Source organism: Tasmannia lanceolata, unplaced genomic scaffold (assembly GCF_043159265.1).
Source record: "Tasmannia lanceolata isolate RefF3 unplaced genomic scaffold, GAP_Taslan_0.1 ptg000005l, whole genome shotgun sequence".
Lineage (NCBI taxonomy): Eukaryota > Viridiplantae > Streptophyta > Magnoliopsida > Canellales > Winteraceae > Tasmannia > Tasmannia lanceolata.
In genome coordinates, this window is record NW_027518682.1 from 10,951,442 (window position 1) to 11,022,731 (window position 71,290).

At 42.7% G+C, this 71,290-nt stretch overlaps 4 protein-coding genes and 1 long non-coding RNA gene across 6 annotated transcripts in view; 4 read left to right on the plus strand and 1 right to left on the minus strand.

The window, feature by feature from the left end:
* The first annotated feature begins 3,689 nt into the window (after positions 1-3,689).
* Positions 3,690-6,052, plus strand: LOC143876619 (uncharacterized). The gene is made up of 4 exons (XM_077378312.1): positions 3,690-4,088; positions 4,203-4,376; positions 4,485-4,662; positions 5,714-6,052. The coding sequence occupies exons 1-4, from the start codon at positions 3,885-3,887 to the stop codon at positions 5,824-5,826; spliced, it is 669 nt and encodes a 222-aa protein (XP_077234427.1). The 5' UTR covers positions 3,690-3,884; the 3' UTR covers positions 5,827-6,052.
* Positions 6,053-9,586: 3,534 nt separating this feature from the next.
* Positions 9,587-16,257, plus strand: LOC143876868 (uncharacterized). Its single transcript, XR_013250489.1, has 3 exons — positions 9,587-9,665; positions 15,743-15,971; positions 16,126-16,257. It is a non-coding gene; the product is annotated as an uncharacterized LOC143876868 (long non-coding RNA).
* Positions 16,258-50,626: 34,369 nt separating this feature from the next.
* Positions 50,627-52,260, plus strand: LOC143877470 (uncharacterized). Its single transcript, XM_077379516.1, has one exon. The coding sequence runs from the start codon at positions 51,339-51,341 to the stop codon at positions 51,966-51,968; it is 630 nt and encodes a 209-aa protein (XP_077235631.1). The 5' UTR covers positions 50,627-51,338; the 3' UTR covers positions 51,969-52,260.
* Positions 52,261-60,900: 8,640 nt separating this feature from the next.
* Positions 60,901-71,290, plus strand: part of LOC143877471 (uncharacterized) — a 19,228-nt gene continuing 8,838 nt past the window's right edge. For both annotated transcript variants that reach the window (XM_077379518.1, XM_077379519.1), the window contains exon 1: positions 60,901-62,938. In XM_077379518.1, the coding sequence (XP_077235633.1) occupies positions 62,169-62,798 (630 nt within the window). In that variant the 5' untranslated portion in view covers positions 60,901-62,168 and the 3' untranslated portion in view covers positions 62,799-62,938. The remainder of the gene's footprint in view (positions 62,939-71,290) is intronic.
* LOC143876351 (uncharacterized) lies at positions 69,207-71,097 on the minus strand. The gene is made up of 3 exons (XM_077378067.1): positions 70,915-71,097; positions 69,688-69,915; positions 69,207-69,608 (listed from the first exon to the last, which is right to left on the minus strand). Exons 1-3 carry the CDS (start codon positions 71,095-71,097, stop codon positions 69,207-69,209), a joined length of 813 nt encoding a protein of 270 aa, XP_077234182.1.

Consider the following 71,290-nt stretch of genomic DNA (forward strand, 5'->3'; position numbering starts at 1 on the left):
ATTGATTGATGTGAACCAAAACGTACAATTAATTTTAGGAAAAATCCATAAATGAATTTCTCATAAAAGTCAATACAGTATGAGTTGGGCATGTTTGGGTTCGCAGAAAGTTTTCGGTGCTCATTCTTTTTTTCTTTTTTTTATGACATAGGATGTCCCCACCCCCTTCGGGAGTAGGACTAGTCCCTACGGATACACGCAACGACACACACACCACGTGTATCAGGTAAGTCAGAGGCGGGATTCGAACACTCGTCAATAGGGAGCATACCCGTGACTTTATGCCGAAGAGCCGACTGCCTCGGTGTGTTGTCGGTGCTCATTCTCTTATCTTTTCTCATGTCTGCAAAACTAGTGAAAAGGTAATTTGGCTACAGCGAAGCCCTATCCTACCCATAATTAAAACTTCCTACCCATAGTTAAAACTTTTACAACGAATAAAACTCTGTTTTTCTAAGGCAAACGTTTTAAACACGTTTTTTAGCCAACTTTCCAATTTTACCCTACGATATTTTGTAAATGATAAAATTCTAAACTCATTTTCTTGTGTTTCTATTTTTTTTACTACAATTTTTTGAACCAATACCGTATTAAAGTCGAGTTTTGCTGTCCCCTTTTTTTGCCGAATCACATTTTGCTAACTTATGATCATACCTGGTCCATTGGCTAGACTCATTGCCAAAGATAAGAGGGAATTAACATTATAGATTATGTTCGGTGGTCATGAAGTATTTTTCCATGGAATATTAATTTATGAAGTGGTGGGAAAGGGGCAAGGATGGTGGGAGACGGGCAAGGAAGGTGGGAGGGAGTGAATTGATAGGGCAAGAGATGAGAGGGTAAGAAGTGGCCGAGAATAAGGAAAACAAAAACTCTATTTTGAGTAGAGTTTTTCTTTTTCCCTGTTTTTAAGCCACTTCGCCATCTCCTCACTCATGACCTCTCAATTCTCTCCTCCCCCTCTCCCTACTCCTCTCTCAACACTTGGTACACTAATATTCCACGAACAAGATTTGCTGGGTTGTCAAACATGGACTAGTGACACCTAGATAAAAAATACACTTTGAAAGGAAATATCTTGGAAGAAGAGGATTGTTTGTGCCATTGTCCCAGGTATAGTGATCAGGCCTGTTGATATTGTAGGCCATAACAAATCCAACCTATTGCCATTGGTACCACTCTCATCGGATGAATCCAGATCCCGATCAAGTAAGTCGTAAACAGATATCTTTCAAATTAATAAAGGAAAATGATAAATGCACCCCTTTTCATTACCTGGGACACCCAGCTAGTCTATATCTATGACTGCAAAGGGGCTGATGTACTTCACATTTGAAGGAATGAAGTGATATGATTGCTAAGTACAATGCAGCTGGGTGTCCTGAGTGATGAAAAGGGATGCATTTATCATTTCCCATTAATAAATTGTTGATTTTTGTATGTCCTTAATCTTGGTAAAGAGACCTATGTTCAACATCAAACTTGAATAGATGACCTGATGCCCTATCAGATCAAGGAGCCCTGCCCTATCTTCAAGAATGTATTCCATGCCCTGGATAGACTTGGTCCTATCTCGAATTAAGGTGATAACAACAACATTTGATTGAAATTCCAAGGGAAACATTTTCTTAAGAAAATATATTTATGGAAACGATATGATTATGGTTAATTTAAGGAAATTGAAAGTCCATCTACATAAAAATCGAATAAGCTTTGGTTCAAGTTATCTTTTAAGTAGATATTTTAACAAAAGAAATTCCTTTCCAAACTTTTCAATATATTTCTGGAATCTAAACAGTGAGAAGTGATATGTTGACCACTTTTTCGCTTGTAGTAGCCATCTCTAGTCTATTTGTGACTACCCTTTTACAGTACAAGAGGCTGGTCTAAGGAAGAAAAATGGGCGAATAGTTCATTTCCCAAACTTTCCTCTTCTTACAAGGTAGTTTCTCTTCCTTGTCTTATGTACACACTTACGATAGTGGACTCTGTCTTCTTTCACAGACCGGATTTAAGTTGTGCTTAGAAGCATTCTTTCAAATATTTTGGTTCTATCTTATGATTCTACCTGGCAAAAATGATTCTAACTTAAGAAGATTACTAGGAAAAGGTTAAACGTCAACATCGGGATTTTTGGGGGAACACTAATCGAGAGAGTTTCCTTTAATTTACCCAAGAAAAAACTAAATTAAGTTGAATAAAAGTTATTTGCTAGCATCCATCACTGTTCTGTTTTATTGCTTGTAGATGGCTGGAAGAACAGGAGAAAAATAAGTGAAAGAGAATTAGACAAGAATGGAAGATGATGAGAATAGTAGGAGGGAGATTTGCGAGTAGTGTTTGGTTGCGCGAGGAAATTAGCGGAAGATGTAAGGTGTCATTATCAAAATATAGGTAGAAGAGAGAGAAAAGTAAGAGAGAGAGAAAGAATAAGACAAGAATTTCTTCTAATTCCCCCAACAAATTTCTCCATTTTAGTGAAAAAAGAGGAGAAGATTATGGAGGGGGGAACATCTCCGCCACGTAGTCGCCACCTAGGATAAAACCTAATAATGATGTCTAGAAGTTGTCTAGTGGTCAAAGGTGTAAATGACAACTAAACATGTTTTAGCTCCGTTTGGATGCCAGAATTATTTTGGTTCTTGGGACTTTTGTGGAACAAAAAACTTCCTGGGAGATTGGTGGGAAAAAAAACTCTCTGGAAGTATCCCGGTAAAATAAAAATCCCATGTTTGGTTGACCAGACTATGGTGGGAAAAAAAAATCCCGGTAAAATAAAAATCCCATGCTTTGTTTGGTTGCTTGAACTGTTGGGAAGAAAAAAGTTCTTCTTTTGGTTATTTTGGTTCCTTCGATTTCATGCGGGATTATTTTGGTTCCTGGGATTTTTTTTTCCATCTTTGGGTTTCGTGCTGGGTTATTTTGGTTTGTGGGATTCTTTTGTGCCCACTATATAACTAGCAACAAAACGTGAGTTTCCTATGGAAATTCAACAAAAGTCCCAAGAACCAAAAAAATTCCGGCATCACCATGCATTTGAAACTCCTACAATCCCCTAAAAACAAGCAACCAAACAGAGCTAGGAATTTCCCAGAGTGTATGTTGCACGAGAGAGCAGCCACATAGGCTCAGATTTTGTCATATTCATTATTCATCAGAGGTGTCTGATCTCTAGTGCAACAGACGCTCCGCGAAATGCCTTTTGCAATGGACGCTAGCAAATCGCAATGGAAAAATATATACGCCAAACCCCCCAAAAATATAATCGCAATTTAAAGAGGTTGCAGAGATACCAGAAAAGTAAAAAAGGGCAAGAAAGGGAAATAACGAAAAAGAGAGACCAAACGGCCGAGGGGTGGACTGTGGAGTGGAGCCAGACGAGAGGCGAGATGTACGGTTCGACTGGAATTAACGTGTGGTCACGTGCGTACGGTCTGTTTTTTCAGAAAATAAAATAAAAGAAGACTACTAAAAAATTCGCACCCCCCTGTAGGATGATTCCCACCCCTCTAACTTGAATTGACGTCAAAAAAGTTAAACGTGTGACGCTAAGTCTGAAGCTTTTTTTGCTTTTTGACGTCAATTCATCCTACAGGGGGTGCGAATTTATCATCTCCCTATATACTGAAACGAGTACTCTCTCTCTCTCTCTCTCTCTCTAGACTGAAATTCGTAACGTCGTATTGAAAACCCACCCTCTTTACTCCCTCTCTCTTCCCCTTTTCACATCGGTTACAGAGCTCTCTTTCTCCAAACCCACCCAAAAATATCCCGCTTCCCACGCTTCAAAACCCCCCCCCACCTTCACCACTCCTCCTCTGACCTTCTTTTGGGGTACCCTAAAAAAATCAGAACAACCCCACTTTTTTTAACCCTCCAAAGACATGGCGGAGTTACCTCCAAATTTAGACGACTTGGAGCTCTGGTTACCGTCCGATATCTTCCCTGACGAAATCTACGATCCTCAGACCTCCTCTATACTTACCCCTGAATTCCCTTCCCAACTCACTTACATGGAGAACCTCGCAAAACAACTCCAAGCTTTCTCAATAAAACCTCCCCCAAATTTAATCCCCAACTTCTTAGAGGTCTTCTAACTCTACTATTTTTTTTTTTTACTCTCTCTTTTTTTTTCTCTTTCTTGGTTTGGCTTTTTTAAGAAACGGTTCTGGTATAAAACCCGGTTTTTTTCTTCTTCGCAGATTGGACCGGGTTCTCGTTTTGCTACTGTGTCTCCACCACCGCAAGCTGGATTAGGGTTTAGGGTTTCATATCCTGGTGCTGGTCAAAACCCTACTGGTTTTGTAAACGGTGGTTTTCGGTCCGGTTCGGGACCCGGTAACCAGTATTACCCGGTCAAACCGGTCCAACCCCAGGTAAGTAAAAATGTAAAATAACTTGAAACAGCTTTTTCTTACCTTTTTGGGTATATTTTCTGAAACCGGTTTTTGGTTTTCTTCTCTCTTTTTTTTTTCTTTTTTCAGGTGGAGAGCTTTTTGCAGGAGAGAGCTAGGGTTTTGCAAAGGCAACAAAACCGGGGTCAAAACCGGTTTTTACCGGTTCAGGTAAATGGGTCAAGGAGGACCGGTTTTTTAAGGGAGTCTGGAGGAACGGGCGTTTTTCTACCGCGCGTTTCAAACGTTGATTTTAGGAAGAAATCCGGTAAGAACCCCAATAGACTCTTGTTTTTCTCTTTCTATGGCTTTTATTTTTATTTTATTTTATTTTTTTGGCTTTTATCTTTATTGTTAGAATTTATATGTTCATGAAATACTGCCTAGAAGTCCTAATTTTGTATTCATTTTCTTGGCTTTGTTTTTATTCTGTGGTAGCTATTTGAAGTTCATGAACTGTTTGGTAGTTATGGGGATTTTGGTTTTGTTCTATTTTTATAAGCTTTATCTTGTTTGTATTTTTATCCTTTGCTTACTGAGATGGAAACATTCTGGAAATCAGCTCCAGTTATGTCTAGGGTTTTGGTTGAGCACATCTGGGTTTATTGTATTCTTTCTTCTTTGGCTTTTGTGTTTCTTATTTAATATTTTATGCATTTGGGTCTTTCTGGTTCTCTCTTTCTTGGCTATTCGGTGTTATATTTTTATTCTTCTACAGGTGTTTAGATGCCACTAAACCCTGAATTACAGTTTTGTTATGAAGTTTTTAACTGTTTAATAATTCTAAATTCATATACGTTTCATTTGATTTCTAATCTGTTGATTTTTTTTTTGTATTTCTATATCTGCAAATGTTTGCAAGTATATGAAAAAATGGCTTTTTATACTTTCAGTATTTTTTTTGGGTTTTAATGAGTTTTTCCTTGCCCATACTTTGTATGGTATCATGCCTTATATTATTACTTGTTTTAATGATTTGGGTCTTATCTGAAATTTTCTTCATTGTTGCAGACATCAAAGTTGAACCTTAAAAAATTAATCCCCTCTTGATAATCATTTTGTTCTTTATTTTGTTAAGTGTTAAAAGTTTCTTTTGCTAAGATAATTACACTGTATGTTTCATTATTTTTTCAAACCTGGAAGGAAATGTTAAATACCAAAATGTTCTGAATTTTCTCTTTTCATTTTATAATTCACTTTTAATAATAGTCAACCAGTAAGAGCTGATCAGTTCACCATGACTGTGGATTTAAATATGTAAGGTTGTGTTTTATTGCATTAAAGTTGGTTTTCACTTCATTTCTTTTGGCTTTTCTCAGCCATGAAGAGTGCAGAACAAAAGCAACCCATGAGAAATGTTGCTGGTGGGAGGCAGGGAATGACATTCCAACATCCATCTGAGGTGGGTCTGCCTCATGAATGGACTTACTGAGCTAAACTCTAGCAAAACCTCCTGTTTTTTTGTAGTAAAGTGGCGCTTGTATAAAAGAAATAAAGCCCATGCAAAGAAGAAAAAGAAAATCTGAAATGGAATAATCTTTCAGTGTTTGCTGCTTATATGTAAAAACGTAGAAATGTAGGAAAGAGGAAAAAAGTGTGTTGGTTTTGCAATCTTCTTATATGCATAAATAAAGATTTAGAAGGTTATTTGCTCTGTAGTTCCCTCTATTAGTCCTAATCATTTTGTTGTTTTGTTTGTTTGAGCCGGTGAAATATTTATCGCTCACTTCAGATGTGACAGACTACCTCAAGACATTATTATCCTTCATATTTTTAGGGTGGGTTTCAGTTTTTTGCTGACATGGGGGAAGAGAAGTAGGCAAATATTTAATGCTTACTCCCCTTTTCTTTTGCTTGAAGAAAGCACTGCAAATCTGAAAGCTTTCTTCTTTGTAAATTCACAGCTTTTAGCTCGGTTGGAGTGGGCAGCGACAATAAAGGCCTGCAGTACTGCTTGAAGGGTGGGTTTTCAAGTGTCCTTCACTTTGGCCACGGGTGGGATAATGGGGCTCATGTGATCATGCCCTTGTACTACATTCCATGTGATGGGGCCATGCTTGTGAGAAGGTCATGGGCTCATGGGATGGGACAATGGCTCCTGTGATCATGCCCATGTACTATATACCACGTAATGGGGCCATCCCATGCCCCATTACGTGTATATGCATGGCCATGCTCGCTAGAGTTGCATGGTGTTTGCGTATCCGTAGCTCCATCTGTTGCTCTCAAAATGATGATGCTTTGTCTAAGGATATGGACATTTAAAGTTGAGGGTCTCTATAGTATGTTGGAGCCTTGGAGGCAGTGTAGAATCTGTGGATGTGTGTTCGGCATTTAAAGCTGAAGAATTTTGTTGTCTTTGACCTAGCGTAGAGGTAGATGCGGAGCCCACTTGATATTTTCATGATTTGGCTCATATATTCTAGCCCGTAGATGATGAGGGAGTCAGATCACTCGATTAACTACGCTCTCTGCTATTGCTTCTGGCAGATAGAACTCTTAAGCTGACCTGTTTCCACTAGACCTGACAAAAAATGACTCCGATCCAGGGTCCACCGGTCCTGCCCGGGCCGGGTCACTAAATTAGTCACCCAGCCCGTACGGGTCATGTCAAAACTAGGCCGGGCCGTGCGGATCTGTAAAAGCCCAAATGATCGAGATTTTATATGGTGTAAACCCTTATAAACCCGTACTTTTCAGAAAGTGCTGTACTGACCACATCATAGGATGATCTAAACCGTCCATGTGATGGACCACACCGTAAATGGGTCACCCACCAAAAATCATTTGCATAGGATGATCCTAGCCCTCCCATCTATAGAGGTTTCCATATATAATAATATGAAATTCCTCCATAGATTAGAGGGCTAGGATCGTCCTATGGAAATGATTTTTTGGGCGCAACCTATTTACGTTATGGGCCTATGGCTCCCCATCTCATTGACGGCTTGGATCATCCTATGATACTGTTGGAATAAAACAGCAAAAAACAAAAAAACAGAACAAAACAAAAAACGGGTGACCCTTGGGTGCACCCCAAATTGTGACCTATAAAATTCCAGGTCAAAATGACCCGGCCCGGCTAGGAGTGCAACTCGGGTCGGGTCAGGTTGAGGCCAACCCGAGGAACCCATTTTTCCAACCCAACCTGACCCGATTTGCAACCCGGCTGGGCTCAACCCGACCCAACCCGAATTGCAATTTACTCAACCCGACCCAACCCGATTTCCAATTTGGGTCGGGTTGACCCACCCATCATGCACATGTTTTTTTTTTTGTGCGCCCCACTCTTTTCTTCTTGATCTGTCCATTTCCACCACAGCAGCCCCCATTTTTCTTCTTGACCCACCCGTCATGCACATGCTTACTTGCAACTCTGCAAGGAGGGGAGAGGCGGAGAGCGTCGATGGAGGAGTAACAAGTTAAAAGTGAAGCAGCTTACGTTTCTCTTTTTAGTTCTTAGGGTTGGGTTTTTTTTTAACCTCTTATACACATGTTTACACATGTTTTATTTTTAGGTAATTAGAAAATAGTAAAATGGTGACATACGGGAAAGATTGAAATTAGAAAATAGTTATGGGAAAGATGGAAGAAAATCCGAAAATTTCAAATTGGAATATTCACTCGCTTGCCGTTTTAACTTTTAAAATTTTATACATATGGGAATACTTGTCGGGTTTCGGGTCGGGTCGGGTCGGGTTGCCCGACACCCCAACCCAACCGGACTTTTGAAAAACCTTAACCCGACCCAACCCAAATTCGGGTTTAACCTGTCTGGTTCGGGTTGAACCTGACCCGAGTTGCACCCCTAGGCCCGGCCCACCCGTTTGCCAGGTCTAGTTTCCACTAGGGTGCTTCAATAGGGTACCAGCTCATGATCAATAACATAGTGGGACCTAACTTCGATATATCTACATCGTCCATCTTCATCAATCGTCTCCATTGGCCTAAAAATCACACGAATTGGAATAGTGTCATAGAAGGGGTCCACTCGGATGTATTACTTGCGTACCCCTACAATGGCATTCCTCCATACTTCAATTACATGCTGACCTGTTTGATTTGTATTGATGGGCTTTTGGTATTCTTGAACTTGGTAGAGGGCCTTTGAGCTCTAGATAATATGACATTTAAAAGATACATATTTTTTTAAAGAAATACATCAATTATATGCTAAAATAAAAACATTCTATTACCCATAAATAAAATAAAATTCAATATCTATTCATCTAACTGGTGGACCACTATTTACTTGACATTTATGCCTATGGTAGGAGTTGATCTTAACCGTTAGTGTGCACTTAGCAAGATCAATGGATGAGATCAAAGTGATTAGTATCATTAAAACATTAAAATCATAAAGTTTTAGTTTTAGTTGAACCTGAGCCACGTTTGGCAACCATGACATTTTCATTCTTCTCCTAGCCTCAATTGTTGTTGTTGTGGGTTGTTGATGCTCCAAATTGTCATTACCCTCAACCCACCTCTACCACGTCCTGCGAGAAGTTTGTTTCACTAGCAAGGGATATTGTGAACCTATTTTCATTGCTTTGTATCTGTTTACAGTATCTGTTTACAGTTATGCATCTCCTTAATGAAGTTATAAACTAACCTTGGTTGTAAATTTGATAAAATTCTTTCCTTCACTACTGCACTCATGTTTTAACATTTTGATCCATCCAGAGACAGCCCAAACAGCCACATTGGTTGAACTGACCTTTATCTTACTACGATTTTACGAAAGAATATATCAAGATGTTTTTGGTATAACATGGCTCGACGATAACCAGATAATTTGATACTCACTTTCCCTAGATAACTTGACGCTCTCAACTGCCTCACCCCACAACAGTTATGCATTTCCTTCATGATTTACCCCGGCAAACGCCCAGTAAGGGTCATTATGGCTTGATGGGTTCAAGGTATTGTTAGGAAATAATCCTAACGGTGGATGTGGCTTTTGCAAGATCGATGGTCAAGATCATTTGGTTAGTTAATTGGTTTTGTGAAAAGTCATTAATGAAAAGACTTTATGTGAAAAGGTATGAACGTAAAGAGACGTTTGGGGAGAGGGATGGGAGTGATGAGGAGTCGCATCTCTTCCCACAAACGCTTATAAAAGGGAACTCTTGGGTCCTATTTGCACACAACAAATTCGTTTTGAATCTTTGAGAATCCACGCTTGAAGAGAAAGAAACCAGTCCCCATCACCGACGGTTGTGTAGCGAAGAGAAACTCAGAGAGAAAGAAAAACCCAATTCATGGCTTCCGGTATGATTTTTCTCATATAAATTCAATCCATATTGTTTATGTGATTTTCTCAATGTTTAATCGCCAAGATCTGTTGCCTCTTACATGTGGTATCAGAGCCACGGTTCTAGCGAGAAAACGGCGAGAAAATCTGATTAAAAAAATTTATTTATTTTTGGGAATTTTTGACATCGCCGGAAAACGGCGTGCCACCGGAAAACGGTTGCTCCGACCGGTGATTTTCCGGTATGGATGTGAAGTTCGTCGAGAGACGAGTCCAATGCAACAAACGGTGCCTAAATCCGATGTCAAACGAACCCAAAAATTGAAATTGAAATTTGTTGTTTTTTTGGGATTTTCTGGAATTTGTAACTGCTGTTGGAGAAGATGATGAATAGTGATGGGCCGATGGGCCGCGCAGGCCCGTTAAGGATCCATCAAGGATCCGCGATTTTTGAAAGGCCCAGTTAACAGATAAGGCCCATAAAACCTGTCTGGGCCCAGCAGACCCAACCCAAATCGGCCCAGGGACCTTTTTTGGGCCATTTCTGGCATTTTTTGAGGTTTTGGGTCCGGCTAATATTGGTTCTAGGGGTTTGGAACCCTCCTGAACCCATTTTTGGAGTCAGTTTTTTCATATGAGCACTGTATTATATGGTTACAGTGTAAATTCAACAAAATTTGGTTTTATTTGTTTGATTTTGAGTCAAATTATTTTTGGGTTTTGGGCCGGGTAAATCCAGATTTAGGGGATTTCCACCCCTCTGAACCCAAATTTGATGTCTGTTTTTCATGGAACTTGAAAACGGGTTTTATGTACACATGTTTGTACACTTTGTTCATTATTTTAGTTGTGAATGAACAAAGAATTGTGATTCCGACTGGGAAACGGAATCGCTTAGGATTAGTGGTTTAAATAAAGAACAGTGTCGCATATAGTGACACATTATGAACTACAAAATCACTTTAAATTCCGTCCATTTGTCCAAGAGCAACACTCAGCCCAATGGATGACTGTTGCTTTGCACAAATATGCGGTGTGAGAGGGCTAGGCCTGGATAACTTGGTTTGGGGTTGCGCTTCTGCCCAACGGTGATGTGTACCTTAAGTATAGAGTTATTTGGCCCTAGTTAGTCTCATGGATGAGAGCCAAATGTGTGTCGTGGCACGGCCCAACGGACGACCCATGATGATACGCTGGTGTCTCCCTAGAATCACATTTATGTGTTTCTGTGATTCTAGGCAATCCAACTAACTTCCCTAAAGATAAATTGACTTAAAAATGGAGCCACTTGTGTATCGTGGCATGGCCCAACGGACATCCCACGGTGACACACCGGGTGCTCCATCAAGAACACACTTATGTATTTTGTGTTTCTGTTTACTTTAGTCATTTATTTTAAAGTTGGATTACATTAAATCGTGGATTTTACTGAATAAACTCATTTTGTGGATTTAAATGGTGTCTTAGATAGTGAGCAAAATTGTAACTGTCTGTCTTTTTCGTCTACAGCATTGAACCCTAGTTCTATCTCTAGTTATTTGTCCGGGATCGAGGTTTTAAGTGGGACTAATTTCGGAAAATGGAAGGATCATATTCACATAGTCTTAGGTTGTTTGGACCTAGATTATGCACTTAGGAATGACAAACCTGAAGTGCCTTCTAATGAAAGTACTGCTGCGGATTTGGCTACTTATGAAAAATGGGAACGGTCAAATCGCATGAGCCTTATGATTATGAAAAGCACGATCTCTACCTCTATCCGAGGAGGCATTCCCGACTCAGAGGAAAATGAGGAATTTACTGCTAGCGAGTACCTACAGGCAGTAGAGGATCAGTTTAAGGGATCGTCTAAGGCTCTTGCCAGTACACTGATGATGAAGATGATCACTATGAAGTACAATGGTAGTAGTGGTGTGAGAGAGCACATTATGCGAATGAATGACATGGCCTCCCAGCTAAAGAAAATGAACATGGAGATCTCTGAAGGTTTCCTTGTTCATTTCATGATGACATCTCTTCATGCACAGTTTACTCCATTTAAAATTAATTACAATACGCAGAAAGAGAAGTGGGAAATGAGTGAACTCATAGCCATGTGTGTTCAAGAAGAAGAGAGGTTGAAGACCGAACAACCTGAAAGTGCTCATTACACCACAGAGGGAACATCGAAGGGTCACTTCAAGAAGAAAACCAAAGGAAAGGGCTTTGGGAAAGGCAAGAAGAAGGTAGCAAGTGGTTCGGCTCAGGGCTTGACCGGTGGGATGAAAAGTCGCTTTAGGTGCCATTTCTGTAAGAAACTTGGTCACATAAATAAGAGTGCTCCAAGTATGAAGAGTGGCTGCATAAGAAAGGTAATAATTCAGTTTTTGTTTGTCATGAATCTTTCCTTATAGATGCTCCTAGAAATACCTGGTGGATAGATACAGGTTCCACTATTCACATTTCGAATTCCTTGCAGGGATTTCAAGAGAGACGGAGACTCAAGAAAGGGGAGCGAACCATTAAGATGGGAAATGGAGTAGAAGCAGACGTCAAGGCTATTGGCACTTTTCGTCTTGTATTAGATAGTGGCTTCATTATGTATTTGGAAGACACATTTTATGTACCTGCCATGAGCAGAAACCTTATATCTGTATCCAAACTTGTTTCCTTTGGATTTGAATTTAAGTTTGGGAATAAAGGTTTTACATTACTCCATGATTCCAATGTTGTTGGTTCTGGTCCTCTTGTGGGCAATCTATATATGATTTATTTAGATAGCTCGTTTGCACATTCTCTGTTATCCATGCATGTGAATGAGGAAATCAGTTACCGTGGCAATAAACGGGGTCGAGTTGATGAAAACTCTTCCAGTTTGTGGCATAAGCGTTTAGGCCACATTTCCATTAGTCGTATGGAAAGACTGGTGAAGGATGGAGTTCTTCCTCCTCTTGACTTTTCTGATTTCGGGATTTGTAGGCAGTGTCTTAAGGGTAAACAAACCAAAACTAGTAAGAAGGGTGCCACTAGGAGTACCGGCCTGTTAGAAGTTATTCACACTGATATATGTGGGCCATTTCCTACTCCTGCCCTAAGTGGCGAGAGATATTTCATTACCTTTATCGATGACTTTTCACGTTTTAGCTACGTCTATCTCATCAAAGAAAAGTCGGAAGCACTGGATACTTTTAAGATCTATAAGGCTGAGATTGAGTTACAACTTGACCGGAAGATTAAGGTTGTGAGGTCCGATAGAGGTGGGGAATACTATGGCAGATATTCCGATACGGGCCGCAGTCCAGGTGCGTTCGCACTTTACCTACAGGAGAACGGTATTGTCGCTCAGTACACGATGCCAGGTACACCTGAGCAAAATGGTGTTGCTGAGAGACGAAACCGTACTCTTATGGATATGGTGAGGAGCATGATTTGCAATTCACCATTGCTTGAGTCCTTGTGGGGAGAAGCATTGAAAACAGCCGTTCATATCCTAAACCGTGTACCGAGTAAAGCTGTGGCTAAGACCCCTTATGAGTTATGGGCCGGTAAAAAGCCTAAGCTAGGATATTTGCATGTTTGGGGCTGTATGGCTGAAGCCAAAGTTTATAACCCCCAGTTGAGAAAGTTAGATGCTAGGACCATCTCTTGTTACTTCATAGGTTACCCTGAACGGTCTAAGGGTTATAGGTTCTATAGTTCTACTCATAGCACCCGGATTGTAGAGACAAGATACGCTGTATTCTTAGAGGATGATGATCTCAGTGGGAGTTTTGTGCCTAGGTCACTTACTTTTGAGGAGAACCGGATATTTGTTCCAATACCGGTAATTCAAGAAAGAGTAGTGTCGATTCCTCCACCTGAGGATATTGATGCACCAGATGGCACACTGGAGGTTTCACCCCACATTCCTGATGCTCCAGCAACGATTGTCGCTGAGCAATCTGTGCGTAGGTCACAGAGAGAGAGGAGGTCAGCCATCTCTGATGACTATGTTGTCTATCTAAACGAGTGTGACTACGACGGTGAAATGAATAATGATCCACTTTCATTTGGTCAGGCCATAAATAGCGACCGATCAGCTCAGTGGCTTGAAGCCATGAAGGATGAGTTGCTCTCGATGGAAAAGAACCGTGTCTGGGAACTTACCGAGTTACCTAAAGGGGTCAAGCCTGTAGGCTGTAAATGGGTCTTCAAGACCAAAAGAGACTCTAAGGGCGGTATTGAAAGATATAAGGCCAGACTAGTCGCTAAAGGGTTCACTCAAAAAGAGGGAATAGACTTCAAAGAGACTTTCTCTCCAGTATCAAGGAAAGACTCTTTGAGGATAGTCATGGCTTTGGTGACTCATTATAACTTAGAGTTACACCGGATGGATGTGAAGACTGCTTTTTTAAATGGTGATCTTCATGAAGATGTCTATATGATTCAGCCTGAAGGTTTTAAGGCTGAGAGCGAAGAGCACCTAAGCTGTAGGCTTAAAAAGTCCATTTACGGACTTAAGCAGGCTTCTAGGCAGTGGTATCTGAAATTTCATGAGGTAGTGTCTAGTTTTGGGTTCAAGGAAAATGCTGTAGATCAATGCATATATCTTAAGGTTAGTGGGAGTCGATTCATCATCCTAGTGTTATATGTTGATGATATACTACTTGCCAGTAGTAACCTAGGCATGCTGAAAGAAACAAAACAATTCCTCTCAAGGAATTTTGATATGAAAGATCTTGGTGAAGCTTCCTATGTTATAGGAATAGAGATTCATCGAGATAGGACTCGAGGATTGCTGGGATTGTCTCAGAAGACCTATATAGAAAAAGTCCTTAAGAGATTCAGCATGGAGAGGTGCTCCCCTAGTCTTGCCCCTATAGTTAAGGGTGATGTATTCAGTCAGTTACAATGTCCCAGGAACGCACTGGAACGGGATGAGATGAGACATATTCCTTATGCTTCCGCTGTTGGTAGTCTCATGTATGCTCAGGTTTGTACCCGTCCAGATATTTCATTTGCAGTTGGCATGCTTGGTAGATACCAAAGTGACCCAGGTCTGGATCACTGGAAGGCAGCCAAAAAGGTTATGCGTTACCTGTGAGGGACTTCAGATTACATGCTCACATTTAGGAGATCAGATAGCCTTGAGGTGATTGGCTATTCTGATTCCGACTTCGCTGGTTGTCGGGACACCCATCGGTCCACTTCTGGTTATATTTTTATGCTTTCAGGAGGACCTATTTCTTGGAGAAGCGTCAAGCAGAGAATGACTTCTTCATCCACTATGGAGGCAGAGTTTATTTCATGTTCGGAAGCTTCGGCTCATGCCTTATGGCTGCGAAATTTTCTTTCAGGGCTTAATTTGATTGATTCTATTGAGAGGCCGCTGAAACTTCTCTGTGATAATTCCGCTGCGGTTTTCTTTTCCAAGAACAACAAGTCTGGAGACGGCTCGAAGCATATAGATCTAAAGTATCTTGTTCTGAGGGAAAGAGTTCAGAATCAGCATGTATTTGTGGAATACATAAGCACCGCACTTATGTTGGCGGATCCCTTCACTAAAGGCTTGTCACCAAAGCTCTTCAGAGAGCATGTAGCGCGCATGGGATTGGTTGACACTTTTGATAACCTATGATAGTGGGAGTCTGCATTTGGTATTGAGATACACTGTTGTGATCACATTATATTTTATGATTCTGATATATATTATGATTATTTTCTACCGCTCCATTTCGTGCGCATTTTGTAAATGGATTGTTAATAAGAGGTAGAATGTGTCTGTATGACTGTTTTGGACCATGTTTACATCTTATGCATGTATACTTTTACATTCATGTTAGTAAGAATTACTAATAATATAATCATGGAGTAGGCTATTGGGTAGAGTTGGTGACCCAATGGTTACATGGTTTATTGTTGGTAGTTTTGCTAAACGGAATGTTGGGTTTATTATCTAACTAATTTAAAGTTATGATCCTTATGTTTGGCTCAAAGATCTTGCTAGCCAAGTGGGAGAATGTTAGGAAATAATCCTAACGGTGGATGTGGCTTTTGCAAGATCGATGGTCAAGATCATTTGGTTAGTTAATTGGTTTTATGAAAAGTCATTAATGAAAAAACTTTATGTGAAAAGGTATGAACGTAAAGAGACGTTTGGGGAGAGGGATGGGCGTGATGAGGAGTCGCATCTCTTCCCACAAACGCTTATAAAAGGGAACTCTTGGGTCCTATTTGCACACAACAAATTCATTTTGAATCTTTGAGAATCCACGCTTGAAGAGAAAGAAACCGGTCCCCATCACTGACGGTTGTGTAGCGAAGAGAAACTCAGAGAGAAAGAAAAACCCAATTCATGGCTTCCGGTATGATTTTTCTCATTTAAATTCAATCCATATTGTTTCTGTGATTTTCTCAATGTTTAATCGCCAAGATCTGTTGCCTCTTACAGGTATGACTACTTCTCTTTTTTATTTTTTCTAACTTTTCGTTTCATTTTCATTTTCATTTTATATACAGGTGATGTGGTCAGAGATTACACGAGAATTTCACTTGAGAACTTACCCCCATCATTGAGACCTCCACCAGAGGGGGGATATCCATCTCTCCCCTTTGTGGATTGGGGATAGATCCGGTTATTTGCTTTCCAGGTCCTCTCCTTGTAATAATTTTGTAAGAGCTTTCTCCTTTGTAATTATAATGTAATTACGTCCTATTGAGGGTTTGGCATTTGTACAATTTTTTTAACTATCAGACAATATTGATAAGCCAGGACAGGTCACAATTTATGCTTAGCTGATAAAAGATAGTTTGCATGTTTATTAATTTTATTTGCTGTGATGACAACAATTTTGTATCTTAGCAAGCTAATATTATGCTCTTGTTTTTTGGCTGCTTCTTTAGAGGCCAAATATGTTGCAACTTTCATGTGCCTTGGTATCTGCTGCAATGAATTTCTTGTTCCCCATAACTGGAACACACTGTTCATACATTAAGGGTTTTAAAATTCAAATACATGAAGATATATCAGTCTTGATCTGTGGGCTAACCCTCCTGCACTAGTCTTGATCTGTGAGCCTTATCAAAGTCTATTTAACTATGTGTTATCATTTTTGTTTATGAAGTCTACACAGCTTATAACCTTACTTCTTTTACATGCTTTTGTTGGTGTGATGGTTCTTGTTTCCATGTGTTTATGAGGGGGTCGGTGGTTATGGTTGTCGGTTTAGGGCCTTTAGGCTAGTGCATCTTGTGTAGGGAATAGACTGCCTCACACCACAATGGTGAGCCCAACTGACAGGAAACCATGCGGAATGCCAGCCCTATTAACATATATAAGAGAAGATATCTATTCTGTTGGAGGCTAGTAATTGTTAATTTTAGAATATGCTGATGTGGACAAGGAATATTCGTTAGGGTTTTCCATTGGGAAGGGTGACCAAAATCATGAAGGGGGCTTCTCGCTAATGGACAGCACCATTGAGATTGATGGTGGGCCTCTGTTAGCATAAAATAACCTTGTGGTGCCTTTACCTTGCGGGCATGACCTTAAGAGAGTGAAGGGCCCTACCATAACCTTCAGTCTTGTTGGTGTGGGCCAAAGAGAACTAGAAGCCTTGCCATTTGCTTCCCATTTGGTATGGAACAATGAGATAGAGGGCACTTCTGCTTGCTAGTTATAAATGTTAATATGTTGCAATTGAAGGTACAAGGAAGTTGTTCTTGAGATGGGAAATGTAAGGGATCGAAAACAAAGAAGAATCCATTTTAAGAGAAATGTGAAGTGATGGGAAAAGCAAAAGATACATATAAAGGTACAAGGAAGTGGATCTTGAGATTAAAAATGCAAAGGAAAATAGAAATAAGAGAAATGTGAAGCAATGGGGAAAAGCTTTGTTTCAAAGCATATTCTCACTGTTGCACTATCATCTACCCTGGTACAACCTGATCAATCTTATTCTAGTCTGTGCTAGGAGATGATATTCTATTATCCAGTGCAAGGGTGGAGTGACTTTCATTGCATGGGGAGGGGCTTTTTGCCACTCAGTGCTAGGGGAGTAGGGGAGTAACTTTCTGTTACGCAGTGATGGGGGAATGGCCTTCTACCACTAAGTGCTGGGGGAGTAACTTTATGTTACCCAGTGCAAGGGAATTGACTTTCTTCCACTTAATAACTTTCTGTTACTCAGTGTGAGGGGAGTAGTTTTATGTTTCTCAGTGCAAAGGGAATAACTTTCTATCACTCGGTGTAGGGTGGAATGACATTTTAGGTGAATGAAAATAGCTTCAAAAACCTACCTTACCATTCACTTCATAGTTTACTTGGCAATCTAGATGGCCATCCTAGAAACATAACACCAATCATTGCCATGTATGCTCTGAAAATAGGTTGTGCTTTGAACTGAAAGTCTGAAACCCTGACCCCAATGTTATATATGCTTTGGATGATCCAAATTCGAAACCGTGCATTTGATAGGCCATAATGTAACTAGGTTGTGCCCAAAAAATCATTAGCATATGATGATTCTAACCCTCTGATCTAAAGAGGGACTCACAATATGGAAACTTCTATAGATCGAACTGTTGAGATCATCCTATCGCAATGATTTTTGGGGCACGGTCTATTTACATTGTGGCCCATCAAATGGATGGTTTGGATCATCCTATGGTGTAGGCTGGACCGTCCATTTTGAAAATTAGGGGGGTGAATTTATCGACGGCAAAAAAACACACTGCTTTGGAAAAAATTGATGGTCGACCCGCGCTGGTACGGGTCACCAGTTGCTGACCCGTAGGAATGCAGGTCATTTTGACCCGCAACCCGCAGGTCGACCCTACCAGACCCACCCGTTTGCCAGTTCTACTTTGGAAGAAATAGGAATTGAATCCCGATGCACAGGTAGGTCAATTTATCATTTCTTTCAATGATATAGACCACTTCAACTGCGATGAAAGTCCATGATATCATTTCTTTCATTAATATAGACCAATTCAACTGAAGTGAAAGACCATGACATCCGCCCCTCTATATTGAAGTTTGTCAATGCAATTAATTTTTATATGTGACCGAAGTGTATTAATTAATTGTCAGTTTACCCTAGTTTTGGCTTTTCATTTTTGCCATATTTGGCAACCAAGAAACTTTTTTCCATGGAATGTTAGTTTATCAAGTGGCAAGAGAGAAGGGTAAGGAGGATGAGAGGAGAGACTTGAGAGGGTATGAATGAGCTAAAGTCTATTTCTCTACGACCCTCCCTCACCATTGAGCAAGCTAATATTCCATGGAAAAGAAATTCATGGTTGCTAAAACTGGCCTTACAGTGAACAAAACATTTTGGTGAGTGCAATAACTCGGTTATGCTCCAGAGCTTGCAAGGATTGATCGCACTGTACTGATGCGAGCTCTGAGATAACTGGAAAATTAGGGAAAAGCTACAATTTTCAAAGGCACCTCAGCTGATGATGAAGGTGTGAAATTCTCCGCGTAGTATATTATCCATTGTGCCATCTTTGTTCTTAAGTGGAGACTGCTACTTTTGCTATCCATCAAGTTTTCTCCAGTCAATGTTCAAAAACTTGAATAGTGAATTTGAAATCTGTCTTCGGATTCAAAGCTTGACTCGGCTGAGCCAATGAATTGCTGGGTAGTTTATTATATATAATTGGAATTTTGTCTTTCTTACTTTTTCTCTGGTCTAATCAAGTTGACAGTTGATTTGAGTTCTAATTCGATCACACACGCATTTTGAAGATTGTTTTGGACAAAAGAATAGAACTTGACTGTTGGGTTTTGTGTATGATTTATATAGTTTCAATAAGGAGATAAATTTGCAATTTATTCTGCAAACTCCACACATTTTTTACTTTGTTTCCTGTCCATTTTGACTAGAAAAGGTGGAATACCCCAAGTTATGGATCTTTTTTGAGAGAATAAACAGATCCCTTTTTCTCATACTTTTTGTTTCTTCTATCATTCAACCGTCTCTTCTCAAGCCATTCCCTTTTATCTCTGAACCTTTTCTAAGACTCAAATCTAAATTGAGTCTTAGCAGACTATCACTCGGTAAGATTAAAGCCTATGCTGAATCCTAAACGAGTCCTAATAGGTCAAGGGGTTAGGATGCTCCGCTCACTCCCACCTCTCAAGCTTCTTCATCTCTCTCGATGAACCTTTGGTGGGGCCGGACAAATGAATAGCTTAGGTCCTTGAATAAGGTAGTCCCCATCCATGCTTATTCTCACAACCAGTAAAGTGAACCCGTAGTTGGTCCCAACAATGCATGGTTTAGATGTTTGAAGGTGGACATCATAATTATTTTTAAAAAAAATTACTTGGGCTGACTTTTTCGAAGATCCAAACTGTTTACTTGTTGCAACCCAATGTAAATAGGCCTCGCCCCTAAAATCATATTTTCAAAGAAAAATCATTTGATACATGATTCATTGGAACAAAAGAAGGAAGGGCCTGGCTAGGTACTGTACTGGCCAGGCCGGGGAATAAAAGAACCTTTATGATGCGTACTCTTTCTATTGGCGATAGTAGAAATTTATATATGGTGTCTATTTATTAGATTGGATGCTTATCATCTGATGGAGAAGATCCAAACCATTCAGTTGTGCCCCAATATTACTAGACCGTGCCCCAAAAGTCATCTTCATTGGATGATCACAATGCTCTAATAAGTAGACAAACAACACCATATAGAAATCTCTATAGGTCAAAGAGTTATATATCGAAGAGTTAAGATCATCCAATTGAGATGATTTTTGTAGTACGATGTATTTTTGTTGGGGTCTAGCGATTGAATGATATATACCCCACGCACAGATACCTTATTAACAGTAATTAGAAAATTCATTAGTGCCAGCGTTATTCCAATATCCAAATTGTTAATTTGATGTTACTTTATACTCCCGCCCACAGAATTCTCTCCCTCTCGTTCTTTCTCAGCCTTCATCACACCTTGTGTCCCGAGTATTCCATGGAATAATTTTTCATGCTCAATCACTGCCTTAACAATCCTACTCAAAACACCAAACAATATTTTACTTTCTCACTTTCCGGTACACTATTTACTCATGAGTTGCTCAATGAATCTTTTGATTTGATATCCCCCAATTTTGGGGGGTTGTAGTAGAACAGAACAAACTATGTCGAGCCAAGAGCATCTTCATTGATATAAGTGTTAGTGACGGTGGGAGTTCAAGTATAAGAACTAGCGGTAATGGCAGCGATTGCATAGACACGTAGATCCACATATCCATACATCTCGATCGGAAAAGAATCAATAGAAAAAGAAAGAATTGGAATTGATCGAAGCCATTTTCTATTTAAAATGGAATGTTTGTTATAAATTCGTTTAAATTATAAAATGAAATGTGGGGTGATTCGAAGCCATGAAAGAGGGGTTTGAGCTTCGAACAAGCCACTGGGCTTCTCAAATGAGATGGGACCGTTGGATTATTTCTCCACATAGAGATGAATCGACCGTTATTATGCCTTCAAACTCAAATTGGTAATATTTAATTTATAGGTCCCTCTAAGGCTAAAAAAAATAGAATCATCTCTTTTTATATAGTGGTGTGTGGAAAGTGAATATTTTCCCCTCCAAACAAAACCCGAACCCCATTCAAGTCACTTTTTTTTTTTTTCAAGTGCAGTCAAACAATGGAAAGAAAAAAATTCTGGAAAATTGTTTATTTTCCAAACTTTTCCAAAAAACTCTTGCAATCCAAATCAGGCCTAAATAAAAAGTAAAGTAAGACCTTTTAGAATTATTTTTCCTTTCCACACTTTTTAAGAAATTTTCTGCAATCCAAACAGGGCATAAGGAAATCTATTTCCTATAATAAAAATTCCTGCAATCTAGCATTTCCGCCCAAATTTATACTTTTTGAGACATCTTTATTTGGAAGCATGTACCGCATGGATCCATTGCAAATTGTACGGTGAACGGGTCTATGAATATCGTAGGCCCCTCTGTAGACACCCCATTTTGACAAGGCCCTAAACCCGCATATTCGAATAAAATCCCGAGGTCAGACGGAAAATGAATGAAATTAATCCGAGCAAAAGAGAATGTGGGGCCCGCTTGTGTGGGACCCGTTTGTGTGGGACCCGCCTGTGTGGGACCCGCTTTTGTGGGGCCCGCTTTTGTGGGGCCCGTTTGTGTGGGACCTGCTGATGTGGGGCCCGCTGATGTGGGACCCGCTTGCGTGGGGCCCGCTTGTGTGGGGCCCGCTGTTGTGGGACCCGCTTATGTGGTCAAAGAGAGAATAAGGACGGTCATCATTTTCTTCGTTTTTAAAAATGGGCGTAATGAGTAGTTTTGGTTTTCGTATGGCATCCGATGCCCTTTGAAAATTGTTTTCTATTTTTTTATTTATTTTTTTGCAAAATTTAAGGGAATTAGGGGGGACAAGAGGGGGACAAAAGACTCTCATTTTCTCCCCTCATGATGACTCGTCATCATGGGTCTTCTGATCTCTCTCTCTCGCAGAGAAAGAAAGAAAACAAAAAAAGAAAAAAAAACGGGTGGGAAAACAGCAAGGGAAAAACCAGAGAGAAAAAAAAAAAAAAGGAAAAACCAGAGAAAAAGAAAAGGGGAAAAACCAGAGGGGAGAGGGAGAGAGAGGGAGATCTGCAGAGGGGAGAGAGAGAGAGAGAGAGAGAGGAGAGATCTGTAGAGAGAGAGAGGGAGAGAGAGAGAGAGAGAGAGTCTTCTCCTCCGGCAATCCAGCCGGAATCCGGCGAGGCCAAACCCATCTCCGACCGGCCATCCACCGATCACCACCACCTTCTCCGGCATCCTCCCAACCAACCACTGGAGCTCCACCGGCATCCACATCTCCTCCACCCCACCTCCAGCGGGCCCCACCTCCAGCGAATCCCACATCAGCGGGTCCTACATCAGAGGGTCCCACATCAGCGGGCCCCACACAAGCACGACTCTGTCAACACCTTCCTGGATCTCTTGTGGCGTAAGTTCATTTTTTTTTTAATTATTCATTCTTTGCACTACACGGGTCCCACAGTGGGTCCCACAACGGGTCCTACAGCGGGTCCCACATCAGTAGGTCCCACAGCGGGTCCCAGCGGGTCCCACAACAGTGGGTCCCACAACGGGTCCCACAACAGTGGGTCCCACATCCGTGGGTCCCACAGCGGGTCCCACATCAGCGGGTCCCATATCAGCGGGTCCCACAGCGGGTCCCACAGCGGGTCCCACAACGGGTCCCACAACAGCGGGTCCCACATCCGTGGGTCCCATATCAGCGGGTCCCACAGCGGGTCCCACAGCGGGTCCCACAACGGGTCCCGCAGCGGGTCCCACAACAGCGGGTCCCACAACAGCGGGTCCCACATCAACGAGTCCTACTGTGAATAGTAGTTTTGAATAGTACTTATAAAGAGTAATTATGAATAGTAGTTTTGAATAGTACTTATAAATAGTAATTATGAATAGTAGTTTTGAATAGTACCTATAAATAGTAATTATGAATAGTATTTTTGAATAGTAATCTTGTATAGTAATTATAAATAGTAATTATAACAGTCTTCAGCACAGGAGTCAGTCCTTCAGTCAGTCCAGGAGTTTTTCCTATCATCATAGGGGTTAGGATTCTGTCCATCCTCTCATCAAGTCGTGATCTTTACCCGCTCCTGCAAGGTATAGGATGCTGTCCAACCCTTGCCGAGTTATTTTCCTGTTCGTTCCCCCGCAAAGCATAGGATGCTATCCAACCTTTGCGGGATTCCAGAAGTCTCCCTACCCGTATGATGATAGGATTTTGTCCTCTTGTGTCGAAAAATTCAAAAACATCTGAAAAATCAAAAATCTCAAAAATCTCGAGTCATTAGAGTGTAGTTAGGAAAATCAGTCCGAACTACGGATGGCTTGATCCCTAGCTGAGGGGTACGTAGTGCAGCTTGGGGTCCACATCCCAGGTCCAGCCAAACCTTTGAAAATAAACATTTCAAATATTCCCAAAATACAAAAAACTTCAAAACCTCCAAAAAAATACAAAAAACTTCAAAACCTTTTCAAAAAGATCTTCCCCTAGAGTTAGGAGTCTGTCCTAGATATTTAGGGTGTTTTAGAGTTAGGAGTCGGTCTTGATTTGTATTGATGTGGTGTGTCCTGTCGTGTGAGTGTCCCTAGAGTTAGGAGGCCTCAAGTCGATCGGTTAGACGTTTAGTCGAACCGATGGCTAGACTAGGAAGCATATAGTCAACCCATGGTTTTCCTTAGAATGCACAGCCTAGATACACATGGGATATAGGGCCCACCTGCATTAGCTTAAGGCTAATCAACTTGCATTAGTTAGGGCATATAGAGTCCTAAAAATTACAATCCACTTGAATTTAAGCAATCGCACAAAAAGCTTTAAACATCAGTCGAGTCTAGTGGATCGAGTCTAGGATAGCGGTCCTAGAGTTTTAGGCATCGTAGTTTAGAATAGGGTACCGAACTACGTTGGCTCTGATTCTTCCCGAGGCCGGGATACGTAGTGCAGCTAGGATGGATGGCCATCCTGGTCCGAGTCAAGTATTGCATTAGAGTCTAGGGTTTGTCGTGTCGGGTCGTGTGTCGAGTCGTGTTGTGTTGTGTGTTTTGCTGTGTTTTCTTATTTTTATGTACAGATCTTATACCTTTAGCTGTAACATGCATGTGCTTGTCCACCAGAACTTAGACACCAATTAGGCATGTCACTCATAACCTAGCTATTCTTAGGCGACATATCTTTCATTTCTTTTGTGTGTGCTTCTTATTCATCTCCGAGACATGCATGATTAGCTAGACGTTATCTCGGAGATATTCGTTCCCATTTCGCATGATTTTCGCCCAAAACTCTTCAAAATTAATAATAAATGGCATAAGAGACCAGGTGCTAGCACTTGGGCGAATTGGGGGCGCCTAATCCCTTCCCCATTCGTCATCAGGCACGAACCCTATTTTATATCTCTGGTTATCCGTTGCAACAGAGCACAGCATGGGATCCAGGGCCCACTTCCTTGGATGGCGACTCTTCTTTGTTTAAGGTACGCCTCGAATCTGGGCTAGTCCCCGAATCGAGAGGTATCTCACTTCACATCGCCGCTCATGCTGTGAGGGGCACTCTTTCGAGGGTTCCTTGGTGGGGCTCTCCTTCACGTGGACGATCTAGAGAGACTCGCGCGGGGGCACGTCCCCTCACGCCCGTCCCGGATCGGGGTCCACAGACTGGCGACTCTGCTGGGGAGTTTTTGAAACATTGCCTAACTCCGTAAAAATGCCATTTTAATTAATTTTGAAGAAATTTGGGTCAAAATCAAGCTAAATGGGAACTTTATCGTTAGAAATCCAGGGGCACCAAGTAGGTGCGTAATTAAAACAAGGGATTCACACACTGCACAGTAGGCATTGTCATATTTTTTATTTCTTTCATTGATTTTCATTGTTTTTTTATTGGCTCCACGGGATAGATTCAATGCGTGCCCGACTGGGATGTTATTACACCCTGATGGTGCTGTTGAATCTATTTCCAAGCTATGCGCCAGCGCTGCAGCCGTAAACACTCGGTGCACTTGTGTTTACAGCAGCCGATGAGCAATGAAGCATACTATGTATAACACTCGGTGCACTTGAGTTATACATATTAAGTATGTTTCATAAGCATAGTACCTGATAGATTGAGTTCGGAGCCCTACTTTGTTTTATATATTATGTATATACTTACTGACCTAGTGAAACCCAACTAGGAAGTACCCGTGTTTATATAAGTATATTGCATTCATATAAGGACGAACATGTGTGGCTTACACATGTTGGAGCCTAGGTTTAGGAGCCATGTCCTATCTATAGATTATTGTAGCCCACCTTATGTGGCTACAGACGCAGTCCTAGTACACTCACTTGTCTGTCATGAATCGAGACTCTCTCGACTCCGCTAGATTAGACTAGGGTTGGTGCCCCTGGTTAGGATGTATATATATGTATATATTTATTATTAGATTAAGGCTTGCTTCTTAGTTAGGTTTCCTTCTAATCTAATCAATTTTTCCCCATCTATCCATTCTGTGGATTATCATAAGATTCTTGGCTCTTTTAGTCATGATCTGTTTTCCGTGAGCCTGATCATTTGATCGATCCTGATCAGATCACTCCGCCTGTCGATTATGAGTCTATCTTGCCATCATCATTACCGGAGTGTATGTTCTTGCTGAGAGCCCTGCTTTATCTTGATCATGACGGCATACTCTTCATGTTTAGTTGCTGAGTCTCTCCTACTACAGCCGTCATGCTGCCAGATTTTTCCTAAATACCTTGAGTGTGGTCACTATCTTTTTAGGCTTGTTGACAAACCATGTGCTTACCGTACCATATCTTCTAGTATAGCCGTCATGCTGCCGATTTTTTTTTTTTTTTTTTTTTTTTTTTTTTTTTAGAAACCTTGAGCGTAATCATTATCTTTTCTGGTTCGTTGACAAACCATGTGCTTATCTTACCACATTTTCTTGCATAGATGTTATGCTGCCGGATTTTATCCATGGGAGGATATACTCGTATCATCTTTTGTCTCAGCTTGTATATGGGATTTTCATTTGATTGCCCTATATTGAACTCTAGTGTTTGTCATTTCCATGACAGGAGTCTTAGCCATTCGCTTGCAGTTCACACCAAAAGAACCTTATTTCTGAACCTATTGGATCTTGTTAACCTTTGAGGATAAGTCACCACTTTACTTCATTTGTTTCCCCTCAACCTAGATGGCTGAGTTAACTTCGAACAATAAGCTATCCGTGGCGGAAATGTGGGAAATAATACATTCTTGGAATAAAGAAATAACTCCTATGAAAGACGAAGCTAAGGAGAAACCTGTAACTTCTGAAGACTCTGTAGTCCAAAATCATCCTCCTGTAACCCTTGATCCTATTAAGGCCATGATAGCACATATTGGTGATTCTGAAGAAGAACAACTTACTGAAGAGAAGTGTTTCACACCTCCTACTGACGTAGAAAAGGAGAAAGAATTTGTTGACGAGGTTGAGAAACTGTCTCCTATGATCCCTATTCCTGTCCCGGTCCCAGTATCACATATTGATAATTCCAAGGGCAAGCAACATGTCGAAGACAAGTGTCTCCCATCTCCCACCTCAGCAGGGAAAGTGAAAGAGTGTGTTAAAGAAATTGAAGAATTGACCTTTGATCACCAAAGCGTGAAGATTCTAAGAAACGATAGCAAATCAGTTGCTGATTCTAAGAAGATCAACATTGTTGAGTCATCTCATCAAGCACCTCAACCTGTCATGCAGAGGTCTGGTCCAGGAGATGAGAACCCAGCACAAAAGCCTAAGAAGAAGTTCACTCCATTACCGAAACCTCCAGCGGTCATTCTCCGAAAACTTGTTAAGGATGGACAGTTGAAACTCATGGCTCAGAAGCTACCTCCTAAGGTTCTTCCAAGGTTCTACAACAAGGATGAATACTGTGAATATCACCAAGGCCCTGGTCATATCACCAATCGTTGTCGCTCCCTCAGATTTGCGATCCAGGACCTCATAGATAGGGACCGTCCCATTTGGCCCGGGTTTAATGCTACTCAGAATCCTTCACCTAGACGTATTGATATTTCCCCAGATGTTGCTAAAGCTAACTCGACGATTGAGCCTTTTGAAGATCCCTCCGTCATCATTCATCCGGCATTTGAACTAGGAGGTACTTCGGCTGCAAATTTGGGAATGTCAGAGCTAGAAATGTCAGGAGGTAGTTATATGCCAGCGAAATCGTTACCGACGCCAGTTGTTGAAGATCAGCTGAAGCTAGGTCAACAGGACCTATACCAGGGTTGAATCCTCGGTTATGGACGTCATGGAGGAAGGAGTGCCACCCATAACCTTTTAATGCCAGTTCATTTACCATCGAAGAAGTGTCACGTGTTGTTTGTCTTTCGTTGAGTGTACTCCAACTTTCTTCTCTCAAAGTTGGTAAGTCTTATTGTGTCGATGAAAAAAAAAAATAAAAAAAAATGTTATGTTTGTCAATCGTGTTCATTCATAGTCAGTTGTTTCCGTCCCTTGTCAAGTCCAATGTAGAGCCCATTGAGGCGCATTAAAAAAAAAAAAAAAGAGTTACTGATGTACTTAAGAGTCTTCAATTCAATAAAGTTGTTCATTTTATATCTTTGATACTCTATGATTCACTCTTAGATCTGATGTTTAAATAATTAAACACACCCTTCTCAGATGAGAATGCAGACGAAATTCCCCTCGAGATCTGAAACATGGTCAAACGAGAGGAAGAGCGTCGAGCAAAGCCACTTGCAGATGAAATCGATACCGTGGATAGTGGTATCGAAATCCGAAACTCGGGAAGTAAGGATTGGAAAAATCTCCCGAAGAGCGCAAAGAATCGATAAACCTATTTAGAGGGTTCAAAGAAGTGTTGCTTGGTCCTATGAGGATAAACCAGAAGCGTGCCTTGGCATCGTTCAATGTGAGTCACCCTCGGCTTCAGACAGGTCAAAAAAAGCAAAAAAATTCAAATGAAGAATACCAAACATCAAATGCAGTGAATGAAAAATTGAGAGAAGACTTTCGGACAACAAAGTCATGAGCATAGAGCATGAACCCCAAAAAGAATACTTGGGCTATACATTGCGATGGAATTTCAAGTTAAAGCATTCCAGGCGTAGGGGCATTCCCCACATCCAAGCAAAAAAATAAAAATCAGAATGAACAAAGAAAAATAAGATAGAATCCAGAGAAGAAAGGAGAAGGGAGCATGCCCCGCGTCAACTCCTCAAGAGCATCAGAATCGCAGGAAGCGGAGTCGATAAGTAGATTGAAAATTTCAAAATCTTCAGCATTCAGAGAAGACCCAGAGTCGTAGAATCCCAAATATCAGTGCAAGATCTCAAAGACAAAGTGGGAATTCAATCAGTCTAGCTTGCACAGTGCAGATGAAGTCTTGCCAGGAAAAGCCGCCAGACTCCTCAAAAAAAAAAAAAAAAAAAAAGAGAAAAAGTTCAAAGCCATTGAACCTTGGCCATTCAAGAAGCTTGTATGCCAAAACATCAGAAGGCCATCCTTGGACGCCTGAGCCTTAAATGCCAGAATCCCAAGTTTTTTTTAAAAAAAAAAAAAAAAATCCTTTTGCAAACACCTTCGAGCCTCAACAAAATCAAACATTATTTTCAAGCATCCACAAACCAGGGGCATTTCGACCCGAACTACGCGGACCTGATCCCCAACTCTTCGGGGGTACGTAGGCAACCTGATCAACTCAGGTTCGGTCAAATCCTTGGGGATAAAAGCTAAATCGTCCCCTTTTTCAAACTTTTGAAGCTAAAAAGATAAACCATTCATTGTAAACCCAAAACGAACTACGCGGATCTGATCCTCCATTTTTGGGGTACGTAGGTAGTCTGGCAAGACCAGATTCGGTCCAAATCGTTTGAACTTTTGATATCTACCCCTTTTGAACCCGAGCCTACCTATAAAGTTCTTCTGGTGAAACGAGCAAAGGTTCAAGGCAATTGAAAGCAAAAACAGAAAGAAATGAAAGAAAAAAAAAACGATGGAGTCTGAAGACCCGCTAGGCTGAAAACCCGGGAGGGCGGTCTAGGCAAAATTTAGGGTCATTCACCCGCTAAGTTGACAACTGAAAAGTCAGCTTAGGCAAAAGTTAGGGTAGCAGGCCCGCTGGATTGAAAACCCGAAAGGGCGAACCAGGCCAAAGTTAGGGCAAGCGGTCCGTCAGATTGAAAACCTGAAAAGGCAATCTGGTCAATGGCAACGACTTCCAACAAAAAGTGAATCACTGAGGTGGAGAAACAGTCTTCAACCAGGGTAAAATCTCGAAGTCCAAGTTGTGCCAGCAAGCTTACTTTAACATTCTTCTAAACTGGGGGCATTGAAACCGAGCAATCCGAAAGGGATAATAATCATGACATAAACACCGAAAAAGGAGAGTAGTGCCTCTTGACACGGTCTTCGAAATACTCTAAGAGTGACTAAGCCATACCCTTAAAAAATGACACATCAGATCCAAGAGCGAAGTCGAAAGCGAGTCGAGTCCTTCGAGCAATAAGAGTCTTCTTTGATTGAGTCCTTGGAAATCTGTTCCTCCTTCATATTTGTGTTCCCTCTCCTTGCAAAGTCCAAACTGTCGGGTGCTGGAAGAATGGGAGCGTGTCCTCCAAAATGCAAAGAAAATTCAGAGTAAATCCTGGTTTAGGTATCAGAAGGGGCAAGAGATATCTTGTTCAAACCTACCCGAGACCTTAAGCCTCCAAAAGTGAGCCATGCGAAAGAAGAGATTTTCAGACTCAGCCATCATGGTTATTGTCCTATTCTCTCCATACAAAAAAAAAAAAAAAAAACTTTGCATCCTCAAGCCTTCATGAAACGAAACATCTTTTCTTCAACCATCATTGTCTTGCCTTCTTAAAACTCCTGTCATGGAAACACAATATACTAGGGGCATCTTTTATGACTTGCGTCATAAAAGATGTCAAGCGCACAAAGGCAATCAGTAACAATGTCTCAAGCAAGTAAGGATAAGAGGGGTACAAGCACATCTCAAGCCTAACCTCTAAACTCCTCAGTTGAGTCCTCTCTTCAGAAGAGTCAATTCTCTAAGAAAATCAGTTTCCCAAGCGGAGTCTAGAATTTGCTCGCGCAGCCTTCAATCCCCGGCAAAATCAGAAAAAATGGTCAATATCCAAATCCCTGCAAGTTATCTGAGTCCAATTCTCAGCAAGGAACTCATACTCCCAATTTCCTCGGCAAGAGGCAATCAGTCTAAAAAAAAAAAAAAAAAAAAAATCATCATTCGAAATCAATCAATTCTCAGCAATATCACTGTCCTTCCAAGGCTCTTCGTGGTTTGTCAGGCAGGCACATCATGGACCCTTGCTCCCTGAATGGCTCTTCGTGATCTGTCCTTTAGGATATATCATGGACCCGCTCTCCATGCTCATTTCATTCATCTCCATTACTTGTTATTCTTGTTGGGCTCTTCGTGGCTTATTGTCATGGACCCCAAATTTCATTCTAGGCTCTTCGTGGCTTATTGCCATGGACCTTAGATTCATTGCGTGGCTCTTCACGGTTTGTTGCCGTGGACCCTCGATTACTTCTTGGCTCTTCATGGTCTACCATTCAGGTATACTACGGACCCATGCTCCCCGATTGGCTCTTCGTGATATGTCCTTCCAGAAATATCATGGACCCACTATTCATAGTCATTCCATTCATATCTTTTACATGTCATTTGTTTCTGCATGTTGGGCTCTTCATGGCTTATTGTCATGGACCCCAAATTCAATGTTTGGCTCTTCACGGAGTATTGCCGTGGACCCTTGATTCCTTTCTGCTGGGCTCTTCATGGTTTCTTGCCATGGACCTTAGATTCATTGCGTGGCTCTTCACGGTTTGTTGCCGTGGACCCTCGATTACTTCTTGGCTCTTCATGGTCTACCATTCAGGTATACTACGGACCCATGCTCCCCGATTGGCTCTTCGTGATATGTCCTTCCAGAAATATCATGGACCCACTATTCATAGTCATTCCATTCATATCTTTTACATGTCATTTGTTTCTGCATGTTGGGCTCTTCATGGCTTATTGTCATGGACCCCAAATTCAATGTTTGGCTCTTCACGGAGTATTGCCGTGGACCCTTGATTCCTTTCTGCTGGGCTCTTCATGGTTTCTTGCCATGGACCTTAGATTCATTGCGTGGCTCTTCACGGTTTGTTGCCGTGGACCCTCGATTACTTCTTGGCTCTTCATGGTCTACCATTCAGGTATACTATGGACCCATGCTCCCCGATTGGCTCTTCGTGATATGTCCTTCCAGAAATATCATGGACCCACTATTCATAGTCTTTCCATTCATATCTTTTACATATCATTTGTTTCTGCATGTTGGGCTCTTCATGGCTTATTGTCATGGACCCCAAATTCAATGTTTGGCTCTTCACGGAGTATTGCCGTGGACCCTTAATTCCTTTCTGCTGGGCTCTTCATGGTTTCTTGCCATGGACCCTAGATTCATTGCGTGGCTCTTCACGGCTGGTCACTGTGGACCCTCGATTACTTCTTGGCTCTTCATAGCTTATGGCTATGAACCCTTGATTCTCAGTTTTTCTAATCCATTAATCACTCAATATCTTTCTTGCAAGGTTCTTCGTGGCTTATTACCACGGACCCCGGATTATGGCTTGGCTCTTCGCGGTTTGTTGCCGTGGACCCTCGATTTCTAGTTTCCTAAAAATAAAAAAATATAAATAAATTTCGTTCCGCGAGGCTCTTCGTGGCTTACTACCATGGACCCTCGATTCCCGTTTGCTTGGCTCTTCACGGTTCACCACCGTGGACCCTCGTTTTCTGCAAGGCTCTTCATGGCTTATTACCATGGACCCCTGATCAAAATTTTCATTCAACTGTTGTTCTTCCTTGTCTAATTTGGTGAAAAGCTGGACAACAACTCTCTCTAGTTATTTTGTTGTCAAGTCATGGTCCGTCGTTCCACAGTGTGCCGTCACCCAAGTGCGGAGTCAGGAATACCTGTGTGACCGATGTGTTACTCGAGTGTGACCGATGTGTTACTCGAGTTATTTCTCTGGTGGGAGGCTATCTCACCAATATGTTTTGAATGCTGAGTTATGTGTCCAGCATTTCACCAAATTAATATTAAGTCATGTTGAATGTGAAATTTTAAAACGAAAGTCTCTCTGAGAGCATCTTTGAGAGCATCAAGCCAATAATCAAAATCCTTTTCATTCAAAACCCCTGAGGCATCCCTTCCCTCCAATTCGAGTGAGACCCCTGAGACATCTATTCCCTCCACGAGTTCAATCTTTGTAAAATAAATTTTGGGCCAGTCAAAATGTGTTGTCTGTTCAGCTTTGACATTCGCGCGACAAGCACACTCTGCCAAAGAGGGGCATCTGTAGACACCCCATTTTGACAAGGCCCTAAACCCGCATATTCGAATAAAATCCCGAGGTCAGACGGAAAATGAATGAAATTAATCCGAGCAAAAGAGAATGTGGGGCCCGCTTGTGTGGGACCCGTTTGTGTGGGACCCGCCTGTGTGGGACCCGCTTTTGTGGGGCCCGCTTTTGTGGGGCCCGTTTGTGTGGGACCTGCTGATGTGGGGCCCGCTGATGTGGGACCCGCTTGCGTGGGGCCCGCTTGTGTGGGGCCCGCTGTTGTGGGACCCGCTTATGTGGTCAAAGAGAGAATAAGGACGGTCATCATTTTCTTCGTTTTTAAAAATGGGCGTAATGAGTAGTTTTGGTTTTCGTATGGCATCCGATGCCATTTGAAAATTGTTTTCTATTTTTTTATTTATTTTTTTGCAAAATTTAAGGGAATTAGGGGGGACAAGAGGGGGACAAAAGACTCTCATTTTCTCCCCTCATGATGACTCGTCATCATGGGTCTTCTGATCTCTCTCTCGCAGAGAAAGAAAGAAAACAAAAAAAGAAAAAAAAACGGGTGGGAAAACAGCAAGGGAAAAACCAGAGAGAAAAAAAAAAAAAAGGAAAAACCAGAGAAAAAGAAAAGGGGAAAAACCAGAGGGGAGAGGGAGAGAGAGGGAGATCTGCAGAGGGGAGAGAGAGAGAGAGAGAGAGAGGAGAGATCTGTAGAGAGAGAGAGGGAGAGAGAGAGAGAGAGAGAGTCTTCTCCTCCGGCAATCCAGCCGGAATCCGGCGAGGCCAAACCCATCTCCGACCGGCCATCCACCGATCACCACCACCTTCTCCGGCATCCTCCCAACCAACCACTGGAGCTCCACCGGCATCCACATCTCCTCCACCCCACCTCCAGCGGGCCCCACCTCCAGCGAATCCCACATCAGCGGGTCCTACATCAGAGGGTCCCACATCAGCGGGCCCCACACAAGCACGACTCTGTCAACACCTTCCTGGATCTCTTGTGGCGTAAGTTCATTTTTTTTTTAATTATTCATTCTTTGCACTACACGGGTCCCACAGTGGGTCCCACAACGGGTCCTACAGCGGGTCCCACATCAGTAGGTCCCACAGCGGGTCCCAGCGGGTCCCACAACAGTGGGTCCCACAACGGGTCCCACAACAGTGGGTCCCACATCCGTGGGTCCCACAGCGGGTCCCACATCAGCGGGTCCCATATCAGCGGGTCCCACAGCGGGTCCCACAGCGGGTCCCACAACGGGTCCCACAACAGCGGGTCCCACATCCGTGGGTCCCATATCAGCGGGTCCCACAGCGGGTCCCACAGCGGGTCCCACAACGGGTCCCGCAGCGGGTCCCACAACAGCGGGTCCCACAACAGCGGGTCCCACATCAACGAGTCCTACTGTGAATAGTAGTTTTGAATAGTACTTATAAATAGTAATTATGAATAGTAGTTTTGAATAGTACTTATAAATAGTAATTATGAATAGTAGTTTTGAATAGTACCTATAAATAGTAATTATGAATAGTATTTTTGAATAGTAATCTTGTATAGTAATTATAAATAGTAATTATAACAGTCTTCAGCACAGGAGTCAGTCCTTCAGTCAGTCCAGGAGTTTTTCCTATCATCATAGGGGTTAGGATTCTGTCCATCCTCTCATCAAGTCGTGATCTTTACCCGCTCCTGCAAGGTATAGGATGCTGTCCAACCCTTGCCGAGTTATTTTCCTGTTCGTTCCCCCGCAAAGCATAGGATGCTATCCAACCTTTGCGGGATTCCAGAAGTCTCCCTACCCGTATGATGATAGGATTTTGTCCTCTTGTGTCGAAAAATTCAAAAACATCTGAAAAATCAAAAATCTCAAAAATCTCGAGTCATTAGAGTGTAGTTAGGAAAATCAGTCCGAACTACGGATGGCTTGATCCCTAGCTGAGGGGTACGTAGTGCAGCTTGGGGTCCACATCCCAGGTCCAGCCAAACCTTTGAAAATAAACATTTCAAATATTCCCAAAATACAAAAAACTTCAAAACCTCCAAAAAAATACAAAAAACTTCAAAACCTTTTCAAAAAGATCTTCCCCTAGAGTTAGGAGTCTGTCCTAGATATTTAGGGTGTTTTAGAGTTAGGAGTCGGTCTTGATTTGTATTGATGTGGTGTGTCCTGTCGTGTGAGTGTCCCTAGAGTTAGGAGGCCTCAAGTCGATCGGTTAGACGTTTAGTCGAACCGATGGCTAGACTAGGAAGCATATAGTCAACCCATGGTTTTCCTTAGAATGCACAGCCTAGATACACATGGGATATAGGGCCCACCTGCATTAGCTTAAGGCTAATCAACTTGCATTAGTTAGGGCATATAGAGTCCTAAAAATTACAATCCACTTGAATTTAAGCAATCGCACAAAAAGCTTTAAACATCAGTCGAGTCTAGTGGATCGAGTCTAGGATAGCGGTCCTAGAGTTTTAGGCATCGTAGTTTAGAATAGGGTACCGAACTACGTTGGCTCTGATTCTTCCCGAGGCCGGGATACGTAGTGCAGCTAGGATGGATGGCCATCCTGGTCCGAGTCAAGTATTGCATTAGAGTCTAGGGTTTGTCGTGTCGGGTCGTGTGTCGAGTCGTGTTGTGTTGTGTGTTTTGCTGTGTTTTCTTATTTTTATGTACAGATCTTATACCTTTAGCTGTAACATGCATGTGCTTGTCCACCAGAACTTAGACACCAATTAGGCATGTCACTCATAACCTAGCTATTCTTAGGCGACATATCTTTCATTTCTTTTGTGTGTGCTTCTTATTCATCTCCGAGACATGCATGATTAGCTAGACGTTATCTCGGAGATATTCGTTCCCATTTCGCATGATTTTCGCCCAAAACTCTTCAAAATTAATAATAAATGGCATAAGAGACCAGGTGCTAGCACTTGGGCGAATTGGGGGCGCCTAATCCCTTCCCCATTCGTCATCAGGCACGAACCCTATTTTATATCTCTGGTTATCCGTTGCAACAGAGCACAGCATGGGATCCAGGGCCCACTTCCTTGGATGGCGACTCTTCTTTGTTTAAGGTACGCCTCGAATCTGGGCTAGTCCCCGAATCGAGAGGTATCTCACTTCACATCGCCGCTCATGCTGTGAGGGGCACTCTTTCGAGGGTTCCTTGGTGGGGCTCTCCTTCACGTGGACGATCTAGAGAGACTCGCGCGGGGGCACGTCCCCTCACGTCCGTCCCGGATCGGGGTCCACACCCTCGCAAGTCTGGCTTATTGCCCTAGATCCCACCCAAATCGAACTCCAAAAACAAATCCTCTGTGCAATGGATAATCAGAAATATATATAGGCTCGTGCCTGGTTACGAATGGAGAAGGTCCGAAGAGCACCCCCAATTCGTCCGAGTGCAACCACTTGGTCTCTTATGCCATTTTCATTAACTCCAAAAAATTTTGGGCAAAATCATGTGAAATGGGAACAAAATATCCCCGGGAAGACGTCTACCTAATCATGCATGATCAGGGATGAAATAATAAGCACAAAAAAATAAAATAAATGATGTGTCACCTAAGCACAACTAGGTTATGAGTGACATGCCTAACTGGTGTCTAAGTTCTGGTGGACAAACACCTGCATGCTACCGCTAAAGGTATAAGGTCTATACAGGAAAGTAAGAAAACACAACAAAACATACAATATTACTCGATACCACACACGACGCAACACAACAAATCCTAAGACTCTAATGATTAAGCCCGAGTTATTGGACGGTCTTATGTTCATCCAAAGAAGCCTACGTATCCCCGCCTCCACGAGAATCAGAGCAACGTTGTTCTTCGCGCCTATTCTAAGCTAGGATGCCTAAGACACCTAAACTTCTATCCTATACTCAACCTAAAAGACCAGACTAGTTCTTAAAGCTTCTTGAGCGATCATTTAGATTCCAATGAATTGTGGATTTTAGACACCCTATATGCCCTAACTAAATGCAAGGTAATCCTAAGCTAATGCAGGTGGTTCTTACAACCTATGTGTAACTAGGCTGTGTTTCCTAAGGAAAACCAAAGAGCGGACTAACGCATCATATTCTAGTCATCAGTCGGCAATGTGGATCGCCAACTGACCGGACGGAGGCGCTCTTATAACTCTAGGACAAACCCCTAACTCTAAAACAAGCACTCAACTATCACAACAAATCAAAGGCTAAACCCTAATTCTAAAAAAACTCTCTATCTAGGACAGAGTCCTAACTCTAGAGGAAGATCTTTTTGAAATCAGGGTTGTAAAGATTTTTGAAAGATTTTCGAAGTCTATTTACAAGGTTTGGCTGGACTTGGGATAAAGATCACAAGCAGCACTACGTACCTCGTGAGAGAGGATCGAGTTAACGTAGTTCGAATAATGAACTTTCCTAGTACGCTCCTAAAACCTAACACTCTAAAAGATTTAAGGCTTTTGAGGTTTTCAAATGTTTTTAAATTTCTGATGTTTTTTAGATTTTAACGCTTTTTCAAATGTTTTTGAATTTTAAGATATTTCAATATTTTTTTGGATTTTTGATGTTTTAACACGTTTTTGGATTTTAAATTTCTTCCAAGCTTTTTGGATCTTAAAACACTTTCACTCTTCAAGGGAACACGCAAGCATAACCACAAACTATGGCAAAGCCCTAAATCTAAAGGGAAAACCCCGAACAAACAACAAGTGTCTCAAAGAGACGATCCACAACAAGTAAACAAGCGTCCCAAGAACAGAGAAAACGATTTAAGATCTCAAGCCAGAAAGGCTCTAATAACAAAGAAGAAGACAACGACTCTAAATGACTAACTCCTAAGCCATAGGATAAACTAACAGTCTATGAAATAGACTCCTAAACAATCAATACCAAAAAGGGATGCAAGTAAGTCAAAACACATCTAACACTCTATGAGGGGGTATAAATGAGACTAGGCATGTCTCCTACATACAAAGGCGGGCTCCAAGTATCCCTATCATCGCCCTTGCAATGAGGGAAAACTAATATCTAAAGGTGTCTAAAAAACTAAGCAAATCTACTAACTAAAGAGGTGAGCGTTACTTGGACTGAGTAAGTCTCCTAAGGGGCTTGGGCTAACGCCTTCATCGCCCTCCCAAGGAAAATTCCTACGAAATAAAGAATAGCCCAAATACTCAACCTATGATTCCACACTTTTTTAATGTGAAGAAATCAAGGGAACCAACAATAAAATCAACAGGGTCCTAATTTTGTAGTTGGTATTTCACACTTCCAAATATCTGAGTATTGAAGTCATGATTGGAGACCAGGGTGTAAGAGTTGAATGCAAACATTCATATTCCATTTCTATCAATTCATTACTCCTGGGGCAAGCAACTGAGGGTAAATCCCTGGTTCTGATCATTTAACAAATTCCAAAGGGACACTACTGATAAAAATGATAGTATAGCCGCAAAAGAAACAAAGCCTCTGTTATGATAACAAATACCCAATAATAAAAACTGATGGCCCAAACCACAAAAGACACAAAGCTTCCATGATGACAAATATCGGTAATAAGAGATGATATTTTGAACCACAAAAGAAATTGAATCTCTACTATGTATCTTGACATCAAATATCAATGGTACAAAATGATAGCCCAAACCACAAGAGGAACAGTCTCCATGACAATGAATGCTATTACAGTTCTGCACTTGAAGTAACAGGGTATTAGAGGATCAAAATAAAGTATATGCAACCATCAAACATGTTCATGCCGAAATCGGATCTCACCATAATCACTATGTGAATAATGCATCAAAGTAGATGAGCCAGATACTTGGAAAACAACAGCCATGTAACTTACACAAGCTACTACTTCAAAACCTTCATTATGATAACCTTTCGATTCCTAGAAGAAATCTTCAGTGCAACTCAATTCTGATAAAATTTCAAACACCTCTTAAAGTATGGATCCAAGGGAAATCAGTACACACCACGAAATCAAAGTAAGATCATGAAATCAGGCTTCTAATCACCACTTCTTCATGGCAATCGCTAAGCTCAAGACAACAAAAGCTAAGACAAAACCCCAACAAAACCTTGATTCAGAAATTATCCCTCAAGTGAAAATGAACATGACTTTGCAGTGCTTCATAAAAAAAAATCTGAAACAGAGACTTGAAGACAAGAACCCCAAAAGGAAATTTACTTTTCATAGAACCTCATCTTCCTATAGACAATCCACTAAATATATAAAAAAAATGGACCATGAGAAGCAGAGCATGAACATCACTTAGCACTATTAAACTATGAAGCTTAGATTGCAATATAGAATAGAAATGAGAAGGGGTTTACCTTTTTGCTGTGTAATGTAGCAAAGATGCTTGCCGGAATTAATGGGGTTCTCGCCGGAGAGGTGCCGAATTTAAAGATCCCCGGAGATGACGATAATGGTAGAGCCTAAGGGCTGCCAACCCTCCTCCAACCCCTTCTCTCTCTATGCTATTCTCCTCTTGGAACCCTATTACAGAGACTCTTCTTTGTAAACCCAAAATAGTGAGAAGAAGAAGGTTTAACTGGTTAGGTTGAGATGGTGATGGCTAATGGGTGTGGGAGGTAGAGATGGGGGTTAGAAATAGAAAAGGGGTAAAAACAGGGGATGTTGAGGGTCGTGATGAAGATGGTGGCTAGGGGCAATGGGATGGGAATTGACGGAGATGGAGATGGCTGATGGCGGTAGTGGTGGAATTGGGATTGAATCTGGGTTTTGAAGTGGGTTTTGATGGTGTAAGTACGGTCGGATTCCGGTGAGATTCTCGCCGGAATAAATGGAGGTGGCTGCAAATAATGGTGGGATTAGTCTGAAATGGTGGTGGATATGGTAGAGATGGAGTAAGAGGTGGAGGTGAGGGTGGATGCGAGGGTGGCTGGCCGTAGAGATGGTCGGAGATGATGGGTGGAATTTTTGTCCCATGTTTGGTTGCCAGTTAAAATTTTGTCCCAGGCAGTTTTAGTAAAATTTTGGTCCCATCCCATGTTTGGTTGCCTTTTAGCACTAGGTTTTTTTTAATCCCACTCTTGTAATGATTGCTTGTTTGGTGAATTTTTTAATCCCACTTTTGTAATGATTGCCTTTTCATCCCATCCCAAAATAATCCCAGGAACAAAAATAAACTCAGGAACCAAAAATAAGCTTGAGAAAAAAAAATTCTTCCCAAGAGTTCAAGCAACCTAACAAAGTTATTTTTTTCCCACCATAGTCCGGTCAACCAAACATAGGTTTTTTATTTTACCGGGATACTTCTAGGACTTTTTTTTCCCACCAATCTCTTGGGATTTTTTTTTTCTCCCACATAAATCCCATGAACCAAAAAAAAACTAGCAACCAAACAGGGGTGTCAATTTTGGCTCGGGCTCGGAAGCTCGCTTGAGCTCGGCTCGAATCCTTAACGAGCAGAGCTGGCTTGCCAGGCTCGAGCCGAGCCCGATTTAGGCCAGGCTCGGCTCGTTAAGGCTCGTTAAGAATTTAATATATTTAAATATATATATTATATATTAATATATACACTAAAAGGGTTATCCAGGGAGTGAAAGGGGGAGGCAAAATATGTCACTTCATTTTTGGAACCCCATTTGTTACTTGGACCACCCCCCATAGCGTAAAAAAATTAGTCAAATTACACTAGATAGGGCTGTCCAGGGAAGATGAGGGGTGTGAACTTAATATAACCCGAGCTCGGTAAGGCTCGCGAGCCTGGCCGAGCCTGACCGAGCTGAGCTTTTGAGCTTAACGAGCCGAGCCTGGCCAAGCTCGGCTCGTTTACACCCCTAGATCCCCTTCCCCCTCTATGAGCCTACTATCGCTGCCTTTTATAGCTAGGGCTTACCCCCAAAAGGATCTCAGCCCTTCATCTAAGGAAATTATTGAGGAGCTGGCTAAAAAAAAGCATTAATCTCCATCATAGATTGAAGGTTTTAGATCAGCCCATATAGATGAATTGGGTTATGGCCCTCTTGATTTTTTAGCCCAACTACCAATACATCGCTTGGATCGCTCGGTGATGTAAATTGGCTATATCTGTTAACATGGCATGCGGATCAAGCTTAGGATTAAATGACAAATTCACACCTCCCTCCTTTCAATGGACAGCCCACCCTAACCCATTTTGACCTCATTTTTACACTATAGAGGGGGTGGCCTAGGTGATAACAAGGGCCAAATGAAGAAAAATAATTCACTTGCTCCCTTTTTCTCTTTATAGCCGATTCAAATTTTTTTGGTGATTGCACTCTCTCTCAATTGCTTTGATCAAGGAAAAGATATATATTCAACCCCCCTTTTAATGCCCTTGACAGCCACTTTACACTAATGGGTCTATGGGTTGATATAGACACTCCTTGGTGCGGATGATACACCCCCCTTTCTTCTTTCAAATAAAGCTGAATAATAAATTTGCCTCCCTTCTTTCCTTGGACAGCCACCTGATATGTATTTGTGAGCACCTTTTTTTTTTCCCTATGTTGACAGTTACCACAAATGCCTAAAGAGGAGAATTAAAGGTAAAACAGTATGGCAACATGCATGGCAAGCATTAAACATGACAACATGCATGCATCATTTTCTAGGAGTTAAGAGTTCGACATATGCACTGATTTTCAACCGTCCAAAAACCCTAAAGATGATTTTGGATGGTAGTGGATCCCAAGTAAATTTAATAAATTGCTTGTCTCTGAGAATATTTGCAAAGCTTATAACCGGTGGGCTATAATTCCTTATTTGGAGTTAATTGGACAACCCAACATATCACATATGGCACTGGATGGGGTGTAAAAACTCCAGCCACTCACAGGCTGCCACCTGTCCCAGAGCAGGTGAATTCCAGCCACTCACAGGCTGCCACCTGTCACAGAGCAGGTGAATTCCAGCCACTCACAGGCTGCCACCTGTCCCAGAGTAGGTGAACTCCAGCCACTCACAGCCTGCCACCTGTCCCAGAGTAGGTGAACTCCAGCCACTCACAGCCTGCCACCTGTCCTGGAGTAGGTGAACTCCAGCCTCTTACAGGCCGCCATCTGTCCTGGACACCTGTCCAGGACACCTCACCAGGTTTTCCCTATAAAAAGGGATTCAAAGCTCAAACCAAGGGGTAATGCGAAAATCCCTTCTCTCCCTAAACTCTTAGACATCTCCCCTTCACTCCTGCTCATACTGACTTGAGTGTCGAAGGGCCTGTCCGGAGTAAAACCCGGTCTGGTCTTCTGACCTCGCTTGCCTTGTGCAGGACTCAGCCCTCATAGCAGGACTCTCTCTCGACCACCTCACTCCTCGTTCACTCCGGTCCTTCAGGACTCAGCTCCCCTAGTCATCCAGCTCAGCTCTTACATCACTGCTGTACCTGTTACCGATTTTAGGCCTAACAGATTGGCGCCATCCGTGGGACCCCAGAACTAAAAGCTGTCTTTACACATCCCACTCACAAAAATGGCAGGACGCAAGAGTACGCGGATGCCTACTGCGCGGGCGCGGACTACCCAAACCGCGCTACCCCGCAGGACCCGGAGCGAGCGAATTGCATCACTAGTAGTAGCAGCTTCTGCTACAGCAGAGCAGAGCCCGGCTCGCTCAGAACATCTGAATCCCTTGCCCACCCCGGAGCAGGTTAAAGCTCTATTTCAGCAGATGACAGCCCTCGTTGGGCAGTACCAGCAACTACTTCAACTGCCCCCTCAACCTCCCCCAGAGGCTCCGCGATCTGTCCAAGGAAGGCCAGACGTCCACAGGGGAGAGTCATCACACCATGGTGAGGACCGAACTCATCATTCCACCAGACAAGTCCCTCACCCCACTACGAGGCATGCCCAAACAGAGCCTCATCACCGTGAAAGGTCGCGGTCCCCCTCCGCATAGAGGCGCCGAGCTCATCAAGATCGTGCGCCACCGGCGAAACCTCGACCTCGTCGTATGAGTCGGGAGAGCCAATCCGGCTCCGCGGCGAGCCAGTCTGTTGAAAGGATCAGGTCCTTGGACCACAGGACGGATCCGCCGCTACAGAGAATGGAGGAGATGGACCATCGGATAGAGGAACTGGCGAAGGACCAGAGCCGGCCCGTCTCCAGGGCGTTCTCAAGTAGGACGCCATTCACTGATGATGTTCTGGGTGCCCCAGCACCCAGAGGGTTTAAAATGCCCGCCGTCCCTCAGTATGACGGCACTACAGACCCCGTGGACCACTTGGAGACGTTCAGAACAATTATGCTCCTGCACGGAGCTTCCGATGGCTTTCTTTGCAGAGCGTTTCCAACAACGCTAACTGGCGCAGCAAGAGACTGGTATTCCAGGATCAAACCAAACTCCATCAACAATTTTGATGATTTTGGGGAGGATCTTGTCCGCCACTTCATGAGCAGCCGCAGGCCAAGGAAAACAACAGCTTCCCTGATGGCCTTTCGACAGGACGACAACGAGCCTCTGAAGGTGTTCGTCCGCCGATTCAACAGGGAGGCACTTCAAGTGCCAAATCTAGATCCCTCAGCAGCAATGAATGCGCTCCTCGCAGGCGCCGGGTCTAATGAATTCCGTCGAGCGGTGGCTCGACAAAATCCGCACTCACTAGTGGATCTTATGGCCGGGGCAGAAGAGTACATAACGGTGGAAGAAACACTGGCAGCTCTTAATTCAAATCGGAGGATAACCTCTGAAGAAAAGAATCTCCCTAAGCAGCGCAGGGAGGATAAACCTCCCAGGAGAGAGAAGTCTCCGCCTCCTCAGAGAAGAGAAGAAAACTTCACGCCTCTCAACACCTCCAGAAAGCACATACTGGCGGCGATCAGCGAAGAAGAGTTCGTGAAGTGGCCTGCTAGAATGATCTCCAAGGGAAACAGGAGAGATCCCTCAAAGTACTGCCGGTTCCACAAGGACCACGGCCACGACACAGATGATTGTTGGCAACTCAAGCAGGAAATTGAACAACTCATCAGCCGGGGCTATTTGAAAAAGTATATCCGAACTGACAGCCGCAACCAAGAGCGCAGAGGAAAGAGCCCCCAGGGCCGCAGCCCTCGAAGATCACTGCAGCCCCCTGCTCGGGACAAAACTCCTCAGCTGGGCAATGCGCAGCCTGAGGCACCCCAACCTCAGTCAAGGGGGGTCATCGGTACAATTATGGGTGGGCCTGCAGCTGGGGGCACCTCTTCTACCGCCCGCAAAGCATATGCACGGCGAGTTAAACGCCGTGCACACAACCAGCAAAAAGACGAGAACGGAGAATGAGATCTCCTTCTCAGATGCAGATCTGGATAATCTTATCCTGCCCCACGACGATGCACTGGTTTTAACCATGCTCGTCGCCAACTGGGAGGTGAAGAAAATCCTCATAGACAATGGGAGTTCGGCGGACATTCTATACTACCACGCCTTTGAGAAAATGATGATAGGCGACGACCGTCTGAAGCCGGCAAACTCAGATTTATTTGGCTTCTCCGGAGAGGTCGTGAAAGTGGTGGGGCAGATCGAGCTCCTTGTTCTTGTCGGAGATCCACCTTGTCAAGCTTTCGCCATGGTCAACTTTCTAGTAGTAAGGGCCACTTCGGTCTATAATGCTATCTTGGGACGGCCTGGCCAGAACCTCATCCGTGCAGTAGCCTCGGCCTACCACCAAAAAATGAAGTTCATAACCCCCAATGGTGTGGGGGAAGTTCGAGGAGATCAGCCTCAATCCAGAGAGTGCTACGCAACGGCACTTAAAGGCAAAAATGCAGTGGAGTCACTGCCAATTGAACTGCTCGATGTAAGGGACGAGCTCAGAGGGACTCAACCTGCTGAAGACCTCCTCTCCATCCCACTGTGCCCAGAGGACAGTGAGAAAGTCGCTCTGATCGGTTCCTCCCTCAGCACCGACATTCAGCACCAGCTCACCAATTTTCTCCAGGACAATGCAAATGTCTTTGCATGGGTTCCCGCCGATATGCCCGGCATTGATCCAGAGATCAGCACACACAGTCTCGGTGTTGATTCAACCTGCAGACCGGTGAAGCAGAAGAGACGACATTTCGCCTTCGAAAGGCGGCAGGCAATAAAAGAAGAAGTGGAGAGGCTTCTGAAGGCTGACTTCATTCGCGAGATTCGATACCCGGACTGGTTGGCAAACGTAGTCCTAGTCAAGAAGACTAATGGGAAATTGAGGACCTGCGTCGACTTCACCGATCTGAATAAGGCTTGTCCTAAGGACAGCTATCCACTCCCGAAGATCGACCAACTCATTGACGCCACAGCGGGTCATGAACTGTTGAGCTTCATGGACGCCTTCTCCGGATATAATCAGATCAGGATGTACGAGTCGGATATACCAAAAACCTCCTTCGTCACAGATCAAGGGACTTACTGCTACCGAGTTATGCCCTTCGGCCTCAAAAATGCCGGAGCCACTTACCAAAGGCTTGTGAACAAACTTTTTCAGAACCAGATCGGCCGTAACATGGAAGTCTATGTAGACGATATGCTGGTCAAAAGTCGGAGTGCGCAGGATCATGCGTCTGATCTCAGAGAAACATTCCAGGTCCTGAAGAAGCACAACATGAAACTTAACCCCACCAAGTGCACATTTGGTGTCAGCTCGGGGAAGTTCTTAGGATTCATGGTGAGCCAGCGAGGAATAGAAGCAAATCCAGAAAAGATCAGAGCCGTCATGGAGCTTACTGCCCCAAAAACCATCAGGGAAGTCCAGCGGCTCACAGGAATGATAGCGGCGTTGGGTCGCTTTATCTCCAAATCAGCGGAAAGGTGCCTCCCCTTTTTTAGCGCGGTCAAGGGACTCAAGACCGCGCCCTGGACGGAAGAATGCCAGGTTGCATTCGAAGAGCTGAAAAGATATTTGTCCTCTCCGCCATTATTAACAAAGCCGGAGCCGGGCGAGGAGCTATTTTTGTATCTCTCCATCAGCTCCACGGCTCTGGCAGCTGTACTCGTCCGTGAAGAGCACCGCCAGCAAAAACCTATTTATTATGTTAGCAAGGTTCTTCACGACGCAGAAACAAGGTACCAGCGGGTCGAGAAATTGGCTTACGCGCTGGTAATGGCCGCCAGGAAGTTAAGGCCGTACTTCCAAGCTCACACTGTGAAGGTCTTAACTGATCAGCCACTTCGACAAGTTCTCCATCGACCAGATATCTCCGGGCGACTTGTGAAATGGGCTGTAGAGCTAAGCGAGTTCGATATTCAGTACGCACCCAGGCCAGCTATCAAGGCCCAAGTACTGGCAGATTTTGTAGCAGAGTGCACTATCCCCCAGCAGGTCGTCGACCCTGAAGCATTGCAGCTCCCAGTTATAGAGAAAGTAGTCCCTGAAGAGCGTATGACAGAGGAAATTCGGACAGAAATCAGGCCACCTTCAGCCGGACAGGACTCCATAACCAGCACACCGACTTGGGAAGTATATGTCGACGGATCTTCAAATAAAAACGGCTGTGGAGCTGGCCTCATCCTCACTGGACCTGATGAGTTCACTGCGGATTACGCGGGGTTCCGTGCATCAAATAATGAGGCGGAATATGAGGCCCTCCTTGCCGGAATAAGCCTAGCAATTCAGACCGGCGCCCAAAAATTAAAAGCATACTGCGACTTGCAGCTGGTAGCAAACCAGATCCAAGGTGTCTACGAAGCCCGAGACGAGCGTATGATTAAGTACCTCGCCAAGGTTTGCCAACTTTCCAGCCGGTTTGCAAGTTTCGAGGTCATCAGAGTGCCAAGAGCAGAGAATGCCAAAGCTGACGTGCTGTCAAAACTGGCTGCCTCTGGATATACCACTCTCGGAAGCATACACATGGAGTTTCTACAGAGGTCCAGCATCGACAGTAAAGCCATGGAAGTCATGCAGGTGGAAGATGAGCCGTGCTGGATGGATGAGATCATAGGTTATCTGCGCGATGCTAGACTCCCGGAGGATAAGAAAGAAGCTCGTAAGGTGATACAGAGAGCTGCCCGATTCTCCCTCAGTGGTGACAATCTATACAAAAGGTCATATACTCTCCCATATCTGAAGTGTCTGAGGCCGAGCGACGCCGCGTATGCACTACAAGAGACTCATGAAGGAATTTGCGGAGAACATCTGGGGGGCAAAGCCCTGGCGATAAAGGTGCTGCTCAGAGGACTGTATTGGCCTACTATCAGGCAGAATGCCCTGGATCTGGTTAAAAGGTGTGAGAAGTGTGAGAAGTTCTCTCCTACCATCCACCAGCCTGCCGTAGCAATGACTCCAATTATTAGTCCGCTTCCCTTCGCAGTATGGGGGATGGACATCCTAGGCCCTTTCCCACCGGCCTCTGGAAAGCGCATGTTCGTGGTAGTAGCGATCGACTATTTCACTAAGTGGGTGGAGGCAGAACCTCTGGCCCAGATCACTGAGCAGAATGTGCAGAACTTCTTCTGGAAGGCAGTAGTCTGTAGATTTGGGATTCCCCGTATCTTGATCACAGACAATGGCAAACAGTTCGACTGCCGGAACTTTCGAAAGTTCTGCTCGGACCTAAAAATTGAACAGAGATTCACTTCGGTTGCTCACCCCCAGACCAATGGGCAAACGGAAGTAACTAATAGAATCCTGCTTCAGGGGATAAAGAAGAGGCTGGACGAAAAAGCTGGCCGTTGGGCAGATGAGCTCTACCACGTTCTGTGGGCTTACCGCACTACTCCTCGCACGACGACTGGTGAATCGCCATTCAACCTTTCCTTTGGTACTGAGGCTGTGATACCGGTCGATATAGGCGCTCCGTCTCCCCGAATCACCAGCTTCAACGAGCAGCTTAACGGCGACGGGCTCCGTGCCGATCTCGACTTACTAGAAGAAATCCGGGAAGAATCTCGAATCCGGGTCGCCGCTTATAAGCAGAGGGTATCAAATTATCACAACTCCAAGATTCGCCCCAGAGAATTCAGGACAGGAGATTTAGTCCTGAGAAAGGCAGCCGTCTCCCAACCGACGAAAGTCGGGAAACTCTCCCCGACTTGGGAAGGGCCATATCGAGTGAAAGAAGTTATCCGGCCATGAAGCTATAAACTGGAGACACTGGAAGAGCACTTATTACCTCACGCCTGGAACTCCAAAAATCTCAGGAGATATTATCAATAGACAAAATGTACAGCGTAAAAAGGTGACTTTGTAAATTTGTCAATTTGTTGTTATAAATAAATAATCTTTTTTGCAGACTTTGTTTCACTCTTACTCTCTGGAAACCCAGTTCACAAAACTTGGGTACTCACTGGAAATCCAGTTCTTAAACTTGGGTACTCACTGGAAACCTAGTTCACAAAACTTGGGTACTCACTGGAAACCCAGTTCACAAAACTTGGGTACTCACTGGAAACCCAGTTCTTAAACTTGGGTACTCACTGGAAACCCAGTTTTTAAACTTGGGTACTTACTGGAAACCCAGTTCACAAAACTTGGGTACTCACTGGAAACCCAGTTCACAAAACTTGGGTACTCACTGGAAACCCAGTTCTTAAACTTGGGTACTAACTGGAAACCCAGTTCACAAAACTTGGGTACTTACTGGAAACCCAGTTCACAAAACTTGGGTACTTACTGGAAACCCAGTTCACAAAACTTGGGTACTTGTTGTTCCTGAACTTGGGTACTTGTTAAAAGACCAGTTCGTCACAATTCGACTATCAACAGCCTCAGTCCCAGGTTATCAAAATTAAAAAGACACAGTCAAGCAAATCACTCAGTTGAGAAGTATCAGAGACATACATGTGATTTCATTGATCAGAATATGTGGGGCCTCGAGGGTGTGGACCCCGATCCGAGAGGGGCGGGGGGACGTGCCCACACGCGAGTCTCGGGATCATCCACGTGAAGGAGAGCTCCGCCAAGGAACTCTCGAAAGAGTGCCCCTCACAGCATGAGCGGCGATGTGAAGTGAGATACCTCTCGATTCGGGGACTAGCCCGGATTCGAGACGCACCTTAAACAAAGAAAGAGTCGCCATCCAAGGAAGTAGGCCCTGGATCCCATGCTGTGCTCTGTCGCAACAGATAACCAGAGATATATAAAAGGTCCGTGCCTGATGACGAATGGGGAAGGGGTTAGGCGCCCCCAATTCGCCCAAGTGCGAGCACCTGGTCTCTTATGCCATTTATTATTAATTTTGAAGAATTTTGGGAACGAAGATCTCCGAGATAACGTCTATCTAATCATGCATGTCTCAGAGATGAATAAGAAGCACAAAAAAGAAATGAAAGATGTCACCTAAGAATAGCTAGATTATGAGTGCCATGCCTAATTGGTGTCTAAGTTCTGGTGGGCACACACACGCATGCTACATCTAAAGGTATAGGATCTGTACATGAAAGTAAGAAAATACAGCAAAACATACAGCACAACCAATGACTCGACACGACACACCCTAAACTCTAAGGTGATAATTGACTCGCACCAAGATGGCCATCCATCTTAGCTGCACTACGTATCCCGGCCTCGGGAAGAATCAGAGCCAACGTAGTTCGGCGGCCTATGCTAAACTACAATGCCTAACCCTCTAGAACCCCTATCCTAGACTCGATTAACTAGACCCGACTAGTTTTTAAAGCTTCTTGCGACATTACTTAAGTTCAAGTGAATGGTGATTTTTAGGACTCCCTGTATGCCCTAACTAATGCCAGTGAACCCTACACCCTAGGTGTGACTAGGCTGTGTGTCCTAAGGAAAACCGTGGGCTATCTAAGCGCGTTCTAGTCTAGCCATCGGCTCGACTAAGTGTCTAACCGACCACGACCTGAGGCCTCCTAACTCTAGGGACACTCACACGACCGGACATGACAAAGCAACAAATCAGGACAGACTCCTAACTCTAAGACACCCCAAAAGTCTAGGACTGACTCCTAACTCTATGGGAAGATCTTTTGAAGCCGATTTGCAAGGTCATTTTGAAGAAATTTTGTAGTTTTGGAAGGTTTTGAAGTTGTGGAAATTGTGAAAGTTGTGAGAAATATTTACAAAGATGGTGTAAAAAGAGTGGAAAAAATAATGGTGACTGCACTCAGGATGCCAGCAGCACGCCTGAGCTGCCTACGTACCCCTCAGCTAGGGATCAAGCCATCCGTAGTTCGGACCTGACTACTCCTAATGACTCGAGATTTTTGAGATTTTTTATTTTTAGTTGCTTTTGAAGTGTTTTTTGAATTTTTGACACAAGAGGACAAAATCCTATCACCATAAGGGTAGGATAGACTCCTGATGTCCCGCAAAGGTTGGACAGCATCATATGCTTTGCGGGGGAATTGGACAGAATCACGACTTTGCAAGGGTTGGACAGCATCCTATACCTTGCAAGAGCGGATAAAATTTACGCGACTTGATGAGAGGATGGACAGAATCCTAACCCCTATAATGATAGGACAGACTCCTGAAAGACTGAAGGACTGACTCCTATGCTGAAAACGGACTCTGGAAGATGGAAAGGCGGAATCCCAAACTTTATGAAGGGATAGGACAGAATCCTAAACTCTACAAGGGTAGGACAGGCTCCCAAACCCTAGGACGGTAGGACAGACCCCTAAACTCTCTACGACTGACTCTATAGAGAAAGGAATCCTTTAACCTGCGAAGACTCTAAAAACGAAAGGAAACTCTAGAAGACGAAACCCAAGTGTAGACACCCCATTTTGACTAGACCCATGTTCGCTGTGTTTTGTGCGAAACTCCATTCAATCCACCAAGGTACTCAGATCCAACCCCATTTTCCACGTTCCCCTTTTACTCCACTAGTGGACCCAACCCCACGTTGCATTCTCAACCTCCCATCTCAACAGCAACTCGAAAGCCCATTTTCATCTTCTATTAATACCCACCAAACCCTCATCGACAATCGATTTCTTCCATCATCGGGAAGGAGAGGGGTGAAACAGGGAATGAGGTGGCTGTCCATAGCAAAAACAGGGTCAAGTTTATCATTACCCCTTTTTGATTTCCCATTTTCTAACCGAGCCACCCCCATATGGGTTAAAGGAGTAGTCAATGTACACTAGTGATGGTTGTCCTAGAAACAAAGGGGGTCGAATATATGGTTTTCTTTCTCATAAATTCCGGTCGAACAGGGCATAAAAGGGAGAGATCATTTTTCATTTTAAAAAAAAAAAGCTCTCATTTCAGAGCTCGTTTTGGAAAATCTCAGAGAAAAGAGAGGGTTTGTGAGAGAGCTTCTACCATCCCACCACTGGCGGTACTCCGGCCACATCTCCGACAACCCTCGGCCATCTTCTCCATTAAAGCCACCACCGCTTCCATCTAACATTTTTGGCGGAAAATACAGAGAAAAAGAGATCGGGAGAATCAGAGAAAGCGAGAGATAGATCTGGAAATGAGAATGAGAGATCTGGTGAGAGAGTGAAATGGATCTGAGAAAGGAATCAGATCAGAGAGAGAGGGAGAGGTATTATTAGCACAAAAAAAAAAAAAAACCTAACTTTTATCAAAACCCTAACTTTTCTTGTAAGTTTTCTCCTTCTTAGAGACCTTAGCCGCCTCATTTTCTGTCCGATCCGTCTATTTCCCGTCGAATCAGAGCTCACAGATCGATTTTTCATGCCCTAAACCCTCTATTTGAGATCTCTGCATAGTAAAACCGATTGCATTTCGTGGATTTTGATCGAATCTAAGCTCTTTGTCACCGGATCGGATGAATGCGAATAGATGCTGTCTATCTCTCAAAGAAAATTCAATACACTATTGAAGGCAAAATAAGTTTGGAGGATGCAGAGCTGTTGATTCGCTTTTTTTTTTTTTTCTCTATAAATTGGTTGTTTTTCAAAATTCCGAAGTAGAGATTTAAGTAAATGTTGGAACCTGAGCTCTGTTCTTCCCGTGTTCTGTCTCCTTGTCGGGAAGAAAGTGGAGATGAAGAGCTTTCTGTGCTTCCAAGGCACACAAAAGTTATTGTGACGGGTAACAACAGAGCAAAGTCAGTACTGGTTGGGCTGCAAGGCGTTGTCAAGAAGGCTGTTGGCCTCGGTGGATGGCATTGGCTGGTTCTGAAGAATGGGGTGGAAGTGAAGTTACAGAGGAATGCTCTGAGTGTGCTAGAAGCTCCAACAGGGAATGAAGATGATGATGAAGACAATGAGTGTGATAATTCCTTCTGCAGTAGCTCTGACATGGGTGAAAAAGAGAATGATTTTTCTAGTATTGAGTTCCAAAAACCAAGTAAGTCAAGGGTCAGGCATGCAAGGCCGTGGATCTCCTCAGCAAAATCAATCAACCGAAGTAATTACAGAGAAGTCCAATCCAATGCCTATAAGCTCCCACAGAGGGTGAATTTGGCAAAGCTAGAGACAGCAGCCCTGTGGAGATATTGGAGACACTTTAACCTAGTGAGCATTAATCCCAATCCATCTAAGGAACAACTGGTTCATGGGGTGCAGCGGCATTTCTTATCACAGAGCAAGCAGGAGGCGCCCACCACATGAAAGAAGTAAAGAGATGAGATCTTAGACGGGAGATGTGGGCAAATTTACCACTTGATCTTTAGTATGAGATGGGATACACCCTCCTCGAATGGCTGTAGCAGTGGGTTCACTACAGCTCAAAGGGAAGTAGAGATCAAAAGGTAAATTTTCAAGTTCCAGTTTTCAGAATATAGTGCTGGAAATCTGCACTTTCATATTTTTGGGGTGTTTAAGCTCAGAATTATACAGATATACAAACTAGAAAGTTGTAGATCTTTTTCCATAGATAGGAATGCATATAAATTTTGTTAAATTTGGATAAGAATTGAATAAGTTATACTTATTTCAAATTTCTGTTGAAAAAGTGGGTTCAAATGGGTGGTTTCTTGTTTTTCGGCCACATACGGAGGGAATTGGCCGGGGATCCGATCATAAAAGTTTTAGGGGATGTTTTTAAAAATAATTTTTATGTTTTGTAAAACTTCCAGTTCTAAGTCTGTGAAGAGTTACATTTGATTTTTGTTTTTGATATGAGTGGAAGCCCATTTTCTGGCAGCAGAGGAGAAAATTGTGATTTCGGACTGTTGCCAGTGAAAATTAGCCGAAGTGGTAAACTAAAAAGTTATTCTTATATTTTTAATAAACAACTTTGATGTTTGTCATTTTTTCAAATTTTGAGTTCTTGAGGAAGAAAATTTTAAATTAGATTTCAGCTTTTTTTTAAAGTGAAGTTGATTTTTGAGCATTCCGTTTCTATGATAATCAGTAATTTTTTTAGCTCAAATAAGGTTAATTTTATACTTTTTCTGATTAAAGGTTCTTCAAGATCCAAAAATCTTAGGCTTGAATTCAATCATTTGCGATTCAAATCTAAAGTTTTGATCACTGTTGTAGTTCTAATCCCCATTTGTCATTAATATTTCTCTATTTAGAGTAATCTTGTTGAAATTAGTTATATAATTGTTTATACTTGTTGAATTTGATCCTAGCTCTGTGATTCCTGTGATCTTTCTAGAATTTATCGATCTTATAATCTACCTATATTCCAGAGGAAGAATGATCATGGAAGTATTCAGGATGGTATTTTTCAAAGTTTTAGACCTGAACCATTGATTTTATTGGCTTTGTGGTGGCTTGCGTGTCTATTTTGTCTCTTTGTTTTAGGGATAGAATCATAGAAGACTATCCAAGTCTCAAATAGAACACCTCCTTTAGGTTAAGGACCGACTTGGTCTGTTAAAAACCGTGCTTCCTTCTCTTTGCAGGAGTGATGAAGGCGTTAGCCTAAGCCCATTATTTTAGGGGACTTACCAAGTCCAAGTATTATTTTCCCTTCATTTAGAAAATTGTCTTAGACTTTTTAGATACCTTGAAATCTTTGGTTCTTTATTCATTATGAGAGGCGATGAAGGTGATAGCCCAAGCCCACCTTTTAGGGACCTGCTCGGTCATAGTAGCACTCCCCTCTTTTTGTTTAGTAGGCTTACCCAGCCTTCTAGATGTTTTAATCCTTTTTTAGAACCCTTTGTCTCATTGCCAGAGCAATTATAAGGTTACTTGGAGCCCCATAGGAGACATGATTTGTCTCATTTGTTTTAGGGGTGTCTTTTCCTTTTGACATGTTTTTTTATCTGATTGACGTTCCACTCGTTTGTGATCATGCTAGTTTACTTGTTTGTGACCACGCTGGTGTACCTGTTTGTGAGCACGCTAGTTTACTTTTTTTGTGAATCACATTTGTTTTCTTGTTTAGTGTCTTTATCTCGGAATATGTTTCGAACTACGTTGGCTTGATCCTCTTCCACGAGGTACGTAGTACAGCTTGGGATCCACATCCCAAGTCCAGCCAAACCTTTAAAAATAAGCATTTTAAATCTTTCAAAATTACAAAAATCTTTCAAAATATTGTTTTCTTCGAAAAGATCTTCCTCTAGAGTTAGGAGCTTGTCCTAGTTAGAGAGTTTTTGAGTCGGGAGTTGCTCCCTCGTTCATTTGTTTGTTTGTTGTGTGTTTTATTTTGTTTGTGTTAGAGTTAGGAGTGAGTCCTACCTAGGAGTTTTACGCCTCCGTCCGGTCAGTTGGCGATCCACATCGCCAATTGATGACTAGGTCTAAGATGCGATAGATCCTACTGTTTTCTTCAGAATATACAGCCTAGCTACACATAGATTATAGGAACCACCTGCATTAACTTAGGGCTAACCTGCATTTAGTTAGGGCATATAGGGTGTCCTAAAATCTACAATCCATTGGAATTTAAATAATCACACAAGAAGCTTTAAGAACTAGTCCGGTCTTTTAGATCGAGTCTAGGATAGAGGTCTAGATGTCTTAGGCATCATAGCTTAGAATAGGTGCGAAGAACTACGTTGCCTTGATTCTCGTGGAGGCGGGGATACGTAGGCTTCTTTGGATGAACATCAGATCATCTAAAGACTCGGGCCTAGGTATAGATTAGAGTTTTAGGGTTGTATGGTATCGAGTCATTTTCTATATTTTGCAGTGTTTTCTTACTTCATTGCGCAGACCTTATACTTTTTTGGTGTGTCATGCTTGTGTTTGTTCATCAGAATTTAGACACCAATTTAGGTTTGACATTCATAACCTAGTTATTCTTAGGTGACACTTTTATTTCTTTTATGTGTGTTTATTATTCCTCCGAGACATGCATGATTAGATAGACGTCTTCTCGGAGATTTGTGTTCCCATTTCATATGATTCTCGTCCAAAACTCTTCAAAATTATTAAGTAAATGGCATAAGAGACCAGGTGTTTGCACTTGGGCGGATGAGGTGCTCTTTAGACCTTCCGAATTCGTAACCAGGCACGAACCTTATTTTATATCTCTGGTTATCCGTTGCAACAGAGCATAGTATGGGATCCAAGGCCCATTTGCCTTTTTCCTTGGATGGCGACTCTTCTTTGTTTAAGGTACGCCTCGAATCTGGGCTAGTCCCCGAATCGAGAAGTATCTCACCTTTTGTATCGCCACTCATGCTGTGAGGGGCACTTCTTTCGAGAGTTCCTTGGTAGAGCTCTCCATTCACGTGGATGATCCATAGAGACTGTTAGCGCGTGGGGGCACGTCCCTCACTGCACCGATCTCGGGATCGGGGTCCACAGGCTGGCGACTCTGCTGGGGATTTCTTGGAACATTGCCTAACTCTGTTAAAATGCCATTTGTTATTAATTTTGAAGAATTTTGAGCTAAAATCATTATAAATGGGAATTCAATCGCTTAGAATCCAGGGGCACCAAATAGGTGTTTAAAACAAGGGATTCACACACTGCACAGAGACATACATCATTTTGTTCTTTATTTTCTTTTATTGATTTTATTATAATTGGCTCCACGGGATAGAAACAATGCGTGCCACATGGGATGTCATTACCCTGTTGGTGCTGTTGTATCTATTTCCAAGCTATGCGCTCGTGCTGCACCCGTAAACACTCGGTGCACTTGTGTTTACAGCAGCCGATGAGCAATGAAGCATACTATGTATAGCACTCGGTGCACTTGTGTTATACATACTAAGTATGGATCATATGCATAGTACCTGATTGAGTCCGGAGCTCTACTTTCCTTTTACATATATTATGTACATGAGTATATTTGCTAACCTAGTAAAAACCCAATTAGGACTTACTTGTACTTATATATGTATTTTATTCATATAGGAGCGAACATGTGTTACTTACACATGTTGGAGCCTAGATTTAGGAGCCATGTCCTATCCATAGATTATTGTAGCTCACCTTATGTGGCTACAACGCAGTCCTAGTGTACTCACATGTCTGTCTTGAGTCAAGTGTCTTGACTCTGCGGTATTATATTTAGGGCTGGTGCCCCTGGTTAGGATATATATGTATATATCTATATATTGGTTATCAGATTGGGGCCTACTCTTTAGTGAGGTTTCCTTGTCTAATCTAATCAATTATATCAGTCTGTTTTCTTTCGGATCTAGACCCGACCAGTGGCTTTTGCTTGCCTCTCTCATGGTCGTGGCCTATCTTTTGTTATATTCATTGAGATTTTTGTCAGTATATCTCTTGATTATAAGATCAGGACTTACTTTCTAGTAGAGATTCCTGGTTTGAATCAATCAGCCATATCTAAAGAAGACCCAAATGAGTGGATTGAGGATTCTTTGAGACCCTATGGGTGTAGGTCATATTATCACTGTCTATCTTCCTTTGAGCTTCATAGACAGTCTCCTTTTGACATTCCGACTCAAAATACCAATTGATATGCTCAAGGTTGCGCTCTTATCTCGATTTGTTGAGAATCTTTATCCCATGATTATTCATCTAGTGTGTGCTTCCAATTCGAAAGTCTAATTTCAGCAAATGACCTTCCTTTCAAATGATTAATCATTTTCAAACACATTTGATCAAGGCAGTTTATTACTTCCCCTATATTGCCAACATATCATTTTATTGTCTTACTTAACCCTGGCCTTGTAGGGTTACCCTTTCTGAGATTCCTACTTCAGGATCAAACTCAGTAGATACATTTATCATGGAGGAAGGTGTATCGCCCAGGAAGTTTCAGTGCCACTCTCTTGCTCATGAAGAAGTGTCCAGTTTTCAAAGTTTGTCTTTTGTAAAGTTTATACCAACTCTTGTGTCAAAGTTGGTAATTCTAGTCGTGTCATCAATAATTCGGAGTATATAATGTTTGCCAGTCTTCTTATCGAGTCAATGTCCAGTCTTCTATTGAGTCTGATGTGGAGCCCGTTGAGGCGCGTCTAAAGTCTTCAATGTATTTGAAGTTTCCAATTCAATAAATACTTGATTACAGTGTTATCTGTATTGTTATGATTCACTCTTAGATCTAATGTTTAAATAAACAAAGACACCCTTCTTGGATGAGAATGTAGATGAAATTTCTCTTGAGATTTGAAAAATGATCAAACTAGAGAAAGAGCGTCTAGCATAGCCACTTAAAGAGGAAATCGAAGCTATTGATAGTGGTATTGAAATCCGAAACTCAGGAAAGATGGATTGGCAAAACTTTATCTCCCGAGGAGAGCGAAGAATTGATAAACCTATTTAAAGGGGTTCATAGTAGTCTTGCTTGATCCTATAAGGATAAACCGGGTGAATGCCAGGGTATGGTGCAAAGCAAGACTCCATTTGTTTGAGACTTCGGGTCCAAGAGCAAAATTCAAGAGAGATGGACATCAGACATCCTATGGAGCTGATGAAGAAGTGAGAGAGGACTTTCTCAAAATGAAGTCATAGATTTGAGCCCTAAAAGAACAATTGGGCTGTGTATTTTCATTATGATTCTGAGGTGGAATATTTCAAGAAGAAAGGACATTTTTAATGTTTAGAATATGAGAGAAAGACAAAGAGAAGGGAATGTGTCCCTTGACAATTCTTTTGGAATATCAAAGACCCGGATGATGGAGTCAATGAGATAGATCGCATATGAGAATCGTCTTTACTATTTGAAGACAAATGAAAGTTGACGAATCTTGAGCATAAATTCAAGATCTCGAGAAGAGAATGGAGCACCGTGGTTGAAGTCTTGCCAGAAAACCGCCAGACTCCTCGATAAAAATATTCAAAGTCTTTGAACCTTAAGCAAAAGAGCTTATGCGCCAAAACACTAGGAGGTCATCCTTGGACGTTTGAGCCTTTATAGCCAAAATCCTAACGTTTTAAAATCCATTTGTGAACCCTTTGGGCCAAAAGTCAAATCAAACCATTTCTTTCTAACCACATTATAAACCAGGGGCATTTTTTTTTATGAGTTTGAACTACGTTATGACCTGATCCCCATCTCTTCAGGGGTACGTAGGTAGCCTGATTTATTCAGGTTCGGTCAACCTTTGGAATAAATGTCAATTATTCCCTTACAAAATTTGAAGCTAAAAGCTAAACCATTCTTTGATAAACCCCAAAGCGAACTACGCGGACCTGATCCTCCAATTTTGAGGTACGTAGGTAGTCTGGCTAGACCAGATTCGGTCCAAATCGTTTGAACTTTTAATATCCAACCCTTTTGAACCTAAGCCTACCTAGAAAGTCCTTCTCGTGAAACAAGCAAAGGTTCAAGGCAATTGAAAATAAAAACAGAAAGAAATGAGAAAAATGAGAGTCTGAAGACCCACTAGGTTGAAAACCCGAGAGGGCGGCCTAGATAAAGTCATGTACTTGCTAAGTCAATAACCAAAGGTGTTGGTTTATGCAAAGGCAAGGGTAGCGGTTTACGGGATTAAAAAACCTGATAAAGGAATCCAATCAGGGGCAAAGACTTCACATAATGAGTGAGTTGATGAGATGCAGAAGGAGTTCCGCAATTATGAAGAACTCGGAAATTCAAATAGTGCAAGCAAAAGCTGAGACGAGTAGTCTGCAAGACTGAAAGCCTAGAAGACATTAATTGTGACTTCCTGTAATGGCGAGACTCGAAGAGATGGATAAACAATCACTACACAGGGTAGGATCTTGGAATCCGAATAGTGTCAGTGAGACTTACTTTGACATCTTTCTAAACTAGGGGCATTAAGACTGAGCAATCCGAAAGGGGTAATAACCATGACGGAAATCCTGATGGACGAAACTAGAGTCTCTTGACATGGTTTTCGAGAGTACTCTAAGAGTGGCTAGTCTTACCATAATAAAATAACACATTTTATCTAAGGGTGAATCAAGAGTCAGTCAAGTCCCTTGAATAATCTGAATCTTCTTTGATCGAGTCCTTGGAAGTTTGTTCTTCATTCTTATCTGTTTCCTTTCAAGGTTCAAAGTGTCTGGCACTGAAAGAATTGGTGTATACCTTTTGAAATGTGGAGAAAATCTAGAGTAGATCTTGACTTAGGAATCGAAGAAAGGAAAGAGACCTGCCAAGGATATCAAGCCTCAAGTTATGAGCGGTAAATGAGAAAATTCTCAGATTCAGCCATTGTGAAAATTCTTTTACCCACTATACCAAAGAAAGAACCCATATAAATTCAAATCTTTTCTACTCATCTTGGTTTTGCTTTCTTAAGACTTTTGTCATGGAAGTACATCATACTAGAGGCATCTTTTATGACTTACGTCATAAAAGATATCAAACATAATGGTAACTGGGATAACTATTCTCAGCAAATGAAAACCAGAGAAGCTTGAGCACAATCTTTGGGCCAGTCTCTTCAATCAAATTGTTTTCTTTTGAAGTCAAGTTTTCAGAAAATCTTATCCCTAGCGGTGTCTAGAATTTGCTCCTGCAACCTTCAAACCCCCAGCAAAATGCTTTTCACTCGTTTAAAAGGGTCAATACCGAAAATTTTCTTCAAGTTTCTTGAGTTTTATCTTCAGCAAAGATCATGCATTTTCAATCATTCTCGGCAAAGGATGATTTATTCACCTTGTGAAATCGATCAAAGTTGGTCATTTCTTCAATCATTTCAATGAACTTTCCTTTCATTTTGTAAATATTTTTGCCACAGGCTCCGTGATTTGGAGTTTGGCATTTTCTTTTATCATTTTGTATATATTTTTCCCAATGGCTCCGTGATTTGGAGTTTGGCATTTTCTTTTATCATTTTGTAAATTTCTGCCAATGGCTCCGTGTTTTGGAGTTTGGTATTTTCTTTCATCATGTTGTATATATTTTCGAATTTTTGCCAATGGCTCCGTGATTTGGAGATTGGTCTTTTCTTTCACCATTTGAAAAATTTTCAAAATATTTTCGCCAATGGCTCCGTGATTTGGAGATTGGTCTTTTCTTTCACCATTTGAAAGATTTTCAAAATGTTTTCGCCAATGGCTCCGTGATTTGGAGATTGGTCTTTTCTTTCACCATTTGAAAGATTTAAAAGTTGTTTTCGCCAATGGCTCCGCGATTTGGAGTTTGGTCATTTCTTTCACCATTTGAAAGATTTTAAAAGCTGTTTTCGCCAATGGCTCCGCGATTTGGAGTTTGGTCATTTCTTTCACCATTTGAAAGATTTAAAAGCTGTTTTCGCCAATGGCTCCGCGATTTGGAGTTTGGTCATTTCTTTCACCATTTGAAAGATTTTAAAAGCTGTTTTCGCCAATGGCTCCGCGATTTGGAGTTTGGTCTTTTCTTTCACCATTTGAAAGATTTTAAAAGTTGTTTTCGCCAATGGCTCCGCGATTTGGAGTTTGGTCATTTCTTTCACCATTTGAAAGATTTTAAAAGCTGTTTTCGCCAATGGCTCCGCGATTTGGAGTTTGGTCATTTCTTTCACCATTTGAAAGATTTTAAAAGCTGTTTTCGCCAATGGCTCCGCGATTTGAAGTTTGGTCTTTTCTTTCACCATTTGAAAGATTTTAAAAGCTGTTTTCGCCAATGGCTCCGTGATTTGGAATTTGGTCATTTCTTTCACCATTTGAAAGATTTTAAAAGCTGTTTTCGCCAATGGCTCCGCGATTTGGAGTTTGGTCATTTCTTTCACCATTTGAAAGATTTAAAAAAAAAAAATGTTTTCACCATGGCATTCCAAGTCCGTTTTCACACGGCATTCAAGGTTTCCAAGTCCATTTTCACATGGCATTCCAAGTCCGTTTTCACACGGCATTCAAGGTATTCTAAGTCCGTTTTCACACGGCATTCAAGGTATTCTAAGTCCGTTTTCACACGGCATTTCAAGTTCATTTTCACATGGCGTTTCAAGTCCGTTTTCACACGGCATTCCAAGTGTTCACATGGCATTCCAAGTCCGTTTTCACACGGCATTCAAGTCATTCAAGTCCGTTTCTACACGGCATCCAGATTCATTTTATCTTCAAATTTCAAGATCATTTGCAATCAAATCTATCATTTAATGTTTTGCAAGAGAGGCTATCTCGCCAATATATCAATTGCTGAGTTAAGAGTTGGAGAGAGGCTATCTCACCAGCGTTTGCAGAGTCAGAGTCCGGTGAAAGGCTATTTCACCGTGTTATCTTTGTGAGTATCATTTTCACAAAAATAAAAAATCCAAAAATTTGCTTTGCTTTCGGGTTGATCAAAATGTGTTGTCTGTTCAGCTTTAACATTCGCGCGACAAGCACGCTCTGCCAAAGAGGGGCATCTGTAGACACCCCATTTTGACCAGACCCATGTTCGCTGTGTTTTGTGCGAAACTCCATTCAATCCACCAAGGTACTCAGATCCAACCCCATTTTCCACGTTCCCCTTTTACTCCACTAGTGGACCCAACCCCACGTTGCATTCTCAACCTCCCATCTCAACAGCAACTCGAAAGCCCATTTTCATCTTCTATTAATACCCACCAAACCCTCATCGACAATCGATTTCTTCCATCATCGGGAAGGAGAGGGGTGAAACAGGGAATGAGGTGGCTGTCCATAGCAAAAACAGGGTCAAGTTTATCATTACCCCTTTTTGATTTCCCATTTTCTAACCGAGCCACCCCCATATGGGTTAAAGGAGTAGTCAATGTACACTAGTGATGGTTGTCCTAGAAACAAAGGGGGTCGAATATATGGTTTTCTTTCTCATAAATTCCGGTCGAACAGGGCATAAAAGGGAGAGATCATTTTTCATTTAAAAAAAAAAAAGCTCTCATTTCAGAGCTCGTTTTGGAAAATCTCAGAGAAAAGAGAGGGTTTGTGAGAGAGCTTCTACCATCCCACCACTGGCGGTACTCCGGCCACATCTCCGACAACCCTCGGCCATCTTCTCCATTAAAGCCACCACCGCTTCCATCTAACATTTTTGGCGGAAAATACAGAGAAAAAGAGATCGGGAGAATCAGAGAAAGCGAGAGATAGATCTGGAAATGAGAATGAGAGATCTGGTGAGAGAGTGAAATGGATCTGAGAAAGGAATCAGATCAGAGAGAGAGGGAGAGGTATTATTAGCACAAAAAAAAAAAAAAACCTAACTTTTATCAAAACCCTAACTTTTCTTGTAAGTTTTCTCCTTCTTAGAGACCTTAGCCGCCTCATTTTCTGTCCGATCCGTCTATTTCCCGTCGAATCAGAGCTCACAGATCGATTTTTCATGCCCTAAACCCTCTATTTGAGATCTCTGCATAGTAAAACCGATTGCATTTCGTGGATTTTGATCGAATCTAAGCTCTTTGTCACCGGATCGGATGAATGCGAATAGATGCTGTCTATCTCTCAAAGAAAATTCAATACACTATTGAAGGCAAAATAAGTTTGGAGGATGCAGAGCTGTTGATTCGCTTTTTTTTTTTTTTCTCTATAAATTGGTTGTTTTTCAAAATTCCGAAGTAGAGATTTAAGTAAATGTTGAAACCTGAGCTCTGTTCTTCCCGTGTTCTGTCTCCTTGTCGGGAAGAAAGTGGAGATGAAGAGCTTTCTGTGCTTCCAAGGCACACAAAAGTTATTGTGACGGGTAACAACAGAGCAAAGTCAGTACTGGTTGGGCTGCAAGGCGTTGTCAAGAAGGCTGTTGGCCTCGGTGGATGGCATTGGCTGGTTCTGAAGAATGGGGTGGAAGTGAAGTTACAGAGGAATGCTCTGAGTGTGCTAGAAGCTCCAACAGGGAATGAAGATGATGATGAAGACAATGAGTGTGATAATTCCTTCTGCAGTAGCTCTGACATGGGTGAAAAAGAGAATGATTTTTCTAGTATTGAGTTCCAAAAACCAAGTAAGTCAAGGGTCAGGCATGCAAGGCCGTGGATCTCCTCAGCAAAATCAATCAACCGAAGTAATTACAGAGAAGTCCAATCCAATGCCTATAAGCTCCCACAGAGGGTGAATTTGGCAAAGCTAGAGACAGCAGCCCTGTGGAGATATTGGAGACACTTTAACCTAGTGAGCATTAATCCCAATCCATCTAAGGAACAACTGGTTCATGGGGTGCAGCGGCATTTCTTATCACAGAGCAAGCAGGAGGCGCCCACCACATGAAAGAAGTAAAGAGATGAGATCTTAGACGGGAGATGTGGGCAAATTTACCACTTGATCTTTAGTATGAGATGGGATACACCCTCCTCGAATGGCTGTAGCAGTGGGTTCACTACAGCTCAAAGGGAAGTAGAGATCAAAAGGTAAATTTTCAAGTTCCAGTTTTCAGAATATAGTGCTGGAAATCTGCACTTTCATATTTTTGGGGTGTTTAAGCTCAGAATTATACAGATATACAAACTAGAAAGTTGTAGATCTTTTTCCATAGATAGGAATGCATATAAATTTTGTTAAATTTGGATAAGAATTGAATAAGTTATACTTATTTCAAATTTCTGTTGAAAAAGTGGGTTCAAATGGGTGGTTTCTTGTTTTTCGGCCACATACGGAGGGAATTGGCCGGGGATCCGATCATAAAAGTTTTAGGGGATGTTTTTAAAAATAATTTTTATGTTTTGTAAAACTTCCAGTTCTAAGTCTGTGAAGAGTTACATTTGATTTTTGTTTTTGATATGAGTGGAAGCCCATTTTCTGGCAGCAGAGGAGAAAATTGTGATTTCGGACTGTTGCCAGTGAAAATTAGCCGAAGTGGTAAACTAAAAAGTTATTCTTATATTTTTAATAAACAACTTTGATGTTTGTCATTTTTTCAAATTTTGAGTTCTTGAGGAAGAAAATTTTAAATTAGATTTCAGCTTTTTTTTAAAGTGAAGTTGATTTTTGAGCATTCCGTTTCTATGATAATCAGTAATTTTTTTAGCTCAAATAAGGTTAATTTTATACTTTTTCTGATTAAAGGTTCTTCAAGATCCAAAAATCTTAGGCTTGAATTCAATCATTTGCGATTCAAATCTAAAGTTTTGATCACTGTTGTAGTTCTAATCCCCATTTGTCATTAATATTTCTCTATTTAGAGTAATCTTGTTGAAATTAGTTATATAATTGTTTATACTTGTTGAATTTGATCCTAGCTCTGTGATTCCTGTGATCTTTCTAGAATTTATCGATCTTATAATCTACCTATATTCCAGAGGAAGAATGATCATGGAAGTATTCAGGATGGTATTTTTCAAAGTTTTAGACCTGAACCATTGATTTTATTGGCTTTGTGGTGGCTTGCGTGTCTATTTTGTCTCTTTGTTTTAGGGATAGAATCATAGAAGACTATCCAAGTCTCAAATAGAACACCTCCTTTAGGTTAAGGACCGACTTGGTCTGTTAAAAACCGTGCTTCCTTCTCTTTGCAGGGGTGATGAAGGCGTTAGCCTAAGCCCATTATTTTAGGGGACTTACCAAGTCCAAGTATTATTTTCCCTTCATTTAGAAAATTGTCTTAGACTTTTTAGATACCTTGAAATCTTTGGTTCTTTATTCATTATGAGAGGCGATGAAGGTGATAGCCCAAGCCCACCTTTTAGGGACCTGCTCGGTCATAGTAGCACTCCCCTCTTTTTGTTTAGTAGGCTTACCCAGCCTTCTAGATGTTTTAATCCTTTTTTAGAACCCTTTGTCTCATTGCCAGAGCAATTATAAGGTTACTTGGAGCCCCATAGGAGACATGATTTGTCTCATTTGTTTTAGGGGTGTCTTTTCCTTTTGACATGTTTTTTTATCTGATTGACGTTCCACTCGTTTGTGATCATGCTAGTTTACTTGTTTGTGACCACGCTGGTGTACCTGTTTGTGAGCACGCTAGTTTACTTTTTTTGTGAATCACATTTGTTTTCTTGTTTAGTGTCTTTATCTCGGAATATGTTTCGAACTACGTTGGCTTGATCCTCTTCCACGAGGTACGTAGTACAGCTTGGGATCCACATCCCAAGTCCAGCCAAACCTTTAAAAATAAGCATTTTAAATCTTTCAAAATTACAAAAATCTTTCAAAATATTGTTTTCTTCGAAAAGATCTTCCTCTAGAGTTAGGAGCTTGTCCTAGTTAGAGAGTTTTTGAGTCGGGAGTTGCTCCCTCGTTCATTTGTTTGTTTGTTGTGTGTTTTATTTTGTTTGTGTTAGAGTTAGGAGTGAGTCCTACCTAGGAGTTTTACGCCTCCGTCCGGTCAGTTGGCGATCCACATCGCCAATTGATGACTAGGTCTAAGATGCGATAGATCCTACTGTTTTCTTCAGAATATACAGCCTAGCTACACATAGATTATAGGAACCACCTGCATTAGCTTAGGGCTAACCTGCATTTAGTTAGGGCATATAGGGTGTCCTAAAATCTACAATCCATTGGAATTTAAATAATCACACAAGAAGCTTTAAGAACTAGTCCGGTCTTTTAGATCGAGTCTAGGATAGAGGTCTAGATGTCTTAGGCATCATAGCTTAGAATAGGTGCGAAGAACTACGTTGCCTTGATTCTCGTGGAGGCGGGGATACGTAGGCTTCTTTGGATGAACATCAGATCATCTAAAGACTCGGGCCTAGGTATAGATTAGAGTTTTAGGGTTGTATGGTATCGAGTCATTTTCTATATTTTGCAGTGTTTTCTTACTTCATTGCGCAGACCTTATACTTTTTTGGTGTGTCATGCTTGTGTTTGTTCATCAGAATTTAGACACCAATTTAGGTTTGACATTCATAACCTAGTTATTCTTAGGTGACACTTTTATTTCTTTTATGTGTGTTTATTATTCCTCCGAGACATGCATGATTAGATAGACGTCTTCTCGGAGATTTGTGTTCCCATTTCATATGATTCTCGTCCAAAACTCTTCAAAATTATTAAGTAAATGGCATAAGAGACCAGGTGTTTGCACTTGGGCGGATGAGGTGCTCTTTAGACCTTCCGAATTCGTAACCAGGCACGAACCTTATTTTATATCTCTGGTTATCCGTTGCAACAGAGCATAGTATGGGATCCAAGGCCCATTTGCCTTTTTCCTTGGATGGCGACTCTTCTTTGTTTAAGGTACGCCTCGAATCTGGGCTAGTCCCCGAATCGAGAAGTATCTCACCTTTTGTATCGCCACTCATGCTGTGAGGGGCACTTCTTTCGAGAGTTCCTTGGTAGAGCTCTCCATTCACGTGGATGATCCATAGAGACTGTTAGCGCGTGGGGGCACGTCCCTCACTGCACCGATCTCGGGATCGGGGTCCACACCAAGCATCAACACAAACCCCAAAAGAATGAGTGAAAAGGGAAGGGCAGGCTCCGAGATTCCTACGATTCAATTAGAAGTACACAAAGAAAGCCCAATTAGCAGGGAGAAGAAAAATGGTCTTAGGGTCTCACCACACAACCGGCTAGTCAGACAAAATGACCAAGAATTACCGATGCCCTGAGTGAATATATCAATATTGGCCAAGAGCGTCTGAAGGGAAGAATACCCCATAGGCCAACTGGATGGTCGAATCTATTGGGAATCACAAGCCTGATATCATTAACAGGTGGCAAGGATAATCAAAGAGTAATACAACTGAATTCGATTTGTAAGCACAGAGGTATCCAAAAAAAAAAAGTTAGAATTGTAGAGTGCATTAAAAAAACCAAGACCAACTTGCGAGGACCGAGCAGTCCCAAATTAGTTTGTAATCAAAGTATAATACAACTGAAGTTTATTTGCAAACCCCAATCATAGCCCATTCCATCTGCAATCTCAGGGCATTCAAATACATATATCAAAGCCACAACTAAAGAGGACCGACGATCACAATCATTACCCGATGCTCAGGGCCAAAATAGATGCAATAGACACCATTCAATCGAAAGAAACGAAGCAAGGATAAACATCTAGTGCGATCAATATTACCAATAAATGGAAATGTTACCCGAGCTGCTAGAGGAGGAGGAATGACATACCTGAAGATCGCTACGAACCCAGGTCTGATGGCGGGATGCCAAAACGGGATGATCGGTGGAAATGGGTGCGATTGGCGGACGGGCAGAGGCCGGCTGGAGGAGACGAAGTTCGGGGTCGAGCTCCCCCTCCTCTCTCTCTCTCTCTCTCTCTCTCTCTCTCTCTCTCTCTCTCTCTCTCTCTCTCTCTCTCTTTTCTTTTCCTTTCGCGACAGATATCGCAAAATCCGAGAGGGAGGTGCGGAGAAGACTTGAAAAAAAAGGGGTTTGGAGAGCTCCCTCTCTCTTTCTCTTTCTTTCTCTCTCTTTCTCTCTCTCTCTCTTTCTCTCTCTCTCTCTCTTTCTTTCTCTCTCTTTCTCTCTCTCTCTCTCTCTTTCTTTCTCTTTCTTTTGCGACAAATATCGCAAAAAAAGACAGAGAGGGAGGTGCGGTGGCTGGTGGATAAAATAAAAGGGTTTGGAGAGGTGATCGGAGGAGGTGGTGGTGGCTGGCAGTGGAGAGAGGTTTGGGTGCGGTCGCGGCTTGGAGGTGGGCGGCTGTGAAGGAGGTGGTGGTGGCTGATGGAGAAAAATAAAAATGAAAAATGGTGGAATGAAATGGGTTTTGGCAGAGGGTTCTGGAGGAAGGGAAATGGAGGTGGGGATTGTGGGTAAAAGGGGAAGAAGGTGGTGGAGGTTGAAAACGAGTTTGGGGGGATGGCAGAGGGTGGAGGATGGTGGAGGTGGGTGGTTTGGGTGGCAGAGGAGGTGGAAGAAGGTGGGTGGATGGGCGGCGGTGTTGGGTTTGAAGAGGGTAATGGTCCGGTGGTGGCTTTTTGGGTTTTTTTATTTGAAATGGGTTTCGGTTTTTTTGGGGTGTAGAGGAAGGGGATTTTGGGTTTGGAGGGAGGTGAGGATGGAGATGGAGGGGATTTTCGAAGGGTTTGGAGGTGGTGGTGCTGGAGGTGGAGGATGGTGGAGGTGGGTGGAGGATGGTGGAGGTGGGTTCGGTTTTTTTGTTTTGAAATGGGTTTCGGTTTTTTGGGGTGTAGAGGAAGGGGATTTCGGTTTTGGGTTTGGAGGGAGGTGAGGATGGAGATGGAGGGGATTTTCGAAGGGTTTGGAGGTGGTGGTGCTGGAGGTGGAGGATGGTGGAGGTGGGTGGAGGATGGTGGAGGTGGGTTCGGTTTTTTTGTTTTGAAATGGGTTTCGGTTTTTTGGGGTGTAGAGGAAGGGGTTTTGGTTTTGGGTTTAGAGGGAGGTGAGGGTGGAGATGGGGGGGATTTTCGAAGGGTTGGGTGGTGGTGGCTGGAGGTGGACGATGGTGGAGGTGGGTGGAGGATGGGGGAGCTTGCTGGTGGTGGAGGTTGCAGAGAATGGAGAGGATGGAGGAGGAGGTGGCGGCTGTGGGTGGATGGTGGTGGTGGCTGGCAATGGAAGAAGGGAAGAGGAAGAAGGTGGGGGGTAGGCTTGCCGGATTCCGGCAAGCTCGCCGGAGAAGAAGGTGCTCGTTTTTTTTGTTTTTTTTTTTTAGAATGGGTTTTGATGGTTTGATGGTGGCGGTAGAAAAGAATGGAGGAGGAAGAAGGGGTTGTAGGCTTGCCGGATTCCGGCAAGCTCGCCGGAGAAGAAGGTGGCGGCTGTGGATTTTTATTTTTTCTCTGCCTCTTTCTCTCTGTGTTTTCTTCAACGAGAATGAGCTCTCCTCCCTCTGTTCTTGATTTTTTTCTTTGAAAGAAAATCCTGCCTCTCCTCTGTTGATTGATTTTTCTTTATTTTTATTTTTTTTGAATTAAGCCTCTCTTCATGCAAGAACCCTCTTTGTTTTATACTTAGGGTTGAATCCCTAACTCTAATCCTAACCCTCTATGGGGCATCTTCCTCTCCTTGGGTGATCTCCACCCTTGATCTCCTCCATTGCCTTTACAAACCCTAGAAAATCTCTTCCTCACCTCATCCTACCCACACATTTTCCTTGTTGATCCTATGGCTTAGACTCATTGCTTCTCAAGCAAGCAATGAGAACATCCAAGAATACCCTTAAAGATGGGTTGATTTCCTCTTTGCCCAAACCCTTATTTTGAGGAATGAAATGATTGACCCCCCCCCTTTTTGCTCTAGACAGCCCTATCCAGTGTATTTTAACTACTCTTATCCTTACAGGGGGGGCTCGGGTAGAAAAGGGGGCGGAATAAAATAAAACTTTTTTTGATTTGCCTATGGTAAGCTAGTATTGACACACCCAGGCCTTGCTAATTCATCCTCCCTTTTATATTTCTTTAAGCTACGCCCGGCTCGAGCTCGAGACACGGGTTGGGATGCGACCTGGGTTGATTCATGAAATTCGGGTTGAGATTTTCAACTGCCAATCGGGTTAGGCTCAGATTAATTCCATTCATTGTCCGCCTGACCTCGGGATTTCATTCGAATACACGGGTTTAGGGTCCTGTCAAAATGGGGTGTCTACAGAGGGCCATTACAAAATTCACTTTAAAAAGGCTGGTAAGAGCTGTAGGGTCTCAAGGACCATTACAAAAAGAGGTCAAAACAAACAAAAAAAAATAATAATACTAAGCATCTGGAAGAGAGGTGATGTCAGCAGGAGCATCAGCAGGAGCATCTGGCTCCTCATCAGTAATCTTCGGCCTGGGGGAGAGTCATGTTCTGCATCAATAAGTTTGGATTGCAGGCCTGGAGCTCCTGGAGGCAGTCGTAGTATCCAAGACTATAAGCCTCGCTCGACAGGCTGAAAAGTTCAGCCTCCTTCGCCTCTGTGGCCTCCTTCACTGCCTTCTCCTGCCTCTCAGTGGCTCTTCCTCTTTGAGCCTCCATGGCTTCAGCAGCCTTGACCAGTTTCTTCTTCTCTGCGGCCAGATCCTCCTTCAACAACCTCTTCTCCTCCTCTACTCGCCCGATGCTCGTTTGAAGCTCCTGCACCTCAGCGGCCAACTTTCCGTTCACCTCTTCAGATGCAGTAATGGCTTGGGAGAACTTCTTACTCTTCTCCTTGAGGTCATTATAGTAGAGCAAGATCTGAAGAAAGAAACAGGCATCAGTATGGTGAGAGGAAGAAAGGGGCAGAAAGTTAGCAAACGGATCACCACTTCCTTACCTGGTAAGCTGAGGATAGCACAGCCTCCTCTCCTGTAGCTGGCGGCTCGTGAAGGATCTGTTGCTTGTCCTTCCGCAGCAAACACTTGCTCATGATCTCTGCTGCCACTCGGCTCTCGCCTAGGGCAGTGTCATCCTTCAGAACGGCCCAATTGGGTCGAAAGACGTGCTCACTAAGCCCCGTAGGAGGACGAGCCTCAGAACCGGTTCCGGGAGAAGCACCACCGGACTTAGAAGAGCCACCGCCCTGAGCAAAGGGGCCTATTAGCTTCACCGTAGTCTTGGGCCTCTGGGATGGGGGAGGAGTGCCCTGTGACGGGGCCGGACTCCCCAGTACAATCGCCTTTCTCTTCTGGCGCTCCTGTTGTGCCTGTGCAGCACCCTCCTGTGCCCGTGGCTGGGCTCCCTGTCTTATCTTCTCGACAGTCGATTGTTTCTTCATTTCTGCCAGACAAGCAAGCAGTCAGAAGCAAGCATATAAAAGTAAACATATTTTAAAAGACAAGTCTAGCTACATACGTTCTGGCGTCGCGGCACTCACGCCCAGTCCAACTAGCACCTCCTCTCCTGAGAACTCTGCACAGCGGATAAGGCCTGATTGCTCAATCCCCTTCCGCATCAAGGCGAAAGTCTCTTTGTCCTCACTCTCGAGGAGCGGCTTTCGACTTAATTTGGAAGTGTCCGGAGTGTCCCACACTAGAGGGACAGGCCAGGGCTCACTGACCTCCTTATCCTCGACGTAGAAGAACCTATTCTTCCATGAATGTATTGACGAGGGGATACCGGTGATGATTTTGAGTTCAGGGCGCTGGCTGATGTAGATCCAGCCCCCTTCCTTATGCCTCTTCAGATGTGCACAAGCACGGAATAGCGACAAGCTCAAGCTCCTCTCTAACCGGCCGTGGACAAGATACAAGAACCCAGTCAGTAGTCTCCATGAGTTCGGAGCTACTTGAGCTGGGGCCAGTCCGTAGTATCGAAGCACCGCTGCGAAGAATGGGTGCAGAGGAAATCGGAGTCCCGCCCTCATCGACTCCTCATAAATACAGAGATCTCGACTCTCGTTACAGGCTCTGTCTCCCTCTATAGCTGCCTTTAGTTCAAATCTTGGAGGCACACAGTACTTATTCCTAATGTCGCCTAGCATGGACCTGGTGAGGTAGTTCTCTTCGACTAGAGCTCGCAGGTTGAATTTTGGGTTGGCATCCATCCGCGCTCTAGCGACTACCTCCACCGCCTGACCAGGAGGGAATGTTGTAGACGCCTCAGCAACGTCACTTTCAACACTCCCTTCTGCTCGAGAGAGACTAACAGTGGGGAGTGGAGTGGTGTTTAAGTCTAAAAACACCTCCTCCTTGTCCCCTTCGTCGTCACTATCTACAAGATCTACTCTAGCGGACGTCCTAGCCATTACAGGCTCCTGCGGCGGCCTAAATTCTGAACTACTGCTAGTGGAGGACTCCGTACCGGACTCGGAACTCGAATTACTATCAGACATGTAGTAAAGAGAAGGGCTGAGAGGAATACCGGTGAGTGGAGCTCGTCAAGTCCTTGCGCAACTCGAACTACGAACTGCGAACTGGGAACTGCGAACTGCGAACTGA

What these genes read in the sequence shown, in the direction of transcription:
- LOC143876619 (XM_077378312.1), top strand. Translation starts at nt 3,885, where the DNA reads ATGGCGGAGTTACCTCCAAATTTAGACGACTTGGAGCTCTGGTTACCG. An exon ending in TAATCCCCAACTTCTTAGAG is followed by an intron (nt 4,089 to 4,202) that starts GTCTTCTAACTC and finishes TCTTCTTCGCAG; the next exon opens with ATTGGACCGGGTTCTCGTTT. An exon ending in TCAAACCGGTCCAACCCCAG is followed by an intron (nt 4,377 to 4,484) that starts GTAAGTAAAAAT and finishes TTCTTTTTTCAG; the next exon opens with GTGGAGAGCTTTTTGCAGGA.
- LOC143877470 (XM_077379516.1), top strand. Translation starts at nt 51,339, where the DNA reads ATGTTGGAACCTGAGCTCTGTTCTTCCCGTGTTCTGTCTCCTTGTCGG.
- LOC143876351 (XM_077378067.1), bottom strand. Translation starts at nt 71,097, where the DNA reads ATGGCTAGGACGTCCGCTAGAGTAGATCTTGTAGATAGTGACGACGAA. An exon ending in CTCCTGGTCAGGCGGTGGAG is followed by an intron (nt 69,916 to 70,914) that starts GTAGTCGCTAGA and finishes GGCTCTTCTAAG; the next exon opens with TCCGGTGGTGCTTCTCCCGG. An exon ending in TGCTATCCTCAGCTTACCAG is followed by an intron (nt 69,609 to 69,687) that starts GTAAGGAAGTGG and finishes TTCTTTCTTCAG; the next exon opens with ATCTTGCTCTACTATAATGA.